Below are 72,089 nucleotides of genomic sequence, written 5' to 3' on the forward strand. Positions count from 1 at the left end.
GATTTTGGGTGATTTCATTGATAAAGTCACCAGAGATGTGGATTGGTCTGCATTATAAAGCCACTATAGATTTAGATGGTCTGCAAGACCAGTACTACCATATACGCAGTTGTCTAGGGTGCTAATGCTTGTGGAGCTCCTAAAACACTTCTTATCTGTAAAGCTGCCATCTGCTACTCATACATGTCTGTGATGGGCTGAGAGTATGGATTTGGGCAATGTTGTCATGGCCAGCACAACACTCCCAGTCTGTGAAACAGGAGATGTCGCCTCCACCTCCTACCTAAGAAGGTAAGAAGCAGTGGGGGGAGCCACTTAAGGCACCCACAGAATTTCCTGTGGCTCTTGAGGTTTGCAGTACAGTTACCAGATGTTTTAAAGGTCTGCATTGTAAAACCTCCACAGATTAATGTTGTGGTCTCCAAAACAGGGTTGCCATTGAATAGTATTAACTAGTGTGCATTATGTTCAAACTAGCGGTCACAATAAAACTCTATATTGAATGTTATATATCAAGATGGTGTTTGTGTTGTACATTGGTTACAAAGAATGCTCTCTATATTGTATAGAAGTCACTCTAATGTTCTATACATTATATGTTGTTCACAATAATGAACCCTGTAGCGTATAGAGTTCATTAGAATGCTCTCTGTTGTATAGAGACTACTAGAATGCTCTCCGCTTTGTATAGATAACACTACAATGCTATCTCTAATGCATATTGATTATTGAGATGCTCTCTGTGTTGTACAGAAGTTTCTAGAATGCTTCTGTATTGTATAGATATCACTAGAATGCACTCTGTATTGTAAGATGACAATAACATGCTCTCTGTATTGTATGTCAGACACTAGAAGGCTCTGTGTATTGTATATTGGTCACTAGAACACTGGGCCTGATTCATTACCGTTCTTATCTGCCAATTTTGTGTGGATCGTATGGAAATCCACTCTGCGCATGCACAAAACAGAGGGATGAGTAAGAAAATCAGCCACTTGAGAAAGAAATATTCTTAACTTAAGAACGCAGTCGTTCTTAAGTGCACTTAAGCTGTACAAACTCATAAGAAAAAAGGGTGGGGAAAGGGCACGGAATGGGCGGAGATGGTAGTGACTTGAGAAGCGTAGGCCTTTACCTCCGTATCCGTTGGATAAATAAGAAGCAGTACTTAGCATTTTCCTTAAATTCATACTTAACACTTAAGGAAGCTCGGGGACATGTTTAAGTCCAAAAGCTATAGCGGCACCACCGAATAAGCCACAACACTAAACTGTTGAAAAACCCTAACCCTAATCACAACTAAATATGCACAACATACACCTGCAAACACTTCTCTCATAACAAATCACTGTAAAAAAAATGTTTTTTAATAATGTCAATAATTATACAATGTACTATTTTACCCCAAAATCCATGGTAGATGCACAGTTTTAATAAATTGCAATGTCAAGTGTTTGATGTATAATATAATAATAGTAATAATAATAGTTAGACAATAACTTGTTTGTCATTTTTGGGCTTCTGCAGTTTTTTTGGTTGACTTAGCTGTTTTTTGCTTTTATCTGGATGTCTAAGCTGTATGCAATCTGTTGTGAGGCATAATAATGTATCTCTATTTTAAAATGTGGTTTTATTTGGCTCATGACCCCAGTGTTGGCAGGTGGAATGGCTAAACACTAAGGCAATGTGCAGATGGAAAAATACATTATATAGACTACAGCGACAAGTACAAATATACATCATGGCTGCAAGTGCTCTAGGTGATATATATCACATATGGAACACATATTAGTGCTCAAAGCAAAAATAAAACACAACACAGATACTGTGTTGGCAACCTCAAATGTTAGTGAGAAACAATAACAATCAGATTTACACACACATTTTTATTCTCCGACATGAAAGATGTGTAACCTGTAAATTTTGTTTTGGCAACAAATGTTGATTGCAAATGACCCCACTATTGGCAGGTGGAATGGCTAACCACTAAGGCAACTTGCAGATGGAAAACTACATGCATTATGTCAGGCGCCGCTCTCACACCATGCCAGGTGTCAGAAGCGGACACCTGTCTCGTCCATCGGATCCCCATCCTGTTGCCCAGCAACGGGACGTACTTCCGGGTTCGTGGCCGTGCATTCGCGCAGTGCGCGCGTCTTGTTGCCAGGCAGCTGGACGCTTTTTCTCCATTATATCGGTGGTCAGGAGCACCTGACCGCCACAGGTCCAATTATGGCTAGTGCCCTACTATAAATAGCCCCTCCTTTTCCTTATCCAGTGCCAGAGTATTGGTTTCACCTTTCTCCAGCGTTGTATCCTGTTCCCATATTCTAGTTACCTTTGGTGTTTAACCTCCGGCTTGTTTCTGACCATTCTCTGTTTCACAATTTGGCTTCTTCGTTTATTGGATTCTGACCTTTTGGCTTTCCTCCCGACCATTCCTCTGGACCACCCTTCTGTACCGCGCTATCGTTTGGCTACAACCTGGACCGTACAACTACTCCTGCAATCTCCCGCTGCACTGTTAACTAGCTTGAAGGACCGCGACTTGAGTGCCCCACGCAGCCAAGCCCATACCTCCTTGCGGGGGTCCCTGATGAATACCGGGGGTAAGTTAGACTCCGCGCCTTCCTGCCTAGTAGAGTCAATACCAGTCAGCGGCATCTCCAAGTCCGATCGTGACATTTTTTTTGACTTGAACGGCAAGCCCCATGGCTGCAAGTGCTATAAGTTATAACGGGCTTTAAAAACCCACCTTTTTCTTAAAGTTCCAGTCTCCCACTTAACTTCCTATCTTTTTCTTCTGCCTCTTCCCCTTCATTCCCCTTCCCTTATCCTTATCCTCCGTTCCTCCTTCTCTCCCCGTATCTCTCTGTCTGTCTACCCCACCCCTTAGATTGTACGCTCCTTTGAGCAGGGTCATCTCTCCTCCTGTCTTCACCACTTTTAACTCTGCTCCCCAGCTACCTAGCCTTCCTCCTCGAGGACCCTCTTCCCTCCATCCCCTCTCGCTCCCTCCTCTCCCCCCTGGGGGTCTCCCTGTCATCCGTGCCCTCCCTCTTGGGCTCCGTTGTTGGCGGACCTTCCCCTCTCCCCTCCCTCGCCTCTCTAGCTGTGCTTTGAGCTCACCGAGTTACTGTGCTTATTGTTTACTGTACTGTGCTGTCTCACCTCGTATGGTAATTTTGTTTGTCCCTGTACGGCACTACGGACACCTAGTGGCGCCCTATAAATAAAAATTAATAATAATAATAATAATAATATAGGTGCAACATAATAGTGCTACTAGCAAACATATAACCAAACAGAGGCACTAGTGTCAACATCAAGGTTCAATGAGAAACAATAATAATTACACACACATTCTTATTATCCAACAAGAAGGATGTGTCACCTGTAATTTTGTTTTTGGAATAAATGTTGATGCTAATTCAACGGCTAATAATTCACAAACATTAAAAAACATAGATGATACAATACTTGGTATAAACAAAGGCAGAAACAAAACAAATCCTAGCGTACTCTTCTATAAGCAAAACATAGGAGGAGACCCACAGAAACATGGGGAGAATATACAAACTCCACACAGATACGGCCGTGGTTCAGGATTCAAACTCATGATCCCACTGTTGGCAGGTGGAATGGCTAACCATTAAGGAAATATGCAGATGGAAAAATATATACATTATATAGACTACAATGACAAGCACAACAATACACTATGGTTACACGTGATATAAGTGCTAGAGAAGTGCTAGAAATCACATATGGAACACATGTGATATGATTGTTTTATGTGCTCAAAACAAACATACAACACAACACAGGCACCTAAGTGTTTAATGAGCATAATTAAATGAACAATTGCATACACCTTCTTATTCACCGGCATGAAGGATCATGTTTTTTTTTCATTTAAAAAAAGAATGTCTATGCAAATGCATCTCAGAATAAATCGCAATCAGAAATAAGCTAAAACATTATAGTTATCGGTATACAAATAACCAAGAGATACCCGTAAACAGCGTTTCATAGACCCAGCAGCAGATCTTGTCATCTGATACCACAGTGGTCCATACACCCGCATACACTTGTATCATTACAATCCACTATTAAAGACTGGTTCATGCACACTCGAAGTTGATTAGGAGTCTATAGTTGAGTTTACTGGTGTTGATTTGTGTAGTGGACTTTTATTTGTATTGAGAGTTATATTTTCTCTAACTCTTTTATAGACACTTGAAAATGTTGTTATTTTATGTATATGTATGTATGTTCCACAATAACAGTGCATCGCTATTTTCATATGTAATGTGCATATTAATGTGTGTGTGTTGTCCGTATTATAATTTTTAATCAATTTTTTTTGGAGGAGGGGGGGGTGAAGATTTTTAATCTAATATCTATTAAGATGATTCTTATGTGTTTTGGTCCTTCCCCATGTTACATGTTTACCAAACAGATCCCCAGGCCTTCTGAAACTTTGGATGCAGCCCACTTCAGGTTCCAGACCGATTTGCAAGTTAAATTCTATTTCAAATATGGTTTATATTACACTTTTTAAATTCTCTAAGATCCTAAAAATACAATTGTTGTTTAGTGATGAAAGTAAAGCCATGTTTATTTTTTCAAAACATAAACATATACACATGCATGAATCAGACAGTTTTAACTAAAAAAAAAAGTTTACCTTTTGGAATCTGCAAATATAATCGAATTAGCCCCTGCTGAGATTATCAGATGTGAGTTTTCTAGCCATAGCAGTTTTAAAAATAATGTTCAAGCTTGACAGTTGCAGCTTAGCTGAAAAATCTGAACTAAAGGATTTTATTGATGAACTACCAGGCCTTAGCTGGAAGATGTTTGCCTCACCTGTAAATCAAGTATAGTCTGTGTTAATCATATATGTGACTCACTATGTGAATGTTCTTTTCTGGCCAGGTCAAGTACATCAAATAAGTGTTGTGTCTGCTTCTTGATTTTAAGGCACTGATTTGTCAATGTGTTCTAATGGCGATACCTTACATTATCTGTCATTTTGTGGATAAGTGAGAAACAGAAAGACCATTTTAATAAATAGCTAAATGTGTCTAATTTATTGCAACATACCTTATAACCCAGCTGTCAGCTGGAACACCAAGGAGGTGTTGCCAGGGATGAGGGCCAGGATCATGTCGTGAAGGAGGAGGAACATGACATGAAGTAGTTGCCTTTGTAAGCATGTAAGTATCTATGCTTAAGAATGTTAGTCCTTTTAGGTTATTGGGGGACCTGTTTTAAGGTTTTAACATCACAAACTGTGGATTTTACAGCTGGAAACTACACACAGTCAAGTAATATTTGTTTTCACGATGATAACAAAAAAATCAGGATAGCGCTAAGCTTTGAAAGAAATATAAAAATTGAATACACTGCGTAAAATGTTATTAATAAAAATGTATTGTATTAAAATAAAAATATATTTTAATGTGTGCGCTGCAGCACTGGCTGAGTAGCACTCAGCACTGCAGCATGAAAGGGGTTAAACACCGGCGCTAGGCGCTGTGGACTAAGTAGTGTGCATGTGTATGTTAAATAGAAATGTATATGTGTAGGCGCTGCAGTGCCGGCAAAAAAACGTTTAAAGGGTTAACTCCCGGCGCTAAGCACCGGGAGTTTTTCTATGTGGATTAAATGTAAATATGTGTGTTTTAAATGTAAAATGTAATATGTATAGGTGTATAATAAAGAAAAAGTACTTACCTTGTGCTGGGGCTGCAGAGGCAGTACCTGGATCCCCTTCACCCTCCGGCAGCAAGTTTCAGTGGCTACCGGAGAGGCTTAGGAACCAGCCTCCTGGAATCCAATGGGTCCAGGAGGTGCAGCGCCTCCTGGGGGTCCCAGGAAGCTTAGTCCCTAGCTGGAGCTCAAAGAGCTTCAGCTAGCAACAGTCAGGGGCTGCAGTCAACAGTCAGGGGCTTTTTATCCAGGAGAGAGATCCAGATCCCAGAGCAGAGTCCCTGGAAGTAACTTTGGGCTGGAGATTTAAAAGATAAATCTCTCACCCCAGACAGACAGGCACCAGGGAAGGAGAGTGAGCTGAGCCCCTCTCTCCCTGGCAGCTCGTGGACAGGAAGGAAGTATACTCCCCCCTGCCACTAGCAGCAATGTTAAAAGGTGTTAAACTCTCTGGGTTAATTCACATGCAGGCTGCATGAATCAACACAGATTGGTTAAAGGGACAGGAGGATGGATTACCTCCTGCTAAGACTAGTCTCCAAATGTGTATAAAAAAGGCACTGTTTTGTACTAAAAATCATTCTTGTTTCTTCTGACCTGGTTTAAGGTACCATCACTGGTACCTTAAACCAGTGTGAACTGTCCTTCTTAGGACTACTTGAGCACAAAAATATCACTTGCTTCAAAGACCTGCTTGAAAACTTCTCCATGCTGAAATTCCTGTGACCTACAGATTAGACCCAACTCTAATCCATTCTCGGCTGTACTGAAGTTTGGACCCAGCTTTCTGGTACCACCGCTCTGCCCGCTACCCAGCAGCTGATAGGCCAGGAGAGACCCATGCACAGCAATCCTGATCTATTGGAAAAGGTCAGGGCTACCAGCCCAGGTGCACCAGCAAGAGGGTTAACTAGTAGAGACAGTTACCCAGAAGGAACCAGGTTCTGGATGCCGGTAAGGAGTTTCAGTGGTGGCAGTAGCTTAAGCCCCTCCTACTGCGGTTAGACGGCGCATTTGGAATAAAGCTAGGAAACTGTGGCACAGTAAGCCCAGCTGGTTCCCAGCAACAACAGACAGGGTGGCATAGGCGGTCCTTCCTGTCACAGGTACTATCTGTTGTAACCACTGTCTTTCTGTATTCGCCTTATGGATGTCACAACGATACCTAAAGCTCAACATGTTCTAAACAGAACTTATTATTGTCCCTCATGCCAGAGTCACCAACTGCCCTCCAATCTCCCTCACTGTCAATAACATCACTATACCCTCTGTGTTGTATAAAATATAATTTCTCAGTAAGTTTGTGATGAGGATAGCAGGAATCCGTTAATAAAACATAACATAAATAAAAATACATTTGTACAGACAAAAGTCCCACAAAGTTTAAACAGTAGATCCCCCCACAGCCTAAACAACTGTCAAAATTAATATTCACAACAGTGGACCAAATAGGTAGCTGACAATTTCACTATTAATCAGCAATTTGCTTTGCCTCCAACCCCTGCCATAATGGCAAGCAAGTCCTGATTAGTCTGCACTGGTCTGCATTCCCTAGGGCAATGTGCCACAAGTCCCCCCCCCCCCCCCACCACCACATAGGTGGATCCACGCATGGTATGAAACTAATATATCCCTTAACTAAACAGTGTGTGTGTGTGTGGGGGGGGGATAATAATATTCAATGGAAGTAAAAGAAGTTCAATGGACCATTATAGGTCTCAGGATGGCCAGGTTTAGCCAAAGTAGCACTAGTACTTCAAGGCCAAGAATACTAAATGTCTGCATGGCCATGCTGGGACCTAGAGGGCCAGATTCCTAAAGAAAAGTAAGGCTTAATAAATGTGTCACTGCAAACCATGTCACAAAGTAAAGGTTTAAAAAATGTGTCTGAAATTTTAAACATAAGTAAATTACTGTCTGCTTTTTCTGGTAGTGGCACAAAAATTTTACACTTTATTTATACATTGACATTTAAAGCTTGGCTAGGACAAGAATTACCACAATTACAAATCTAGTGTCTGCAATTACAGGTTCCTTTTATCTAGAGATGAGCGCACTCGGATTTCCTGAATCCGAGCCCACCCGAACGTTGCCGATCCGAGTCGGATCCGAGACAGATCCGGGTATTGGCGCCAAATGAAAACTTGAAACCGAGGCTCGGAGTCATAATCCCGCTGTCGGATCTCGCGATACTCGGAACCTATAAATTCCCCGCTAGTCGCCGCCATCTTCACTAGGGCATTGATCAGGGTAGAGGAGGGTGTGTTAGGTGGTCCTCTGTCCTGGTAGATCTCGTGCTGTGCTCTTTAGTTCTGTGCTGTGCTCTTTAGTTCTGTGCTGTGCTCTTTAGTTCTGTGCTGTGCTTTTTAGTTCTGTGCTGTGCTGTGCTGTGTTCTGCAGTATCAGTCCAGTGGTGCTGTGCTCTGTCAATTTTGAGTTCAGTGGTGCAGCTGGGTCCTGTGCTGTGTCCGGTTCAGTCCAGTGGTGCTGTGTCCTGTGCTCTGTGCTTCTAAAGGGCATAGTTCTTATTTCCCCATTATTCCCAAGTGTTTAAAAAATTAAAAAAAAAGTTATACGAAAAAAATACAAAAAACTAAATTAAAAAAGTTTTTAAGTACAACAAAATTTGCAAAACCAATCCTGCAGTATAAGCCCATTGGTACTGCAATATTACCAAGTTCACTGATTCAGCAGTATAAGTCCAGTGGTACTCTCCTGTGCCGCATATAATTTTTAAAGGCTTTGCCAAGTGTGTGTGGCTTAGGCAGAGCCGTAACTAGGGTGGTGCGGGCGGTGCCGTCGCCCAGGGTGCAAGCCCAAGTGGGCGCAGCAGCCGCCCGCTACCTGGCTCTATCTACAGGCTTTTACTTACCCGCAGTGGAACGCATCTTCCACTGACAGGAAGTTCGGCATTTGGAACGCAAATGCCGAACTTCCTGTTAGTGGAACGCATATGCGTTCCACTGCGGGTAAGTGAATGAAAGATTCTCTGATCGAGCCCCGGGAGTTGGTGCAGCAGCAGCGCTGTCTGTGTGTGAGGTGCTGCTGCTGCTGCTGCAGGATCCGGACCATTCTCCCCTCTGGCTCCCTGCTTCTCTGAGGCTGTCTACTTGGTGGATGGGGGCGGGTTCAGGAGCGTCACGGTCAGAAGGGGACTCCAGTCACACGGGGGGGAGGCACACAGACACTTGCCAGCTCTGGCTGTCTCTAGCTCGGGGACTCAGAGCCTCTCGGAGGGGCACAGACTGGGCACGCCCGTGGGGGGGGGGGGATCTCTCGGCCAGTTACAGGGATACACTGGCTTCACTATCGCTGTCACTGCTGTCCAGATGCTGGGTTATTGTTGTCCTGTTACTAGTTCCCTCCACTTCACCTCTTATACAGATGTCTATTCAGTGTACATTGTTCCTGCTAACCTTCCTATTATACAAATTAATGGCAGCACACATACCTGCTTCTGTCTCTGTATTCCAGTCTGGTGTCCTCCTGCATCTCATCTATGTATATCTCTCTCACACTCATTTCTGTGTCTGTCTGACTGTTTCTGCTTCTCCCATGTCTCGCTCACCTATGTATCTCTTACACTCATATCTGTGTCTCTATGTATGGCTGCCTGTCTCCATGTTTATACACCTCTTATCTCTATCTCTCTCACTCAATTCTGTATCTATATGTCTGGCTGTCTCTCTGTTGTTACATCCCTCACCCCTTTATCCCTTTGTCATATCTGTATTTCTTTCACTAATCCCTCTCTCTCCCTCCCTCTTTCTTTTTCTCTCTCTGTCTCTCTCTCTTCCTCCCCCTTCTCTCTCTCCCTCTATCTCTATCTTCATCCCTCCTCTCTCTTTCTCCTCCCTTTCTCCATCCATCTCTCTATCATGCATTTGCAAATATGTGTAACAGAATTATTTCAGTAAAGTGCTAGCCACACCCCCACATTAGGTTGGCCACACCCACTTGTCAAATGTCACTCCCACTAAGATGGGGGGCGCCGGTGCCCTGTCTCGCCCAGGGCACTAAAATGTCTAGTTACGGCACTGGGCTTAGGGGTACGCTCTCTTGTGCTACATATAATGGAAAACCAAAATTTGGAGTATAAAGTAGGGAAAGATCAAGACCCACTTCCTCCTAATGCTGAAGCTGCTGCCACTAGTCATGACATAGACGATGATATGCCATCAACGTCGTCTGGCAAGCCCGATGCCCAATCTCCTAGTACAGGGCATGTAAAATCCAAAAAGCCCAAGTTCTCAAAAAATAGCAAAAAGAGAAACTTAAAATCATCTGAGGAGAAACGTAAAGTTGGCAATATGCCATTTACGACACGTAGTGGCAAGGAACGGCTTAGGCCCTGGCCCGTGTTCATGACTAGTGGTCCAGCTTCACCCAAGGATCTAAGCCCTCCTCCTCCCCCCCCCTACAAAAAAATTTAAGAGTTATGCTGTCAGCAACAACAACAAAACAGCAAAGAACTCTGCCTTCTAAACAGATGACATCACAAATCCCCAAGGCAAGTCCAAGGGTGTTGTTGGTTGTGAACCCTGACCTTCCCATCACTGTACGGGAAGAGGTGACTTCATCCAGCATTTGCAGCACGCCCTCTGCATATGCTGGAAGGATCACCCACAATTCAGTTACAGATTTGGCTAATGAAGGTGTGAATGTTGTACATCGGGAGGAGGATATTGATGTAGCTGGCACTGAGGAGGATGTTGATGATTATGATGCAGACAGATACCAAATTGCCTTTCTCAATTTCTATTTATATTCTAGATTATATAACGGCTGAATAGTTTTCTATTTTACTCCTAGTGGAGAGGGGATCTGATGCAGACAGATACCAAACTGCCTTTGTCCATTTCTTTGTATATTTGAATTTCTAGTTCTACAGTCTATGCAGGCTGCTTTTTTTATATTCAACTACAAGTGTAGGGCGGGGGGGGGGGGGGGGGCATAGATAGCCACCAAAGTAACGTGGTCCATTTAATTTCACTTTCTAGCTCCACAGTCTGTGCAGCCTGCTTTTTTTATCTTCAAAGTATTTACAAGCCTTGCAATCTAAATTAACTAGAGGTAGTGACGTGGTAGAACTCCAAAAGGCAGTTTGGAAGCCCCTGTACAAACTGGCTCTATTTTACCTGAGTTGTCCCCCCTCCAGTGTGTACTCGGAAAGAGTTTTTAGTGCAGCGGGGAACCTGGTCAGTGAGCGGCGAAGAAGGTTGCTTCCTCACAACGTTGAAAAAATGTTTATAAAAATGAATAATCAATTCCTCAATGAAGTACAGCACTGCCCTCCAGATAGTACAGAGGGACCTGTGGTTGTGGAGTCCAGCGGGGACGAATTGATAATGTGTGAGGAGGAGGAAGTACACACTGTAGGGGGAGAGGAATCAGAGGTTGAGGATGAGGACGACATCTTTCCTCAGTAGAGCCTGTTTAATTTGTACAGGGAGAGATGAATTGTTATTTTGGTGTGGGGGCCCAAACAAACCAATCATTTCAGCCACAGTTGTTTGGTAGGCCCTGTCGCTGAAATGATTGGGTTGTTAAAGTGTGCATGTCCTATTTCAACAATTTCAACAACATAAGGGTGGGTGGGAGGGCCCAAGAACAATTCCATCTTGCAACTATTTTTTTGGCATTATGTGACCATTCAACAGTCGTTTGCCATGTTCAAAAAGTAAAAGAAAATGTCAACAAATTCAAAAAATTTAATCAAAAGTTAAATGCCCTGTCATTATTTAAAACAAGAGGGTTTGACGTGCTAGAATTAGTGTAGTGTTAATATGTTATAAACACTACACTTGGAACTTGGAGGAGGTATTGTGGCCCCGGTATCCAATTTAGTACCGGGGCCACCCCACTACGCAGTCCAGATACTTGTTTGGTGGAATTCTGACCAGTTGAGGGTGTAACTATTTATTATATTGTGGCCCCAGTATCAAATTTAGTACCGGGGCCACCCCACTACACAGTCCAGATACTTGTTTGGTGGAATTCTGACCAGTTGAGGGTGTAACTATTTATTATATTGTGGCCCCGGTATCAAATTTAGTACCGGGGCCACCCCACTACACAGTCCAGATTTTTTGGGGGGGGAATTCAGAGCCGTGGAGGGTTTTTTTATTAATTATATTGTAGTGACCACTCCTCTACGCAGTCCAGGTACATTATTCGGTGCGATTCATACCAGTTGATGGTTTTCTTATTATATATATTGTGGTGACCACTCCTCTACGCAGTCCAGATACATTTATTGGTGCGAATCATACAAGATCAGGGTTTTTAATTTATATTGTGGTGAGTGACCACTCCTCTACGCAGTCCAGGTACATTTTTTGGTGCGATTAAGACCAGTTGATGGTTTTCTTATTATATTGTGGGGAGCACTCCACTATGCAGTCCAGAAAGATACCTCGTTGCAACGTTTTGGACTAATAACTATATTGTGAGGTGTTCAGAATACACTGTAAATTAGTGGAAATGCTTGTTATTGAATGTTATTGAGGTTAATAATAGCGTAGGAGTGAAAATAAGCCCAAAAACTTGATTTTTGAACTTTTTATGCTTTTTTAAAAAAAAATCAGAATCCAAAACCTTAAATCCGAACCAAAACCTTTCGGCAGGTGTTTTGCAAAACAAATCCGAACCCAAAACATCGCGAAAATCAGAATCCAAAACACAAAACACGAGACACCAAAAGTCGCCGGTGCACATCCCTACTTTTATCCAGTGCCTGTAATTGCGAATAGCAGAGTACATTTCTCATCGATCCACCCCCCCTTTGCTAGTATACGATGAATGAATGACAAGCCGACATTTTGCACACAGGTATGGAAGAGATCCACGAGTGACGTAACCTCGCCCACACATGCTTTGAGAACCAATAACAGAGTTGAATATTGGAAAGTATGGAAAGCACTGCAAATATTCCAAAATGATTATTAATCTCTAGTGATCTGATAAAATAGTTGCTTTATTTTTAGATAAACTTTATCGAGGACATGCCCTACCCCAATTATAAATTAGAGCCCATATTAGAAAGTTAAGTTCCCTTCCACCGCAACATGCATTTGGCCATGTGACAAGTTCATTTGTTGTTTTGCATTTACTTTTCTTAATGATTGAGGCCCACAAACTCCAGAATGATAAAGCATGGTCGGGATTCAAACTCATGAACCCAGTGCTGTAAGGCAGAAGTGCTAGCCACTAAGCCACCGTGCTGCTCAATGGCTACATGAAAAAACAGTCAATATTTAACTTACGTGCAAAACAGAAAACTAATTGTCACCCCTTGCTATCAGACGCCGTCCCCGCGCCTCCTCGCTTGCCGGGGACGGTCGTCTTCTTTCTCGGAGCGCCCTGTTGCTAGGCAACGGGGACGCTCATTCCGGCGGGCCACAGCACATGCGCGCCCGTGGCCCTAGCAACGAGACACACTCCCTGCTTCCTCTCGGCGGTCAGCGCGTCTGACCGCCGACCCACTAGCCACCAATGAGAACTGACCCTCAGATATAAATATCCTACTCTGTCACCAGTAGGGTGCCAGAGCAACTAGTTTCGTTCTATCCTAGCCTCCAGCGTTTATATATAGTTATATTCATCCTCATTGATCCCAGTGTACCGATCCAGCTCTCCCTGACTCTGATTTGCATTCTCCTTTGGTCCTGCATTATACTCCCCGGATTGACCTTGGCTTGTTGACTACTCTCTGCTTCCTGATTTGGTACTTCATCTGTGCGCACGGTTCCAGACCTCTGCTTGTACGACCACGATTACCACCGTCATCTCGCAGGTAGCTTCCTGGGAGGGCCGCGACCTGCACGTCATTTGCAGCGAAATCCAAACTTCCTTGCGGGGGTCCCTGGTGAAGACCGGTGGCGTGTTAGACTCCGCGCCTCCTTGTGTAGCAGTGCCAATACCCGCAGGTGCCGCAATCTTACCACGTGACACTTGCATTGTAACATGGTTTTGTCCAGGAGACTTAAAGAAGAAACTTCTTAATTTAAGTTCCTTAATGAATCAGTGACATACAACTTTTATTAAAGACAAAGCGTTGGGAATCAGCGGTTCCGGTAAATATGCCCATTTGCTGTAGAAAAAACATATGATAGATCCCCGGACTTAAGAAAAAAATTGTTTTGGGAAACCACATAGAGCATCTGTAAATACACATTTATTAACTGTGTATTCATGTTTTTAATAAATTGTAATTATATATATTTTTGATATTTAATATTTCACAGAAGGTTCTTCCAGAGACATGACCATCATCTAGAGAAGAAGAGAAAGAAAAGTTCTCTCACATAGGACGCACTCTTAGGTTCATTAAAATAATTTCAAACCTTTTTAAGTTCATTAAAACTTATAATTTCTGAGCGAAATATAATACAATAAAAAGAAAAAAGATCCCAGGACTTATATCATCATGTTTAATCGAAAGGCGAAATTACTACTAATATCCAGTACAAACTCTTGTGGAAATATCCCAGAAAAGGGGGCTCGTCAATTTTTATTATATGGTTAAGTGATTTTATAGAAATTGTGTTTTTAATTGCTTTTTATGCTAAATAAAAGGTAATGCACTAGATCCTGTGTGATGTTTTTATTCCCTTTTTCCCAAACCTAAATATGAAGATTTAAGTGAAAATTGAATAGTAGAAACATAATCTCAGACACAAAATGTTAAATCATAGATTATCTCCAAAAATTATTGTAAATGGTTATATTTCCTATTGGCAATATGCAGTTTCCCTTACTCTAGATCTACTAATATCACCATTTTATGATTTAATATGTCAGTTTTGATGTATTTAAAAAGATTCCCTTGCAGCTTGCGTGATGCTGTCTGAAGCAGTGATTAATAGATATCCCGCATTCAGGTTCGTACCATTCTCGCACAGCAGCTATAATCCATGAAATCATTTATAATTGCTCCTTATAGATACAAATATCAAACGTATTCATATAGTGAGTGAAATTATTCTGTAATTTCTTATCTTTATTCAAATCAAGGATTCACATGGTAATGGGTGAGTACTTAGTCAATTGTCTCAGTACTGTTAGCAACCACTCATACAATTGCCCCCTGTTCCTCTCAAATGGTAATACTACTTAAACATTATCTATCCTTATGTGACATTACAGTGGAATCCAAGTAGCAAGTGTGGTATCAATCACAGCACAAACGATCTTTTCAACATTTGGCACAAAGTTGAGGCGATTCAGATTGAAAATGGGAGATGTTCCTCTATGCATTAATAATTTTGTATTGTCATAAACTATAGGGAGTGGTATATTAATTAAGAGATGTTAATTTTCCAATAGCCTCACTACATTATACACAAAATACATATACTGTATATTATTAGCCTGCAGTGATTACTTTCATAGCCCTTGAATAAAGTTTTCCATTTATATTGTTTCCCACGCCTTATATTAAGTAGGTTGTTTGGAGTGATGGGATTTAACAGCTGAAATAAATAGTTGCTTAACCATTGAATAACCTTTTCCATCTAATTATCCACATAACTGAACTGATAATCCTATAAGTTTTTTCCAACAAAGAAATGCAATGTTGGATCATTTGATCAATATGAGTGAGTGAAGAAAGTATATCCATTCTTGTGTTGATTTATTGGGTTCTCTTTATTCTTATAACTTAGATGAAGATCTGAACACATTTAGGGCCTGATTCATTAAGGATCTTAACTTAAGAAACTTATTTCAGTCTCCTGGACAAAACCATGTTACAATGCAAGGGGTGCAAATTAATATTCTGTTTTGCACATAAGTTAAATACTGACTGTTTTTTCATGTAGCACACAAATATCAACTTTAAATTTCAGTGTACAAATAAGCTATCAAGTATTTGTGTGCTACATGAAAAAGTTTTTAGCACCAATGTGTGTGTGTGTGTGTGTGTGTGTGTGTGTATGTATATCATACTTACCTCCTCTCCCGAATTTCAGGGAGTCCTCCCGAGTTCCCAGAAGAGTAGACAAACCCCCTGGATTCGCCTGCAATTCACGGCATTTAATGGCAGGGGCGGGGCTCTGCCCCGCTATTCAATCCTGTGGATTTCAACATTTTATAGGAGGCGGGACTATGGTGACGCAACGACATCACCACGCTCCCTCCTTCCCCCTGTCACATGACTTCTTCCCCTCCATCTCCCAGGTGAGACGTTTTGAAAGTTGTCATGTATGATGTATATATGTGTGACATGGGCACACTTCAGGTGCTGCCACATAAACACCTTCTTGCTTTTTACTTTGCTTTTATTGTCAGGATGGCAAAGTCCCTCATAACATAAAGTTGCACACACTTAACATTATCATAGATTTAGAGGAGCCTTTTTGTAAATAAACTTTCATATTTTAAATGCAGCTAAGACATCAATCACACCACATAATGAATACAGGCATGTTTAAATATTTTACACTCCTCCCACAGCCCTAGCTTGATAGACAGATGACACTCCCACCTTGCCTTTAAAAAGGTATTCCCTGCAGGTGTTCTGTTTTGATTAGCCTTAGTGCTGACCCACCCTGTCAGCCTGCTGCTAGCTGCGGAAAGAGCTATATTATAGTGTATGTCCCCCTTCATGCCGCTAAAACAGCTCTGATCCTTCGAGACATGGACTCCATAAGATCTCTGAAGGTATTCTGTGGTATTTGGCACAAGCAGATCCTTTAAGTCAGGGGTGGGCAAACCTGTCCTCAAGGGCCATATCCAGTTCATGTTTTTAGGATTTCTTTAATCATGCACAGCTGAGTTAATCTATTTGGCTGGGTCAGTAATTATCCCACCTGTTTCTACAGACAGAAATCCTAAAAACATGAACTGGATATGGCCCTTGAGGACAGGTTTGCCCACCCCTGCTTTAAGTCTTGTAAGTTGCAAGGTGAGACCTCCATGGCTTCGACTTGTTATTCAAGCATATTCCACAGATGCTCGTTCGGATTGAAAGCCGGGAAATTTGGAGGCCAAGTCAACACTTTAAACAGTTTGTCATGTTCCTTAAAGCATTCCTGCACAATTTTTCCTGCCAAAAGAGGCCACTGCCATCAGGAGATATCAATGCTGTGAAACGGTGTACTTGGTGTGCAACAATGATTAGGTAGGTGGTGTGTGTCAAAGTAACATCCACATGAATACCAGAAAATGCCCAGAAAAATCACACTGCCTCCGCTGGCTTGCTCTATTCCCATAGTGCATCCTGGCGCTAACTCTTCTCCAGGTAAATGACTCACACACACCTGGCCATCAACATGATGTAAAAGAAAATGTGATTTATCAGACTAGGCCACCCTCTTCCTTTGTTCCATGGTCCAGTTCTGGCACTTGTGTGCCCATTGTTGGCACTTTCAGCGGCTACGCCACCTCATACGCAGCATGCTGTGATGCACTGTGTTTGGACATCTTTCTATCATAGTCAGAATTAACTTTTTCCGCAATTTGTGCTACAGCTGCTCTTCTGTGGGAATGGACCAGTGTCAAAGTCGTATAATTGGATGAACGAAAGTATATTGGTTTAATATTGGTTTGCCGTGCGTATTGCGAAGCGTACGCCACGTGTTACGTGACGTGGTGTGTTCGCACGGTAAAATACGCACGCACACACTCGCATTACAACAGTTAGTTATTTATATAATTTCATATTGGTTCTGTTACACTGTAATTCAGGAGCAGATAGTATTCGGTTTATTATTAGTATATATATATATATATATATATATATATATATATACATATATATGTTGATTATATGTACATTGTAGTGTTATTAAAGGTTTAGGTAATAGGAAAGGTGTCATGCCTGATATCATATTGAAGCCCTAATCATCAGCAGCTGTCCGGTGCAGTCGGCGAAGAGATCGCACATTGCATACTTTAGTTATTGATATTAGAGAGTAAAACCTTTGTATGATACTGGCTATGAAAAGGAGCAGACCCCCTGGAGAGAAGACCCCCACCTTTGGATTCCTTAGATTGAATCAACCTATTACCTGTCTGGCCTGGACCCACCCAACGTCTGGACCTATAGAAACAATCTACGTCATCTCTATTGTTCACAATGAAACACTGACTGTATATATATTAGCTGCATCTCACTGGGGCCTCAGTCAAATCTGACACAATATTCTATACAGAATATTGTCCATCGGGTCCCGTGGTTGCGCAGCGTGCGCAAGCGATTGCAGCGGTATGTATGTATTATCTTTTGGTATTGGCTGTGCTGTACTGTACTTTATCATGATATAATAATGTATTGAATTGTTGACTATTTACATCTGTTAAAAATAAATCACTTTGTGCTTTGGACACACATTCAATTGATTGGGCAATGCTTATTTTAAAACGATAGAATTACTTTAACAATATGGGGGCTCGTGAGTTAGGAGTTACGTTACCGGCAGGTATGCAACGCTTACGATATTCGGTTCCTCATCAAAGGGTGGATTGACGGACGCGTCGCATAAAGCAGGAAAGAACGTAATGCGTCTAATACCTGTGGTTCACTGTGTGTTGCGAAACCGAATGTCCGTTGTTGCATAGACTGAAGGAACGCTAATTAGAATCTAGGGACAAGAAAGAAAAAATGTTTCTTTTTATTGTTGTTTTAATGGTTTAAAGTGTATTGCATTGCTGTGCGTATGTGTACTTCCTGCTGTGCGTACGCAAACTTCCGGTAGATTTGCCACGTGGTTGAACAATTGTTTTGATAGTTATTATATGCATAGTATAATTACTTGTGAAAGCCTCTGAGACATTATTACGGTTGTTGGGAACGTTCAATTTTCTGCGCAGAAAAGGTGTATAGTGTGCGATTTTGTAACGTAGATACACTGTTTATTGTTGAGGTGCTCAGTTGCTGTCTGACGAGGCGGATTGCCCAACTGAAGGACGGTATACAGGGCAGGTATACCGAATGCGAAAACCGGGTTTTCGCAAAGCGCTACCAATAGATTGCAAGGTTTGCTAATAATTAGTATTGGTAGGCAGTGCGATCCAATCGCACCGTTAGTGCGAATTGGTGAAGTAGCTAGGAGGAATTATACTGGAAAGGCAGGTTGATTGTATTAACTTGCGCTCCCAGCGATAATAAACTCAGCAGATTTTTGTGGTTGAGCCAGGGTATCGAGGAGCTGATAGCCCTTGGGGCCCACAGTGATATTTCTGTATTAGGGATCCTCGCCAGGGGCGAGAAAAGCGAGTGAACGCGGCTAAAGGAAATACGTTCACCGAGCATTATAGATCTCTAGCGGTGAGTATAGCAACAGAGTTGAAATTATTTAGTGGAAAGAACAGAGCATTGCGGTGTGTCTGTATTTCACATTTGGCCGGAAGGAACAGAGCATTGCGGTGTGTCTGTGTTCCGGGTAGAAAGTATATTGTTCAACATGGGTGCTAGGCATACGCTAGAGATTGCCAATTTACTGCCTAAGGAAGGTCTTATTGAGTCAGCGAGATTTCTCATGTGTGCAAAATATGGTGCATACGCAACTGTGTATTGTGACACGTGGGTCGAAATGACCAAAGATTGTGATAGGCCTTTCCCAACAACAGGGAGTTTTAATGCAGAGGTGCTAAATACCGTAAAAGATAAAGTACGGTTGATTAGAAATGCACATAATCATTGTTTAAAATCGTGGCAAATGGAAGGTAACACGTGGCAGAGCAGCGAACGCACAGCGGAAGTGAGTGTAAGGAAAAGCACGTGTTCAGCGGAAGTAAGCGTACCGGAAATAAGCATTCCGGAAGTGTGCGTTGCAAAGCGTGGCGAACTGAGCGCAAACACGCCCCCGATAAATTCGGTCGGGGCGGGAAGTACAGCCAATACCAAAAATGTAAAAACTGTAACTAGTAAGTTGTATGTTGTTTTAAGTAAAGTTAAAAGTAATGTTTCAGGACAAAGAAGAGGAACGGTCCCACCAGCAGGGGCAGCTGCTGAAAGTGGTGAGAATAATGAAAAGGTTAACACAGGGGGAGACATCCATTGTACTGCAGCAGCGATTTCAGCAACTAGTTTCAGTGATTTGGTAGACTTACATCCTGTCTGCACAGCAGCAGTTCCCAATGGGAAAGCAGACAGGAATAGTGATGTTCCCTTAAAACATGTAGCAAAGCATGATCCATGCACTAGGTCTGAAACATTTTCAATTTTGTCTGATTTCCCTGATCCTAGGAAAGATTTGACCAAATGTCAGCAGTTTATTAGATATTATGGTAATGTGTATGAGCCAACTAATAACGATTGGCGAGTATTATTGAAGACCTGTCTTCCTCTCAATACTGACATACAAAAGTTCATTAAGGATTGTATGTTGGAGGAGGATGAATCCTTAACCGAGGATGATAATTAGGACAATATTAGACATATAATCACACAGTTGGCCACATATTTCCCAGTGATAGTGGACTGGAGTAAAATTTTTAGTATCCAGCAAAAAGATAGTGAAAATGCAGCAGACTATTTTTGCAGAGCTTTGATAGCAATGGGCAAATATACTGGGGTACCAGACATAAAAGATAATCTATATTACAGAGAGGTTGCTGTTAAAGTTCTAATGGATGGCCTCAGGGAAAACTTGAAAAGAAGGGTGCAAACTTCATTACCATACTGGAAAGGAACCACTGTAAGTGCTCTCAGGGAGTCAGCTATAGAACATGATAAAAGTATAAACAAACATAAAGAGACACTAAGTGATAGGGTAATGATGATAAGTATCCCAGCACTAGAGGGACTGCACACACGACCACCAGAATACAACCCACATAACAGGAAACCCAGAATAGTGAGATGTTACAATTACAGAGAAGAAGGACACATTAGGAAAGATTGTAAAAAGGAAGAGAAACAACACGAGTTGAGGAAGTGTTTTCAAGGCAATAAAATAGGACACCTAGCAAAACATTGTGCAGACATGACAGGGACGTGCTTCTACTGCCATAAGAAGGGACACATGAGTAGGAACTGTGTAGAGAGAAGAATGAATACCTGGGTTGGAAATCACATAGACATCCACAAAGGAGGCGTACACTTCTCTCAGAGGTTCCCCTTTAATTGATTGCACACTCTGTAACAACTAATATTCTGGGGGAGAAATATAGCCGACTCTAGAGTTAATCTGTGGTGAGCATTAAGGTGCAAAATGTAGAAAGAAACTTATTTTTTTTAAAGTAATCTTTGTTGATTTTGTTTGTTCGTTTTATGTTGTCACATGTTTGTTTTCCTAAATCACTAGCCGACGGCAAAGAATAGAAATGTTTGTTTTGTTTGCTGTTTTAAGATAACTATCTTGTTTTTCTTTTCACAGATAAAGGGGACACAAAAGAAGTATAGACAAGTGTTTAAAAGGGGTGAGATAGAGAAATAGAAGAATTACTCTTGAAAGACTAATTAACAATAGACAATTGGAACACTCTTTTGTTTTAGGCTGCAGTGACTCATGATAATTTGTTTGGCTGAGAATCATCATCCAACAATGAAGTATGTACATACTTTGCTCCAAAATATCATTTTATGTATTTCAGAGAAAATATGAGTCACTAAGAGTACATTTTTACATTTCTCTATTATAAGTTAGAAAAGTCCGTTGAAAAGGTATGTAGTCAATGAGATACCGAGTTCTTAATGAACAAATGACGGACGACACTGGATTGCACTGTTAAGAACCCCTAGTCAAGTATGGGGAGGGGTCATAGTTAGCAAATAGCTAAGGGGAACAGTGGAATGAATACAGCCATTTCCCCATAGAGTCAGAGTCCAATCCAGCTGTCATTTTGTTGTAAAAATCTCCCTTTCTACATGTATGTTTGTATTCAAACCTTTGTATTCCCATCATTCATTGCTTTCCTATTTCTCATTCTTTACACAAACGCTAGTCTCTCTCTCTCTCCCCCTCTCTCTCTCTACCTCTCTCTCTCCCCCTCTCTCTCTACCTCTCTCTCTCTCTACCTCTCTCTCTCTCTCTCTCTCTCCCTCTCTCTGCCTCTCTCTCTCTCTCTCTCTCTGCTTTGGTAGAGATAAAATCAGACACAGTCTCAACAATGGGGCTAAAACATATTTTATGTTTTTACATAAGACAAATTCAGAGATACACACACTAGATTGACATGAGTTACAGAAACAGTCAGGGGTTTTGTTTTCATGTGTATAGAAACTGCTGATTTTAAGCAGAAAGGTTCTGTTGTGGAAATACGATTCATGTGTTATAGATTGCATATCTGTTTTGTTTTTTTTTGTTTTGGCTCGTGCCTCCTGTACAAAAATGTGCCTTTATATGGATGCACAAAGGGTGGGCAGGACAGGAGGACAGAAGAATGCTAGAGGTTAGGCATACAGATATGCATCTCTGTGTAGAACATTGGAGTAGTATTTTTACCACAAGATACGACATAATGTGAAACCCTTTCACTGTTAGACAGACATGTACTGGATACTGTTATATTTGAAGAAAGTGTTATAGAAAGAGACCCCTTTGCCTTTCCCACTTAGTCAAGTAGCTGAATATGAGGTACTGAGAATGACATGTGAGTTGGCAGAGGGAAAATCGATTGATATACATTGGTCTTTAGCATTTTTCTAGTCTAGAGGGCGATGTTGAGGTGACTGAGAAATCGTTTTTTAGCAATAACAGCACATGATTAGGACACTACATAGAGGACTTTATACAGTGACACAGTTACCAACTGAAGTAGCTGCTAGTAAAGTCCACACTTACACGCACAACCATACATGGCTGTCACACCAGGGAGAACATAGCTGTCAAATAGACAGCAGGGTTTTATGTGACAGCTAACAAATCTATGTTTTGTTTTGTTTTTCGTTGTATTGTTTTAGTTTTAAAATGTGAACACACACACACATGTACGCATACACATATTGGTTAATATAGGAAGATTTGTGTTACCTGAAGAATAAACTGTCTGGAAGGTGAAGAGATGTGGTGAGGAGTCTGGTGGACTCTGGAGAGATGGACAAGGTAGACCAATAGAGCCACCCCATATCCCTCCTGCTGATGGGTTTTCCTCCAGGTAAAACAAATACACGTCATCCAATTACCACCATGCAGGATCCTCAAGTATACACAGGTGTACCAATGAAAAATGTCTGGGTAGAGGTGTATTGAAATGTGTCTAATGTATTACTGTATCATACTCAAAGCTTTTGTTATTCAATGTGATAGTCCTAGAGTTATAATAGATGATAGGGGTATTCATGTTATTGATAATAGATGTATAATGTATGAGTAGTGGTAACAAATCACATACTTTCAATTAGCCATAAACCAGTGTGAACATAAAGTAGTGGTACTCGGTAGAATGAATTGAATAGAATAAGAGTTGGAACTTGATTGAAGTGCCACTAGTCCTTTCCCGCTACCAAGAGATCACCCCTGGGCAGACTCCTAACCTGTCAGTTTTTGAAATGTTCTTGACCCCTCGTGAGATGAGATTGTAACTGGGAGGCTAGGTTAGACCTTGAGAGAAGGTAAATAGTGAGACAGCAACCGAGAACGTCCAAAACACTGTTTCCTGAAAAGTCACACTAACTGGCAGGATGTTGGATCAGGAGAGTAAGTTGTGGAGCAGTAATTTCTTAAGCTTAGGTTATTTGACAGACCGGTACCAGGTGTAGGCTACCAGCATCACGGCTTCAAGGGTAGCAGAGACACACTGGTGCCCATTCCACCCACTGCAGAGGGGCCAACACTCAGAGAAGGGTCCAAAGGCACTCATGAGTCTGTACTGGAAGGCCTCGAATGCAGTTAGTAGCACCTGAGCCAAAGGCTAAGACTGTTGTCCAGCATGAAGTTGTAGTTTTTCCTCTTTTGTGTTCTCTCATTTCACTCTCTTCTCAGGACGGTTAATTCTTTTGATTATTAGCAGGTGACAGAGACTGGTTCGGGTAATAATAAGGAGGTATTGGGGAGGAAGAAGTTAGTAGCATAATCAGTCCGGCCAATTACTCTATTCAATTCAGGGGTAAAGGAAAATTTGGAAACCTTGGAGCTTGGAGAAAGTGCGAGGGGCTATTGTCTGAGTAGCATTACGTCCGTAAGTACGGCGACCCCATAGTTAAAAAAAGAGACACACCCAGCGATGCCAGTCCAGTAATATTCGGACTTGAGCAGGCATCCTTGAGAATGATTATCATTCTTGGGAGGGTAAGGTTTTAGACCAAACAAAGTGCTGGGCGTGCTCACGCGTGCCTCAGTGATTATATCAAGTAGGACTAGTTCTCTTTCCACTAAATATTCTTGAGGTACCCGAACTATGGGTGGGAGGTCACTAGGGGAAAAAGTAGGACACCTAGGTCCCTTAGTCTGAAGTCTCCCAATGCTTTACAAGCCGATCACTGTTAAATCTGAGTATTGGGAGACTGGGAAGAACGAACAGACAATAGCCCGCCCACAAGTGTTGATGAAAAGAACTGGTGACATTATTAGATGTGTGTATATTAACATTATTGATAGACATAGGATGATGCTATTGATGAACATGAAGTGTTTAAATGTATTCTGAGCTTAAAGACATACGTTGGACAGAAGAACCTGTTAAACTTGAAGAACTGTAGTAGAGAATTCTGTATAGCTGATACACGTTCTACTGTACCATGTACCTTTCCAAATAATGTATTAAGTGTTTTATTGCACCCTTGAAGGGCATACAAAAGGTTATCTCCAAGCTCCAGAAGTGTACGGTTTATAGTAAAAGAAGAAGTCGTTTAGAGGATTAAGACTCTCTCTTATGATAACTTGTTTAGATCTACAAACAGCGTGGACATACACCAAGGGGGATTTGTATTACATAACAATGAAACGTGGTACTGAGATCCTGCTTATAACATCTTTAAGGTGATAGTTTATTGTACTATCAAAGGGTGGACTGTCAAAGTCGTATAATTGGATGAACGAAAGTATATTGGTTTAATATTGGTTTGCCGTGCGTATTGCGAAGCGTACGCCATGTGTGACGTGGTGCGTTCGCACGGTAAAATACGCACGCACACACTCGCATTACAACAGTTAGTTATTTATATAATTTCATATTGGTTCTGTTACACTGTAATTCAGGAGCAGATAGTATTCGGTTTATTATTAGTCTATATATATATATATATATATATATATATATATATATATATATATATATGTATATATGTTGATTATATGTACATTGTAGTGTTATTAAAGGTTTAGGTAATAGAAAAGGTGTCATGCCTGATATCATATTGAAGCCCTAATCATCAGCAGCTGTCCGGTGCAGTCGGCGAAGAGATCGCACATTGCATACTTTAGTTATTGATATTAGAGAGTAAAACCTTTGTATGATACTGGCTATGAAAAGGAGCAGACCCCCTGGAGAGAAGACCCCCACCTTTGGATTCCTTAGATTGAATCAACCTATTACCTGTCTGGCCTGGACCCACCCAACGTCTGGACCTATAGAAACAATCTACGTCATCTCTATTGTTCACAATGAAACACTGACTGTATATATATTAGCTGCATCTCACTGGGGCCTCAGTCAAATCTGACACAATATTCTATACAGAATATTGTCCATCAGGTCCCGTGGTTGCGCAGCGTGCGCAAGCGATTGCAGCGGTATGTATGTATTATCTTTTGGTATTGGCTGTGCTGTACTGTACTTTATCATGATATAATAATGTATTGAATTGTTGACTATTTACATCTGTTAAAAATAAATCACTTTGTGCTTTGGACACACATTCCATTGATTGGGCAATGCTTATTTTAAAACGATAGAATTACTTTAACACCAGACAGGCTGGACTTCGCTCCCCATGTGCATCAGTGATTGTGTGGCGCCCATGACCCTGTCACCAGTTTACCGGCTGTACATCCTTGGACCACTTTTGATAGATACTAACCACTGCATAATGGGAACACCTCTCAAAACCTGCCGTTTTGGAGATGCTCTGACCCAGTGGTCTAGCCATCACAATTTGGCTGTCAAAATCACTCTGATCCTTATGCTTGCCCATTTGTCCTGCTTCCAACACATCAACATCAAGAACTGACTGTTCACTTGCTGCCTAATATATCCCAACCCTTGATAGGTGCCATTTTAACGAGATAATCATTGTTATTCACTTCACTTGCCAGTTATTTTAATGTTGTGGCTGATCAGTATATATATATGAATACAAGTTAACCCGTGCATGATACTCATGCATTCTATTCAAATCAAGCTACTTAAGGTGTTAAAAAGGTTCTTGTCATGCATTTGGGCCTAGCCCAGGCCTCCTCAGGGGAAGATTGTTACTTCCCGACGTAAGCGCCCTTTTTAGTGTGTGTTCATGAGGTAAAATTACCTCACGAAAATTAGTTTGACCCCTCAGCTCGTAAATTTAGCCTTTACTACCCCTCCCACGGGGGGATGATGGAAGTTAACTCACTTGACAAGTCTAATTTTTTTGTCAAATAATGTCAGTATACCAAATTTCAGGTCAATTGGATGAGCCCTTTCTGAGAAAATAGTTTTTTCCACACACACACACACACACACACACACTAACGCACGCCTCTACACATGTGTGTTCATGAGGTAAAATTACCTCACGAAAATGAGTTTGAGCCCTACCAAATTTCAGCCCTTTTTGAATTTTTTTTTCCACACACACTAAGAATTTAGTAGGTCAGTGTATAACTCTGCCCAGCAGGTGGCGCTGCAACTTGGTTATTTTTTTCCACACACAGACAGACGCCACTAAGCATTTATATATTAGATATTTATACATAATTAGAGACAGATATATGTTAAACTCTGCAGTAATATAAATTCTATAATATAACTTCTAGAATAAACATAAGGTTCTCAGTGCACATTTTGATCAAACTGAGGCTGCGCATCTACCACGAAAAGGTGACCGCTTTCAGATGGGTACCTACACTAACCATTTATAATATGGGACTTACCTCATGTAGTCCCTCTATACTTACAAGTAGTATTATGTTGTGTATCACACAACATCATTATGTTGTGTATCACTGTGTTGTTTATGTCACACATAAAAAATGGAAAGCAGAGTCTTAGTGACAATTCGGACAATGCAGATATTTCCAGAACTGTGTGTCCCATATTTTGTTTTGGATATTTATTGTCACAGGTAATGGGCCATAATTGAATCATTAGAAATCATTGCAGTATGACTGTATTCCATACACTTGTACAGTTGTGGGTGATACATGTAATGATAATAAACCACTGTCTGGCTACCAGAGAAGATGTATTATTATAATCCTTTATTTATAGGGTGCCACAAGTGATTTTCAGCACTGTACAGAGGTCAAACAGTACATGGTATTACAGGACGAAACAGTAAACACATAACATTACAAATATCAGCACAGCTAGTAATAGTTTAAATGGGCGATGGAGTGCAACGTATACGTATATTCAGCGCAAGTTGAAACCTATGCCCACAAGTGTGGGTGCAACTAACAGAATCAGAGTCACTGACAGTGGTGCGATGACAATGTAGATAAGCTTGAGACAGAGAACCCGAGGAGGAAGTACAAAATATAGCTGATGAGCAGAAGGCTCTGCTCATAAGAGCTCACAATCTAAAGGGAAATGGGCAGACATAGAGGTGACAATTGTGTCAGTTAGGGGATTCTGGAGAAGGGTGGAGTTGAAATAAGAGTGGGAGAGATGAAGGATGGAGGGTGAGGTGTACTATGTAGGGAATCATCATCTTCAACATTTATTTATATAGCGCCAGCAAATTCCGTAGTGCTTTACAATTGGGAACAAACATTAGTAAAATAATACTGGGTAATACATACAGACAGAGAGGTAAGAGAACCCTGCTCGAAAGCTTACAATCTATGGGAATAAGTTAAACAGTGGAATGGTAGGCTTTAAATAACAGGTGAGTTCTCAAGGAGCGTTTTAATCTTTGCATGCTAGAGGATCATTCCAAAGTTGGGGGACAGCATGGGACAAATCTTGGATATGGGATAGAGATGTGGATACCAAAGGGGAAGTGAGGCAATGACCCTTGGCTGACTTGAGAGGGCAGGAGGGAGTATGTATGGAGATTAAGTTGGAGATATACTGAGCAGTGGATATGGAGAGGGTATGTAAGTGAGAGTGTTTAAGTTTAAAGAGGATTCTTTCTGTAAGGCTTGGCTGACAGGGAAGACAGAAGTGGAGCAATAAGAGAGGAAGATAGTTGTAGCGTTAAGTACGGATCAAAGAGGAGCTTGATGGGAGTGGGGTAGACCAGTAAGGAGAAGGTTTCAGTAGTCAAGGCGGAAAATAATCAGTGAATGGATAAAAGTTTTGGGGCGAAAGTGATGGAGGAGTCAATGCTGACATCTAGGCAACGAACTTGGAGAACCAAGGTGATAGTGGAGGTGTCAAGTGATGGAGAGGTAGGGAGGAGAGGAGACTCTAGAGAGAAGGAAAACAATGAGATCAGTTCTGGCCATGTTAAGTTTAAGAAAACATAGGGACATCCAGGAGGAGACAGAAAAGGGGCAACTTGACGTCCTAGAGAGGGGGGAAGAGAGACCAAGTGAAGAAAAGTAAAGTTGGATGTAATCGGCATAGATGTGATACTGGAGGCCAAAGGGGACGGAAGCCAAAACGGAGAGTGACAAAGAGGGAGTTGTCAGAGAGGTAGCTGTTGAGTCTGTTGTAGACAAGCCACTCAAGTATTTTAGAGGCAAAGGGCAGAAGAGAGATGAGACAGTAGTTTGAGAGAGAGGTGGGGGTTGAGATTGTTTTTTTGAGAATGGCAGATATGACAGCATGTTGGAAGGATGAGGGAAAGATGTCAGAGGAGAGTGATAAATTGAAGAGGTTAACAAGGTGGGAGCAGGCAATGGGGGAGAGGGAGCAAAAGAGGATGGTATCGGGGCAAGATGAGGGGGTGAGGATACTAGACCTGAATGGGTTTAGTCACTGGAAGGTGCACAAGAGGTATCAAGAGGGAGAGAAGGGTGGAGTGGTAGGGGGGGGGGGGGTAGAAGATAGACGGAACAAAAAGATTTAGTGTCTGAAGGACTCCATTTTAGAAGGGAAAAGGAGGAAAAGTCAGGGGCATAAGGAAGGATGGGAGGGGAGGATGGGCTAAGCAAAGTAGGGTGTTGAAGGTGGAATAGAAGTGACCAGTGTCATTCGACGGTACATTTCTTAAGAAACCAGGTAAATTTAGAATGCCTAGGTTAAGGTTTTGAGTGTGAAGATGAACAAAAAAGGCAGGGCAGTGGAGTCAAGAGTGATCATGAGGGTGTGAGTCTAGAGGGAAGCTGCCTGCTTGTGACAGGCCAGGATGGATATAGAGGGGAGGAGTGTTTCAGCGAGGAGAAAATAGCAGGGTATCAAGCTTGTGACCAAGACCAAGGGTAGGGATAGACCAAGGGTATCAAGCTTGTGTGTCGTGAGAGATGATTTAGGCAAGGGGAGGGGTGCAGGAGAGGACAGAGGGAAGGAGCGGAAATGATATTTGGAGAAGTAAGAAAGAGTACATTGTTGGGAGAAGACAAGGTCAAGGGAGTGACTGAGACAGTGGATGTGGGAAGAGTTTCACTGTGAAGAAAAGGATGAAGAAAGGGCTGTAAGTGACAGAAGGGACATCCGAGAAGAGATAATGGGGGTGCCATGTTGCAAAGTTACCAAGAAATTGTGAATTGGCCATTTTATTTATTAACATTGAATTATGTAGCATCAAATGTATTACACAGCACTGTATAAAAAAATATGTAATTATTTACATTAGTCCCTACAACATTGGATCTTACCATACACACATAGACAAAATCTATTTTTTCAGAAGTCAACTAACCTAGCAGTATTTTTTTGTACTGTGGGGGGAACCTGGAGCACTCATAGGAAACCCACGTAAAACAGGGAAGAAAGAACATATAAACTCCACATAGGAAGGGCCCTGGCTTGAACTCATCATCTGGGCACTGTGAGGCAGCAATACTAAGCACTGTGCTGTCCCCAAACTGATATATGGTTATTTACACAGTTATAACAGGAAACTCTTTACAAAGCACAGCACACTGCAATGCTGGTGAATTTAAACCAATGTAAAATCTGCTACATGGTAAATATTTAGCTACATGGTAAAGATGTACAAAAGTAATTTTAGATGTAATATTATTTTATTTTTCATATAAATAACAATAACAATATAATTTTGCATTATTATAATGACATGTTCACTCATATATTAAAAGGAAAACATAGTTATCAGTTTAATTTGTTTGGGGTGAAGGTGTGGGGGTTATTTAAGTTATTTTGAGGAAATATAGTAATGTGCTCCACTTCATTGCACTTAATTGTTTTCTAATCTGTTTGTTCAAAATGTATGCTCTTAAATTAAAAGCATTTGTTAGGGAACAGCCTTGGCAAAGGGAAATGACCCACAAGCATTGATACTATCCTGCATTTGGCAACACACAAAACTAATCAATAACATTTACCACTAAATAGTAAAACATAAAATTTAAGATCTGTTTTTCAAGAGTCTCTGGAATTATTGATGGTTTTAGAGAATCATAAAATGTCACTGGTTTCTGAGACCTGTGTGACACTACAAAGGGTGCGTCCAAATGGTAAATTTGTAGAACATTCTCAAACTCATTCTTAGGAACACTGGCATGTGCCAGTAATAACCTGTCTAACAGAATGGCCAAAGAAAGTAATTCATTTGAAATTAAGATAGCAACAGATATTTATTGCATTACCATTAACCATTTATCAATGGTTATTGCTTCTTTATTGGTATATGTTAACTTGATCCAATTGACAAATAATTACCCATGTGGTGTCTTTAACTGTATAATATCAATGTGCAGTGATGAAACCTTTTCAGCCAACACTCTGGTATGATGGATGCTTAGGGTTATCATATTGCATTTTAGGAAGCGGCTCAATTTTGTCATTGAAAAAAACAAAAAAAACAATCAACAATAAGCTTTTGGGATGTTTATTTTTACATCTTCTAATAAATCTTTACACTTCAAATATTTAAAACAGAATTTGTTTTAACAATATTTACATCACTATTTTGTATTCAGTTTTTGTGTTTTACAAATAGCAGTTTCCATATAATTGTGTCTGCCAAAAGCCCTGGACTCCTGTACACCCTCAGAGTTCAAGCTGGGAAAACATGGAAAATACCTCCTTGCACTTTATCATACATTAGCTGTAGTATCTAACCAGCAGCTTTCCCTCACATGCCCCTGTCTGCCAGCTTTTCCCTCACATGCCCCCCTGTCTGCTAGCTTTCCCCTCGCATGCCCCTCTGCACAGCAGCTTTTTCTCACATGCCCCTCTGCCCACCTTTACCCTCACATACCCCTCTGCACATCATCTTTTCCCTCACATACCCCTCTGCCCACTGACTTTTCCCTCACATGTCCCCACTGCCCACCAGCTTTCCCCTCACATACCCCTCTGTCCATCGGCTTTCCGTTCACATACCCCTCTGACCACCGACTTTCCCCTCACATACCCCTCTGACCACCAGCTTTCCCCTCACATACCCCTCTGCCCAGGGGCGGATTGGCCATTACCTTTACCGGGAAGCTCCCCGGGAGGCCGCTGGCCTAACGAGGCCGCCTTCTATTTTTTTTTTTCTGGGGTCACCTGGCGCGGTCGGAAGTAGGGCAACAATCCCAAAATTGGTGGTCAGTGGTAAGCACCAGGCAGCCTCACGCATCGCGAGACTGCCTGGTGCTGCAGCACTGTGGGTCCTTCAGCACTGTGCACCGATCAGACAGGAAGCAGGAAGTATTCACTTCCTGTCTGTATGGTCATGTCTGTGGAGCAACGCTGCAGAGCGCGCCGGTCCTGATACTTAAGGTAAGTGAGAGGGCGCTACATATGGGAAAACTATATGTAAGGGGGCTACATATGGGAAAACTATATGTGAGGGGGCTACATCTGTGAAAATTATATGTGAGGGGGCTACATCTGTGAAAACTATATGTGAGGGGGCTAAATCTGTGAAAACTATATGTGTGGGGGCTACATCTGTGAAAACTATATGTGAGGGGGCTAAATCTGTGAAAACTATATGTGAGGGGGCTAAATCTGTGAAAACTATATGTGAGGGGGCTAAATCTGTGAAAACTATATGTGTGGGGGCTATATCTGTGAAAACTATATGTGTGGGGGCTACATCTGTGATAACTATATGTGTGGGGGCTACATCTGTGAAAACTATATGTGAGGGGGCTACATCTGTGAAAACTATATGTGAGGAGGCTATATCTGTGAAAACTATATGTGAGGGGGCTATATCTGTGAAAACTATATGTGAGGGGGCTATATCTGTGAAAACTATATGTGAGGGGGCTAAATCTGTGAAAACTATATGTGAGGGGGCTATATCTGTGAAAACTATATGTGAGGGGGCTAAATCTGTGAAAACTATATGTGAGGGGGCTATATCTGTGAAAACTATATGTGAGGGGGCTAAATCTGTGAAAACTATATGTGAGGGGGGCTATATCTGTGAAAACTATATGTGTGGGGGCTACATCTGTGAAAACTATATGTGTGGGGGCTACATCTGTGAAAACTATATGTGTGGGGGCTACATCTGTGAAAACTATATGTGTGGGGGCTACATCTGTGAAAACTATATGTGGGGGCTATATCTGTGAAAACTATATGTGAGGGGGGCTATATCTGGGAAAACTATATGTGTGGGGGCTACATCTGTGAAAACTATATGTGAGGGGGGCTATATCTGGGAAAACTATATGTGTGGGGGCTACATCTGTGAAAACTAGATGTGTGGGGGCTATATCTGTGAAAACTATATGTGAGGGGGCTACATCTGTGAAAACTATATGTGAGGGGGCTACATCTGTGAAAACTATATGTGTGGGGGCTATATCTGTGAAAACTATATGTGTGGGGGCTACATCTGTGAAAACTATATGTGTGGGGGCTATATCTGTGAAAACTATATGTGAGGGGGGCTATATCTGTGAAAACTATATGTGTGGGGGCTATATCTGTGAAAACTATATGTCTGGGGGCTATATCTGTGAAAACTATATGTGAGGGGGCTATATCTGTGAAAACTATATGTGTGGTAGCTACATCTGTGAAAACTATATGTCTGGGGGCTATATCTGTGAAAACTATATGTGTGGGGGCTATATCTGTGAAAACTATATGTCTGGGGGCTATATCTGTGAAAACTATATGTGTGGTAGCTACATCTGTGAAAACTATATGTGAGGGGGGTTATATCTGTGAAAACTATATGTGAGGGGGGCTATATCTGGGAAAACTATATGTAAGGCGGTTGCATCTAGAAAAACTATATGTGAGGGGGCTACAGCTTTTTTCCTGCATTGCTTTAGAAATGACCCACTGTGTATTAAGTCATCATATCTAGGTTTTCCTAATGTTTCCCCAACCAAATTCCAAGTTCTAAATCCCGCCTACTTTTGTGTTAGCCCCACCTACATTTAAGTTGGCCCCGCCCACATGAGGCCACTTCAATATTTTTTTCCAGGGCCACTTTAAGTTCCCAATCCGCCCCTGCCTCTGCCCACTGGCTTTCCCCTCAAAGGCCCCTCTGCCCACCAGCTTTCCCCTCACATACCCCTCTGCCCGCCAGCTTTTCCCTCACATGCCCCTCTGCCCGCCAGCTTTTCCCTCACATGCCCCTCTGCCCGCCGGTTTTCCCCTCACATGCCCCTCTGCCCGCCGGCTTTCCCCTCACATGCCCCTCTGCCCGCTGGCTTTCCCCTCACATGCCCCTCTGCCCGCCGGCTTTTCCCTCACATGCCCCTCTGCCCGCCGGCTTTCCCCTCACATGCCCCTCTGCCCGCCGGCTTTTCCCCTCACATACTCCTCTGCCCACCGGCTTTTCCCTCACATACCCCTCTGCCCACCGACTTTCCCCTCATACTCCTCTGCCCACCGGCTTTCCCCTCACATGCCCCTCTGCCCACCGGCTTTCCCCTCACATACTCCTCTGCCCACCGGCTTTTCCCTCACATACCCCTCTGCCCACCGGCTTTCCCCTCACATACCCCTCTGCCCACCGGCTTTCCCCTCACATACCCCTCTGCCCACCGGCTTTCCCCTCACATACTCCTCTGCCCACCGGCTTTTCCCTCACATGCCCCTCTGTCCGCCGGCTTTTCCCTCACATGTTCCTCTGCCCAACAGCTTTCCCTCGCATGCCCCTCATTTCACCAATGTGCCCAACATTACTCCTTCTTCTCACCGAATACTTCTACGTTATTTTCGGCTAAGTAGAAAACAAACATCTGCAGCAATCGCCTGTGGACCATGTGGCTGCAACAATGATATGACCTGTTGATGTCATAATGATGTCGGAAGCTGTTTAGCTGGAACAAGGGCGAACAATCCATTACCAATTTCCCTCTGGTTGAATGAGGACGTCTCCCTCCCTGGTAACCCCGGCCAGTGAGAGAGAGAGAGGCTTGGTACGCCAGCTCCGCCTCCGCCCTTTGAATCACTACCAATGGTCGGCCTCGGGGAGAGGTGTTTCCGAGACGGAGCCGGATGTTAGGGTTTGAATTTTCAAGTCAGTTTGAATATACTATAGAAGGAGAGAGACCTAGAGTAGCTGTATGAGGTTCCCTATGAGGCCCGGGACACCCGCTTCTACGTAAGTTCAGTACCGAATACGATCTGTTGATCCTGGGGCCGGCTGAAGGGTTGGGGTTACTGCGTTTCCCAGCAGGGTAGTGCTGGATGTATTACTGTGTATCAGTGTTGTGCCGAGACCGCTGCATAATATTACTCTGGAAGCCGATTCATGTTGTGTTCTACAACTTATATATGTTTATTAACATCACTTGTGGCATTCGCCTGGTATGTTGTGTTTATTTAATGTTCACGTATTTGTTTATTATTATTTGTGCTCTGTTTTGATTTCTCTAAAACAGGGCCATCCAGATAAATGATCTATATGTATAATGCTGATTATGATGAATTGTGAATCGACCTCAGACGTTGCATGTTTCTGGTATGGTTTATCAATATGATCGTTTGATGTGCTCGTATAGGAATTTGTAGTTGTGACCAGGTTTTACTGTTCTATTTATTGTCATTTCTATGCACTAGTGTGTAAAGCTTTCAGTTTAGATCTCTGGTTGTTAATGGTTCTAGAGCGTTCAGTCCATTTTATTTTGTTTGTGTGACTTTACTTTGTGACGTTTGGAGATGTCACTTCATTCCATGGCTGAAAACCGTTTCAGCACCTTGCCCTGGCATGACTACCATGAAAATGTATGTACAGTGTAGTCCTTTCCTAGTATTAATGTTACCTTTTTGTTGAACAATACATTTTATTGAATGTCCCCTATTGCATATATTAAATTTGGTTTTATTTACATTTGTATTACTCTATTCTCCATTTGTTTTGACTGTGTTTGTCAAGTTGTGCATGGGACACAGGCAAGGAAAGTTGCAATGGAGGTTTGAGAGGAGACAGAAGGAAGATATGGAAACCTGGCAAAGAATTAAGAGGGGTTGCAGGGAAGCAAATGGTTAATGATATCGGGCTTCACAAACATTGTGCAGGGAATTTGTCACTAGTTTAGAGTATTCAAATTACTGAAAAAGTGGATGTTTGAAAAATTATATATAATTTGTAAAGCTCCCTAAACTCCTCATTCACAAAGTGCAATTTTACATTTTAGTGGTGACTGACAGCAAAGCATTGTACTACAGTGTTGTGGTGTTGACGAGTTCTACAGAACTACAAGTAGTAGTGTCTGGTGGGCACTGTGAATGCATTTCTATTGTTACAGTATCCTTATTCATTATTGCCCTACTTTTTTTATTTCTTCCCCACAAAACCTTTATATGATTAATAGCAGTTTTGCAACAATATAGATTGAAATAAGTGTTTTTGGGTTAGGTTGTTTGTTTGTTTTCATATTTATCTTGTTTTGGTCTGCGCTTTGCAGAATAGTGCAAGACCAATAGCTGGGCTCCATGGTGAGGGACAGTTAATTTTGAATTCCTTTGTCTTCATCAGCCTTTTTAATCTTTTAAAAGGCTTCTTAATAAATCCATGCAAATAGGCGAATACTGCTTGGGTATTTATTTGTCTGCATTCTAATGTAAAACCAGATATTGAGATCCAAGTACATCTTGGTACAAACTGTCTGTCCAAAACAACTGGGCTAGAGTAGTTTTGGATGATTTTTCTACCTTTAGCATAATGCAAAATTTAGAATTTAGAATGCCCAAATCCACCCATGATATAAACTGACAGAAAGACTATCCCAATTTTTAACCAGTTGTATAGATCTAGTATACAGATTGTGATTTACAAATCAGTGTGCACAAATGGCTTTGTCTGGAAGAATTATGGTAACTTTTTGGCTTGGTCCAAACTGTAGAGAATCAACTCCCAGAAAGTTCTCTTCCATATAATAAACAGTGTAGTTTGTATTTATATCATTTTTTTTATTTTTAGTGGTGTTGATGTGGGGACAGTATGTGCAGAGTGTTCTGTTTTGGTGTTTTAGTACATTGTCCATGTTTTGTAGACCATGATCTTGCCATGAAATTACTTGGTAAGTTTGTCATTTGGTATGGACAGCTGGCAACCCTCACACTGGCTGCTTGCTGTATATCCGTGAATACATTGTACTTTTATATGTTTTATTGTTTACACTTTCTGAGAGTAGTAAAAATTTGAACAGAAAGATGCACCATGAGTAAAACTTTTACTTTTGCAGGAGTCGCAAGGGGAAAGTGCCAAAATGAGTAATTCCAATCTCTTGTTCACAAAGAACTTGCGTGAGTATCTCCAACTACATACATAGATTTTGGTTGCTGTCAAGAAAGTTTAGGCTTTTTTTTTTTTTTCCTCTTTATAAAAGTGTAGAACTTTTAATCATTGTCAGATACTTATTTGATCACCTCTAATGGCCATTCGTTACTCTCTAAATAGATCAGAATATAGGATTTGCTCTTATGGTAACTAAACCTTTGGTGTAAATAGATCCAATATGAAAAGCCTTATTAGACCTCAAATATGTTTGTAAATGTTTTCATTACCCGACACCAGATGATTCATTTACTACGCAGCTATGTGTAAGTAATTTATCATCCACTTCTAATTCTAAGAATGTACAGTGCACTCCATTGTACTATTCTAACACTTGCCTTATTGCTGGGCAGTAGGATCAGAGTTCCACCAGTTTGGCCACATAAGTACTGAACGTGGCTGAGATTCTGTCGCTTGGGCCAAGCAGCTGGAATTCTTCTGGTGCCACAGGAGCCTGCTAATTTTTAGGCAGATGACTGCATGTACAGGCTTAAACAACCATCTGTGGGAATGTCTTGCCGCATCCGCCAACACGTCCAATGATTCACTTGATTTCTATAAAATGATTATAGTCATGAAAGTTGTTGGAGGACCAAATGCACTGGAATATGGAGCCAATTGTTTGATGTTGAAACTCGTGGCCAGCTGGCAGTCTGGTGTGCTGAGCAAAATAATCACTATGTTCACAGCTTTAGTTCAAATATCCTTAAAACTGTTAGGGGGGTATTCAATTGTTGCTTTTAACGCGCTAAAACAAAAAAAAACGAGCGCTCTAAAAATATTAGCGTTAATACGGTCTCTCTCCCTCCCTCCTGATCTCTCTCCCTCCCTCCTCTCTAGGGTGTCCGCCTGCCTCTCTGCCATCTCCTCCTGGATGTCCTCTCGATTCCTCAAACTTAACCTTGCCAAAACTGAGCTCATAGTTTTTCCTCCCTCTCATACCCCATCCCCTTCTGACCTCTCCATCACTGTCGACAACACCTCTATCTCCCCTGTCCCCCAACTTCGCTGCCTTGGTGTCATCCTCGACTCCTCTCTCTCCTTTGGCCCCCACATCCTCTCTCTTGCTAAATCCTGCCGCTTCCAGCTGCGCAACATCGCTCGCATCCGGCCCTTCCTCTCCCAAGATGCCACCAAATGCCTTATCCACTCTCTGATCATCTCCCGCCTGGACTACTGCAACCTCCTCCTCACTGGCCTCCCCCACTCTCATCTCGATCCCCTTCGATCCGTCCTTAACGCTGCAGCTAGGCTTATTTTCCTCTCTCGCCGCTCCTCTTTTGTCTCCCCCCTCTACCTAGCCCTTCACTGGCTCCCATTCCCCTTCAGAATCCTCTTTAAGCTCCTCACACTCACCTACAAGGCCCTCGCCAACTCCACTGCGCCCTACATTTCCACCCTCCTCTCTATTCATGCTCCATCCCGCCCTCTCCGTTCTGCCTCTGACCGTCGCCTCTCTTCCCCCCTTATAACCTCCTCCCACGCACGTATCCAAGACTTCGCCCGCGCTGCCCCCCTCCACTGGAACAAGCTCCCTCCCTCCATCAGAACTTCCCCTAATCTGTCCAGCTTCAAACGGGCCCTAAAAACCCACCTTTTTCTTAAAGCCTTTCTGTCTCCCACTTAACTTCCTACCTTATCTTCTGCCTCTGTCCCCCTACTCTCCCTCTCTCCCCTGCGTCTCTCTGTCTGTCCACCCCTCCCCTTAGATTGTACGCTCCTCTGAGCAGGGCCATCTCTCCTCCTGTTTCCACCACTTCTAACTCTGCTCTCCAGCTACTTAGCCCTCCTCCTCGAGGGTCCTCCACCCCACGTCCACTCTCGCTCCCTCCTCCCCCCTGGGGGTCTCCCTGTCTTCCGCGCCCTCCTTCTTGGGCCCCGTCGTTTGCGGATCCTCCCTCCCCCTTCCCCGCCCTCTCTAGCTGTGCATTGAGCGTACTGAGTTGCTGTGTTTTCTGTACTGTGCTGTCTCCCATTGTATTGTGATTTTGTTTGTCTCTGTACGGCGCTGCGGATGTCTTGTGGCGCCTTATAAATAAATATTAATAATAATAATAATAATAATATGCGCGTAAATACCGTTAATACGGTAGTTTACTCGCTGAATTTCATCTCACAGCTCAGGGAGCTGCGAGATGAAATTTAGCGAGTAATTACCGTATTAACGCTAATATTTTTAGAGCGCTAGGTTTTTTTTTGTTTTAGCGCGTTAAAAGCAACAATTGAATACCCCCTTATGGTCCTGTGACATATATATTTTACAATACATATGTACACAAACTACACGGACTGCTTGAGAATACTTCATAATAAGTATTTCTCGGTGTGGAAACAAGAAAGCAGTTTATTTTCTATGTACCCCCACATCATAATGTATTGTTAGATGTCTGTGATAACTTTTGGTAGTTTAAATGTATTTAAACAGCTAGAGGTTGACATGGTGACAAAACTGCATGTAATCTGTTTCATCAGCCTGCATGCTTTGTGGACGAGCGGATGACTGCATTGAGAAATATGGCGAGAAAAAAACATATGAAGAACATGACTTGACTTTGCACTATTACTGTCTTGTGAGTATATGAAACAGTGGTTCCCAATTCCTTTAACGATTCAGTTTCTAGTCTAGTGATAACTGTAAAAAAAGTTCACTGATTTGACAAGGAAAAACCTGTTAACACAGATTAATATTTACCTTTATTGGAAGCCTCTCTTGAAATCCTCTGTAATTCCGGTATTTCAACATTTGAGAAACCAGTCTAGCTAGTGCTATTGTAAGTTAATTTCTCTTTCTTTAACACACAATAAATTAGAAAAAATATTTTTCATATTATTTCAAACACAGCCGTGTAGTTCTATGCTGTAATGACAGATCATCCATCACCTTTAAATTATTTGTGGACTTTTCATGTGGATGGGAAGTTTAATCTGAGCATTTTTTCCTTAGCTGCTTTCCAGTGGTATTTGGCAAAGAGGTGAAGAAGACGAGGGAATATATGGCTTCCTTGTTAGTGATATTAAAAAAGAAGTGAGCAGAGCCAAGAGATTGGTACGTGCAGAGAATTAATTCTTAATAGGTTATTAACCTGTTCTCCAAATACTGTGATAATCATTTTTTCTGCATTTCCAGAGGTGCTATGTCTGTAAAACACTGGGAGCATCCATTGGCTGTGTGTTTCCTCGTTGTAAACGCAGTTATCACTATCCATGTGGGGTGGAGAAGCAGTGCATCTTCCAGTTCATGGATAGCTTTAGGTAAAAATCTACTGTCTTGAGATCTAAAACTTACTATGGGGATGGGTCTATGTAAAGCCATTATGGCTTCTTTAGTGTTAAAAATACCCTATCCCATAGGCTATTCAGTATTAATTATCTTCTGCAGTTTTTAGTAGTTCTAAGATTTATTTTTTTCGTGGCTTAATTTAAAAAGGTTTTTAATTAATTTACAATGCATTCACGTAAATGTAAACTTTTAATGCAATCAACAAAGGAGAGGTTTGTTCACCCCTTCAATATTGTAAAGACCCCCCAAAAGAACTTGTGCTCTTCTGTGTGTTGTCTTCTCTCAAATTGGTCCTTAGTCTGGCTTCCCTTAAGGTATGAACTTTAGCTGATAGGCTGATAGCAGTTACAAATTTATCATCATCATCAACAGTTATTTATATAGCGGCTGCAAATTCCGTAACGCTTTACAATTGGGAACAAACAGTAATAAAACGATATTGGGTGATGCATACAGAAAGAGAGGTAAAAGAGTCCTGCTCACAAACTTACAATCCAGTTACTAAATTATGATACAGAGATTATTTTACAATGCACTATAAGTAATCTTTGATATTTGTTTATTTTTTTGTTTTATTCTGTTACTGTTCTACAATGTTAATATTTCATTGATATTTCCTGCTGTATTTAGAAATGTATTGGTCTGTTCCTGTGTAGGTCGTACTGTTGGGACCATCGGCCAGTGCAGAATGTTCTATCAATTCAAACTGGAGAGTCCTCCCCCTGCACAATATGCTTAGAAAATGTGGACCACATCCCTTCTTACCATGTCATAAGAGGACCTTGCTGCAAAACATCCTGGTTTCATAGAAACTGCCTGCAGGTATGTATTACACTAAGGGCTGTATTTACAGTACACACTTCCCTAGGCAAATGGGTGGAATTGTTGTCTATTGTTAGTATTATGTCCTTTTTAGGAATAGATTATTCTCTGGTTATCTTCAGTATTCTTCACCCTAGTAGTGCCACTCATTGTAGCAAAAAACAATAATTATTGTGAAATAAATTAAAACCTCAGATATTGTGGAAGTAAGGGTCAAATCCATTTTGAAGTAATAAAAAACATTTATGTTGGGCTAGTCCTTGTTTCTGCGCATGGATTATTTTGCAGGTTAAATCAATGTATACATCCAATGTGGTAGTTGAAACCCAGCAATATTCTATGTATGTCTTTTTGAGAATGTAGTAAATCCACCAGTTTATTGTCGAGAGTTTATAGGGGATGTTCTGCAAGAGGAAAGCTAAGGTTCTGTGTACTACATGCTCTGTGTTAAGTACCAGTAATGTGACTTGTGGAGAGAACAGGGGGTTTGTTGTCTGTGGGTGTGAATGAAAGAGACTGCAACCAATTATATGATTTACACTAAATTCCTATTGTGCCAGTAGGCTTTTATCTTTGAGTTTTTTAGTTTCTGTTCTTGGCACATTCATTCAATAAGAGCTACTGATTGGGGTATGGATGTGTTGTACAGTAAATCGTTGGATTATTTAATGAGACACGTTGGTTTTCGAAAGGACCAATCTATGCCATGCCACATGCCATTTAGAATCCCTCACTATTTTCTCTGCTATCCACAGTACCAGGCACTCAGCGCAGGATTATTTTTCTTCCGTTGTACAGTGTGCAACAATAAAGACCTGTTCCAGAAGGAGATGCTACACATGGGAATCCATATTCCAGAGAGGTTTGCTGCTCATTTATATATTTTTTTTATTTATTATTATTATTATTATTATTATTATTATTTGTATTATTATTATTTAAAATCCCTGACCACATTTATGGTGCAAAGGCTCGCTCCAGGGTCTACTCCTTCCTTTTAGACTGACATGCTGAATTGTCAGGATCGGTTGAGGATTATAAACAAGTTGCAACAAGGCAGAAAAAATAATTTACTTAAAATGAGAATATTTGTTTCATAAAGATCTGATTTTGTTTTACTCAAGTAATAAATGTATTTAGTATGGTAGTGTTGACTCCTGTATATACCCTTTTATAATAGTTGTTATTTGAGCTTGCTGCCTTTCACAGACTAAAATGGTCTCTGATAAGCAAACATAGAATACATACATGTAGTGGACAGAAAAATGGAAACTGTTCCATAAATGAGGGACTCCAATCATATTTAAAGCCAAGGCTTTCACTCTGTGGTCTTATATTAATTTAGCAATTAACATCCATAGTATGGTCAGGGTTGTCTATAGAATGCTGGACTGCTCCCATTGTCTAGCATGGCTGGAAGAGGAGACCTCTGTAACTTTGAAATTAGGTTGGTTACTTGGTTGCGTTTAGCAGGGGTGGGCAAACCTGTCCTCAAGGGCCATATCCAGTTCATGTTTTTAGGATTTCTGTCTGTAGAAACAGGTGGGATAATTACTGACCCAGCCAAATAGATTAACTCAGCTGTACATGATTAAAGAAATCCTAAAAACATGACCTGGGACTTCCAGTGACCAAGACAGCTGAAATTGCTAATATTTCACAAAAAATGATGGGACATTTGTCTTCCAGTATGACAATGCTCCTGTTCACAGAGCATGTGTGTCTGTCCATTGGTTTGATGAGCGTGACACGTTATCCAATTGAAAAATCTTCAGCCAGGCATCAGTAGAATGGCTTTCTTGTAGAAGAATGGTTCTACATCTTTCCATCACAATTTGACTTTGGTAGACTCGATGGCACAACACATACATGTTGTAGTAGCCACTTGTGATTGCACAATACCCTATGATGTCTCTTTATATCAATGATTTCATTTATTTTATTCACAATCTGTAATTTTTGTTTTGTAATTCAGGGACATTCAGATATGTTTCTGTATACATATTTCGTGCTAGAGTTTACACACTATATATATTTATAAATTTTCACTTATTCATTTGGCACATTATTACTATCTAATAAATCTGGATATTTTAGTTTGGATGGATTGTTTAACCTGCTGTTTATCTCTGATTTACCTAGAGATGCATCATGGGAACTAGAAGACAATGCTTTCCAAGAGCTATTAGTGAGATACCAGCGCTGTGATGTTGAGAAGTGTGTTTGTCGAAATGGCCGGGAATTTAATAAACCAGAGAGGTCAGTGTCCTGACAATGAGTAAAATATTTATTTTATATTTGACTATATATTCTGTAAACACTTACATTCAAATAATCCTCCGCTTTGCACATACAGATCACTAGTTACTGCTTCCCTCTTAGCCAGGGTACAGAAACCTGGAGCCTTGTCCAGTAACAAAACAAGAATCTTACAGTCATTATTGTTGACAAAACCCCAGAGGGACAGTAGGTTGAGAACTCTCATGGGTGCTACACATCTTTTCTATGACCGTCTGTGAACATTATCTAACTTGTCACTTAATTTAAATTGACCGACAATTTGTACTTGAGTCAACCTATACTTCATCAAAATGTAATTTAAATAGGTAAGTATTACCAAATGAGTGACTCCTTACTCCGGTCTTCTTAACCAATTGTTGTTTTATTTCATCACGACAGCACCGTAATATAAGTTAAGAAACATAAGTGTTTCACACTTCCTGACACTAACTAAAACCCACCAGCCTAGTTATGGTCTGGCTGCCATTCAGCGTTGGAAGCTTCGCCCACCAGATCCCACAATCCTTTTATTCTCAACAAACACACCTCAGCAATCACACCCATGTTGTGCACCTGTAAGTAAACTTCTTCCTTAAAGTACCAGCAGTATCCTTAACCCTGTCTGTACCTTTACCTGGTGGACGGGTCCTGTTCTGGCTATCGGACCGTGGTAAATTACCCCCTTTTCCACATTAGATGTGCCAGAGAATGGGTGAAATGATGGTTCCCACTACCGTGTGTGGGTTCATAGGTTAAACCAGAAGTGTAGGGACCCATGCATTGTAATTCAGCTTGTCAGTGCTGTTTCTGAACTAAGAAACTAAATTGAGAAATGCGGATTGGTGCTGCGGGCATGGTCTCTGGCCTCCTCATTCTACAATCTCCTGCTGCACGGTGTCCTGAGTAGGTTTTTTTGGGGGGGGCAATATAGGAAAGGACACCTATTTAACCCATTCAGTGCTAAGGGCGAGTCTTTCGTCCTCAACATGTACTTCAAAAGTGTTTAGGGCTGCAGGCATTAAATGGGGGAGGGGGGAAGGCTTACCAAATAGACCACCACAGCTGGGTACTGTTGATAATGTCATTAAGCACCCCCCACTTCCCCAGACAATAGCTCTCCCCTTTTCTATCCTGCCCCCTTCTCCATATGGCAAGTAATGGGGACTTTGATCATGGCCTCCCCATATTACCCGAATCCTTGAGCTTGAAGTGCACGATGGGCAGTTCATCCATGCCTCTCGCTTACAGCTATATATAAATGCTCTATTCATCTGTGTGGTATAGATATTTATGGACTTGGTTCTCCTCCACTGTGAGCCCAAATTTGTAAAAGGTGAGTATTAGAAAATATAACTTCCCTTTCAACATGCTGTAATATAGCGCAAGACTGAGTGTTTGTTTTGTGGCTGTATGCTGCTGTTTCACTTGCAAACCATGGGTTTTTGTTTGTTTTTTGCTCTACAGTAAGTGGGAAGTCATACGCTGCCAGTGCTGTGGATCCAAAGGTGCACATGTGGCTTGTGCTACTATTGAGCCAGTAAACCAGACCTGGGAATGCCCAGACTGTCAAAGCGTCAGTTGCTCTCCAGGTAACAGGATGTCTCCTCATGTTTTCAATGTCTTACCTTTTCTTGTCATTTGCCACTCCCGCTACTTATCTTAGAATGCAATAGAAGACGATACACAAGTGGATTTTGGAAATGGTATATATGTATAGCATGCCTAGAATTGATTACACATAGTACTATAAGGACAGCCGTATGACCTCGTACTACTGTGGTGGTGTAGTACTTTATTTCAGCTGTTCTCCAGGAAGCCAGAGACTCTGACATAATAAAGCACTTTCTTCAGATTCAAACAGTTTGGTGCAACGAGTTTAGTTTTTGAGAGGCTCTGTTCTAAATTGCATGTATTGGATCAAAATTTATTTTATGGTTTTCTTTTAGAAGTTAGCTGGCCATGTTGTAAATTCATGCACTATACAATGTAGATAGTCTTTCTTCTACTATACCAAGTATAGTTCTTGTATATGTGCAGGAAAAAGATCGCATCCTGGATCACTTAATCCATCTGAGAAGCTTGAAAATTCACTGCTCGGGGTTGAACAGCCTTCTCCAAAATGTTCGAGGCGATCCACAACACCTAGACAAGTCATCTTAAAGTAAGTACTGCTCCCATTTTCACAAAAAAAAGACTATCATTCACAGTAGCTGCTGTATGTATAATAGTTGGTGCATGTCCTGGGGGCAGGCGCGGGCTGGCACAGTCCAGCCCGGGGGGCGCACAGGCGGCCGCATCACATGACAGGCGATGCGGCCGCATCGCTGATGACGCGGCCGCATCGCTGATGACGCGGCCGCATCGCCTGTCATGTGATGCGGCCGCCTGTGCGCTGACGCGGCCGCATCGCTTGCTTTGTTATGCGGCCGCAGGGAATATTAAAAAAAAAAAAACATGCTTCAACGGTGGGGGTGGGGGGGGGGGTGGCCCAAACAGGGGTCAGACTGAGCGCCCCTGCCTGGGTTAACCGACATAGCATTACAGAATCAAAATTTATCAAGAAAGCACTAGCTTTTTTGATTCCCTTTATTTTCAGTGTTTCATCTATAACCATGCATACTTTTGTCTTTTCTCCAGAGAGTAAATTTATCTTGTGTGAAGTATGCAGTAGCTGTTATATACCGTATGTAAGCATAAGAGAAGCAATATTCAGGTTGCCATTGAACATCTACCTATTTCAGAAACGATTGCAACCTGCCCCTTGACTCTATTTGTTTCATTTTCTTCCTTCCTCTGCAGAAGTCCTTGTGATCAGGGATATTGTTGCTATTGTGACATTTTGATTGTTGGTATGCAAATTTATCATGACACTATTTGTATAGCAATGAGGCTTTTGTTTCTTTCCAGGCATGTTCAAATAAAGAACAGACACATTTCTGACATTCTACAGGAGCTGAGATGTCAAATAAAAAATTCAGTGTGCTCTATGCGAGTGCAAAGAAATGCCCTTTGGCAGAGCTCCCTTCAGTGTTTCCGCAGGAGCAACTTTTCTCCTTGCAGGACTCTACAGTTAACGTTCATAGATCAGGACAACAGGAATGAAAGCAGGCGAGAAGATGTGTCCCTTTGTCAGTATTTCAAGCTTCTGCTTGATGTCATCCAGGGCTCTGATTTGTTTGAAGGATCTGAACGCAAGAACCTTTCTTTGAATATGGATGGTGAGTGTATTATTTTCAATGTGTGTGCCTGTACCCTTTCTCAGCAAACATCAGGGAATATATTTACGAAAGATTCTAAAGAGGGAAAGTGGAAGTGTTGCCCACATCAACCAGATTCTAGTTATTTTCTAGAATGTACTAGATATGATGGCTAGAATCTAATTGGTTGGTATGGACAACACCTCCACGTTTCCTTGTTAGAAAGTTTTGTAAATCTACCCACAGATGTTGCTTTATGGAAGGCTTGTATTATTAAAATTGCCTGTGACATTTTTCTGTCACCATATTGACTGAAGTTTTTAGTAGAGTTTCTGACTTTCACTTTTTTTTTTTACTTTCTGTAGGGTAGTTCCAAACCCTGCATTCACTAATTTACTCCCAGTCCCCACCACCTTGTCATTTGACCAATGTCCTGTGTTTTTATATTTAAAGCACATTAATGCTGCAGATTTAGAATCTGTTTAACCTTGCCAGTTTTTTGGGGTTTTTTTGTTTGATTTTATTTTTTTGAAAAAAATAGAAATCTACCTCTATACATTGTCACAGGATCGTATTGGGATTACTGTCCTCTGGGGGAGATGGCTGCATTTCAGCCAGATATATCACATGAGACAAGTGCTTCAGGTTCAGCTAGTTTTATTCACTAGTTTGCAAACAAAACATAAACAAAAATCCTTGCCGTCTGGCTACTAACTAATACAGAGATATTCCCTTTCTAGAATGAGGGGCCTAGCGTCCCTCACTTAAACCAAACAATGTAACTTACAGATCAAAATTGCAGTCTCTCTCAGGAGCCACCTGACCTCCTCCCCAGACAATGAGACACTCGCTGAACTGCCTAGTAGCCTTTTAACAGCACCTTGCAGGTGCAACTTCTGATTAGTCTGCTGTGAGACTGGCAGAACAGAAGACCTGGACTGGGTCTTATGTATGGAGCCCACCCTTCTCTCTATATACATTACACCAGGGACCCTTACCATGTGTTCCAACAGCTGAAAAACACTTTGAGAAGCTGTTCCTCAGACACAAATAATCTCCCTGGTGTTTTAAAATACAAATGACCGTAATCTAGGACTTACGTACCTGCCATTCACCTCTTTCCTAGTGCTTCTGTCACACTAATATATTATTTTATTTATTTTTGGAGAAGTCTGTTCAACATATTTTGAAATTTATATATTTTGACAATAGGTAGGCTTGGATTTATTTCTTACAGTTTCAGGTATTATATTGAAATGCAGTTCTTATTTGTGAGGTTTACACCCGGATGGCTCAATACTAACTGTAGTGTAGGTATTGTTTATGAACATTACACTAAACATGTATGTGTCTCACTCCACAGCGCTGCAAGATAACCTGTACTATGAAGCTGGCAGAATGTTGGCAGTAGCCTTGGTCCATGGGGGGCCAGCTCCTAGCTTTCTATCTCCGACACTCTTCTATTGCCTCGTCTATGATCCTCAACACGTGCAGCCAGTTTTAGAAGATATAGCAGATCCTAATGTTTTGCAGGCAATATTATCGGTAAGGACAGTAACGTGGGCTTAAGAAAAAGGTCCCAAATTCCTTCTTAAATGCTTCTCATCTTATTTCTATTGTTGGATTCATGAAGTAGGTCTCCGAGACAAATTAACTGAAGAATGAAGGTGTTTAAAACTACAGTGCATAGGGGTTGTTGAGACTTGCTGAATCCTCCTATATTAACTACTCTGTCAAGTAATCTTACAGGTGTTTATAAAGTAAACCAGTTTTAGATACAAGTTTTGGGCATTTTAGGTGCTTTTGACAAATGTCAGAGCACTTTTTTTTTTTTTTTTTTTTTTTAATCAGTCTTCTGTTTCCTGCTCATCCTTATGTCCCTAGGTTTGGTGTGGGTGGTGGTGGAACAACCAGTGGCCACTCATAATCTAAAGTGCACAGGGTTTATGATGTTTGTTAGGGTAAGGCTGTATGTGGCAGGGGCAGCGTCATGATGTGAGAAGTGGAAGTGAAGTGAAATGGAGACAAGCACAAAGCCACAGAGTTCTATACAGGACGGGTCAGTGTCCAACAGCACATTATTGATCGGAGTGGGGACAATATCTCTGTATGAAACAAAGTTAATAAATCTAACTGGTTTTTCTGTGATGTTGCTCCCTCTCTCAAAAGTTGTCAAGTACTGGACTGAGTTCTTCCTCAATGTGACAATTCCTGTACCAAAAATCAGTCCACTGAACCCGATTTACCTTTTATGGCTCTTGAGTTTGTAGCATAACTAATGTGAACGTTAGTTTGTGAAACGTTTGCTTTTAAAAAAAAGGGAGGCTCCATGTATGGCCTAGTTTGAATCCCTTTTACAGGGGATCTCTTTCTAGTGGTAATTAGACTACTTTGTTTAGTCCGCAATATGTTAACAAAATCTGCTAATATTTGGTGTATTGGCTTATGTGGTTGAATTGGGCATAACACTGCTTCCCTTTTTTACAAGCATTAAGCTGGTGCAGCCAAATAAAGACAAAACTGTAATGTAAATTAAATTAGTTTGAACCCTCAGCATAAATGTGTGATCAATGACACTTTACCTGTTTGTGTCCTGTTCTACCATAGATCCAGTCTTGTCGGAGGATCAGTGATCTAAAGGCTGCTACTGCCCATTATTTTGACTACCTGCAGAAGACGGGCACCTTACATCTTGTACAAACTGTGAGTGACAAGGCAATGATGGTGAAGGATATGATGGCTTATCACGTGATTCGTAGAGTCCGGGAGCCACTTGAAAGGTGATCTTTAGAGAAAATAAATACCGCACGATTGCAGACTTGCCTTGTACCATTCTGCCAGTCATGTACTGATGACTAGGTTAGGTTCGGTGTTTTGTTGTAATAACATTATTTAGATCGGGAGGTATGCCACAGTGATTAGAGCAGCATAGCAAAATGTGTATGTGACCGTTGTTGCAGATTAACTTATGAGGTGACTTTTAGGTGAGTCGATTTATAATAGTACCAGTGTTCAGACTGGAAATTTAGAAGTGGCGGTTTGGAAAATGTAAGTGAATGGAATTTGGTGGTTTTACAATTAAAGCAGTAGAAGTGTCGTTATGGGGTACCACCATATACCAGACCACTTCCACCACTGAATAGTACAGTACACAAATGTCTGCAGACAACCTATCTTCTCCATACCAGCTATAGAACGTTTTGAAGAGCTTGGTTATATTAACTAGTAGCAAGACTTGGCACCAAGTTATGTGCCAATCCACAATGTAGACACGGTTGTTGAGTAAATTGTGTAAATAATATTGGTGCGTGTCTACTTGTAGTCCCCGATCATTTGTATTCTTAATATGAAGTTGTTACTTCTCCACATGTGCCGGTACTAAAAATGCAATGTTTGTGCAGTGCTGGCTTTCTACCAAACCAGTTTTGCACCCCTGGCAACTTCTGTCAAACATACAGACAAGTATTTAAATGTACAATTAAGAATTTAGTGTCCAGAGTGTAATTTATATTTGTTTTCAGCTTTAAAAGAGGTTTGAATACGCTCGGTGTGCTCGAGAAAATCCAAGCTTATCCAACTGCCTTTTGGGGTGTTCTGTGCATGAAGCCTGAGAAGTTAACGGCTAAAGACATGTCTCGCCTTTTCACCATCACTTACCATACTAATCTGAGCAATGTCCAGATGTGTAATGCTACTAATCTTTGGGAGAAGTATCTAGAAGACACAGAAGGTCAGTTTTGCTATTCGTCTTTACCTCCAGTAAACCCGTTTTTCCTTTTTGAAGTTTTCTCTTCTGCATCATAGAAGTTGCTTATGATATTTTTTTTTTCCTGCAGATGGAACTACTGCTGTTTCCATGGAGAACATTTTGAACTTTGCAACAGGTTTGGACTTCATCCCACCAGCTGGCTTTGAGCCACAACCATCTATTTTGTTCCACTACGACTGTGTCTTTCCCTCTGCACGGAAAAGCATTAACTGTATAGAGCTTCCAGGGACTTCCAGCTATGGGAACTTTAAAAACAGCATGGACCAAGCCATATGTACAGCACTTGTCAGCTCCTAGCTGGGACTAAAGATGAGTGTCTTTGGAAGCTGCCATGCTGCTGTTGGCTCTTTTACACTTCTCATTATTGGGGTGGTGGTGAAAGACTGTGGCAGATAAAATGACTTCTAAAATACTTTTGTTTTGTTTCCCTCGTATGTGCAATTTCCCCTTTTATTACACTCACCTAATGAACACAGTAGATGTGTGGATACAGAAATTCCTCAGGAAAACTCATATTTGATACCAAGGCTCATCCATTGTGTTCCCAAACTTTTAAAAAGGATGAGTTTTGTTTTTTTTTTTTTTTTTACCAGCACCAACGTACTGAGTGTACAATTCAGTGTTTGTTGAAGGAACAATATGGTGCAATGTTAGTCTTTTACTACAATGTTCCTCTGCTATTATTCTTTCAGGAAATATATAATATCTTGTATGTAGCAGATGTCAGCTCTTTTTGATATGAGCTGACATAGGGATGCTATGTTCTCCAGGTAGCGATTTGTGAGCATTACCGTTAAAAAGAAAGTGGCGACCATGCTTTGTTTAAGTAGCATAACCAACCCCCATACACTTCGGAAATTACTGTGATTTTCTTTAAACTACCCAAATAAGCCTTATTAGAACTTTGCACTCAAGATTTTGCATGGTTAGTTAAAGCCAGACAGACATCTTAAAGTTGGTGACAAGCTCTCAATCGAAAGGATATAGACTGTATTATATTTATGATATTGTTGTTTATTTGTTGTTTTTTTGATAATTTTTGACATTGTGAGTAATTTCCCCAAATTCTCTTCATAGGACTTAATATTCTGAGTGTCATATTTTCATTTGGATAGTATTTACAGTAAAGATATTGCTGTATAAGTCACATGGTGATTGTGATTTTCATCTTCATTATAAATGTTTTCCTTTATCTTACATAATTTATTTTGTTGCTGTTTACTCTTTAGTCATTGTCCCGAGTGAACAAGTTCATATGCCGTCAGTTGTTAACTGCGTGTAGTCAAAATTTGACAATAGATGCTTTCTTAAAATAAACTGATTAATCCTAATATATATATAAATATATAGCGTCCTCTCTCTCTCCCTCCCCCTCTCTCTCCCCTCCCCCCTCTCTCTCCCCTCCCCCCTCTCTCTCCCCCCCCCTCTCTCTCCCTCCCCCCCTCTCTCTCCCTCCCCCCCCTCTCTCTCCCTCCCCCCCTCTCTCTCCCTCCCCCCCTCTCTCTCCCTCCCCCCCTCTCTCTCCCTCCCCCCCCTCTCTCTCCCTCCCCCCCTCTCTCTCCCTCCCCCCCCTCTCTCTCCCTCACCCCCCCTCTCTCTCCCTCCCCCCCTCCCTCTCTCTCCCTCCCCCCCCCTCCCTCTCTCTCCCTCCCCCCCCCCTCCCTCTCTCTCCCTCCCCCCCCCCTCCCTCTCTCTCCCTCCCCCCCCCCCTCCCTCTCTCTCCCTCCCCCCCCCCTCCCTCTCTCTCTCTCTCCCCCTCCCCCCCTCTCTCTCTCCCTCCCCTCTTGATAAAGGTAAACAAAAAAAGGTAGTGTAAAAGAAACAATAGAGCTACGTGTCATGGGGAAGCCTGAAGACTTTCATTCTAATACAATTGTAAATAAAACCTATACTGAATTAATACTATTCCCCTCTCAAAATAGCCCAAGGTACCTCCCAAATGTGTATTTTATTTTAAACTTCTTAAAAGTTTAAAGGTGATAGGAAATTACATTATGCCGGAATCTGTGCCAGAAAATGTAGTACAAAGTGCTAGATACAATAGGCGCAATATATTTTGAAACCTTTTGTTTTCTCTGCAGACTTTTCATGTCTTTAGCCTGTCATCTTGAATTTAGACACACGTTTGCTATGGTCTTTAAGTCTGGATACTGTGATTGTCATGGCAAAGTGTTGATTTTATTATCTGCTGTTATTTCTTTGTTGCTTTTGAGGTGCTGTATGTTTGTGAGCATTGTTGTGTTGGAAGGTCCACCAGTCGCATCGATCTGGTACTGACAACCAGGTTTTCTGCCAGAATTTCCTGATGGAAGTTAGAGTTGATCTTATCAAGGTTTCCAGATCAGTGGTCATAGAACCAGCTCTATATTTCATAGTTCCCAATTGTAAAGCACCATGGAATTTGCTGACGCTATAAAGGTTGACGATGATCATAGTTGGAATGAGTTTCTTTTCTAATGCTAAGCAGACATGTGGTATGAGTGGCTAAAATCTCATCTGACCATTGCACCTGGTTCCACCCAAAGTTCAAACAAATCTGGCAAATCCTGGTTGCTTCAGTTTGTTTCTAGTTACTAGTATCCTTTGCAAATGATTCTAAATAGTAAGGTGGTTTGTAGACTTTGTGACCACAAAATGCAAATGTGGTATAGTTCTCCAGCAGTGACCGTTGTATTTCCTCTTCCAGGCAGAATAGTAACCTGTAGTATTCACCTATTTTTGTTTATTTTTGGCAATGACATGTATTCACCTATTTATTTTATACTGCCTTTTTGTTGATCTTTATTAAGTGTGCTAACAATGCTGGAGACTATTGTAAATGGCTGCACCATTAACTCGGTACGATATGCTGTTTATGATTCAATCTCAAATTATCCCAAACCTGGTAGTAGGTGCTAATAAGGCAATTTTTATATACACTAAAAACGATTTTCCAAAAAGTCACTCTGACAGCTAAAAGTAAAAATCTTTATTAATATATTCGAGTTAGAAACAATAAGACACAAGGCAAAACATTTTTAAGTTACCAGTACCAAAAGCATGGACTAAACCAGGGGTCGGCAACCCCCGGCACGCGTGCCAGACGTGGCACGCTGACCACTTTTGTCTGGCACGCCGACGCTGAAGCTGCTTCAGCAAAGCAGCCGATGATGGCCGAAACGGAGCTTCTGTGCATGCGCAGAAGCTCCGTTTCGGCCATCATCGGCTGCTTTGCTGAAGCAGCTCCCAGGTTTCTCCAGAAAGACGAGTCTACAAAGGTAAGTAAGGGCAGCAAATTGAGGGGCACATATACTTGGCATACTTTGCATTTGTGGAGGCAACTGTGGCATGCTATATATTTATGGGGGCAACTGTGGCATGCTATATATTTATGGGGGCAACTGTGGCATGCTATATATTTATGGGGGCAACTGTGGCATGCTATATATTTGTGATGGCAACTGTGGCATGCTATATATTTGTGGGGGCAACTGTGGCATGCTATATATTTGTGGGGGCAACTGTGGCATGCTATATATTTGTGGGGGCAACTGTGGCATGCTATATATTTGTGGGGGCAACTGTGGCATGCTATATATTTGTGGGGGCAACTGTGGCATGCTATATATTTGTGGGGGCAACTGTGGCATGCTATGTGTTTCTGGGGGCAACTGTGGCATGCTATGTATTTGTGGGGGCAACTGTGGCATACTATGTATTTGTGGGGGCAACTGTGGCAAAGTATGAATTGTGGGCACAACTATGAGGCATAAGATGAATTGGGGACACAATTATGAGGTATGATGTGAACTGGGGCACTACTGTGCGGCATAACGTTTTTTTGCTGATCCCTTGCTGTTAATATGATATTAGCCTCATAAAATGATAGATAGATAGATATAGATATATATATATAATTTGCCCGGGCCTGCTCGGTGGCCAAAATCCCCACTGGAGACCTATCTTTGAAGATACATTTTTTTATTTTAAAAGTACTTTTTTTATTTTTTTTTGAGTGCAGGGGGGATCGGTAATAGCTAAATCCTCTTCAGACGCCAGGTCATGTGACTGCAGTGGTCACATGGTACTCGGCGAGCTGCTGGATATCTTCCCATGCTGTGCAGTGGAGAATAAGGTAAGAAGGTGTGCTGGAGAGGGGGCATGTGTTACTAAAGGGGCTGGGCAGAGGGGGGGCAAGTGTGATTAAAGCATGTGGGCAGAGGGGACATATGTGAGCAAAGCTGCTGAGCAAGGGGGCATGTGTGAGTAATGCATTTTCCTGTAAGAGGGTGGCCTGGTGCTTTTCACCTGCTAGACAAGCCCCCAATGATGCACTGCCACGCCCCCAATTGTACGACCACTTGCATGGCAAAAAAAATGTCAACATTTTTTTTTACCATGCTTGACTATAAAGGGGGACACATGAAGTTGCTATACTGGGGCCATGAATTTCTCTAGGCAGCCATGTATGTATGTATGTATGTGTGTGTGTGTGTGTGTGTGTGTGTGTGTGTGTGTGTGTATATATATCTATATATCTATATCTCTCACACCCAACTGGCACACCTGGGCTTCACTAGATTTTAGGTGGCACTCTGATAGAAAAAGGTTGCCAACCCCTGGACTAAACTGTGCTTGTGTATACCGCATATCTATAAATATATCTAATTTCATGTATTCTTAGTTGAATGCAGTTTATAGAATTATATATAACTAACAAAAAATTCACAAATATAGAGCTTGAAACTATTTTCCGTAAATGTAGTTCAATCTAATCCAAGCTATAATTTAAATACCCCATATTCATACAATCCTGGTTTCCAAGGCTTTACTTAGGGAGATCAAGTATTTTTAACCCATGAACAGACATACAATGAAAAGGTTCTAACAGGTAATGACATCGTTAAATGATGAGAGGTCCAATAATATCTACAAAATGCCATCAAACCACTGATTTAAAGATAAATAATATGTTCATTAATAAATATTATTATTAAATACACTGATTATATTCTATTCATGCCTAAAGTTGCAAATCATGCAAAAGGTTATACTTTGTGGTATCATCTGTCCCAATCCTAACATCATTTATTATAAAATATAAATATATCTATATCTATATATATATATATATATATATATATATATATATATATATATATATATATATATATATATATATATATATATATATATATATATATAGTAATTTATAAATTATTCCTATGGGCGGATCATCTAAGTTCAAAAGAAAAAAAGGTTTATAATCTAGACCAGTCCGTATTACAGACACCAGTGTAGTTTTATGTGGGCCTAGAAAGTTCACTTTTAAACTAAAGCCTTCATAACAATTAATTACTGTTGACCAAAATTATATTTAGAAATCAAACTGCATTTTAGGAATAGCTTTGCCACTTAATCCACCAGCCTCCTATTTGGACATTTTTTGCCTACTGAAAGCCGTTTTCCCGATGTCATTTGTAACATGGTTTTTGAGCAAGGGCGCTTTTTTTTTTCCTGATAAGGGGTAAATATATATGTAAATGAGTTTTTATTGTCAAGCGCATGTTGAAGGGTACCCGAGTCCTACTAACAATATTTGTATTTTTTTTTTTATCAATAGGGTTACATTTAGTTATACTCGTTAGTATCACAAACCATGAAATGGGTATTATGAGAAGACACTAAGATGCGGAAATGCTACTTTACCTGTGTAATGAGATTATTAAGGAGTGTTTGGGATATTTTTGTTTTTTTCTTCTTTGTTTTCTTTAAGCAAGCACCAATATAGTTAAGCTTAAGAGGCTTATATATTATGCATCCTACTTTTGCCCAATTAATTATCTGAAAGATGATAGATAAATTAATGTGGCAATTTACTACAGAAGTCATGTAGCGACAGCGCATCTGGTAGGAGGCTGTGTCCCTTCAATGACTTCTCTTTAAAGTTAACTCTGGGTTCTGATGCGGAGTCTTTACTGCACATGTGCGACCTAGGGTGGCCAGAGGTAATTTACATAAATTAACGCAGGTTAGAGCAGGAAGGCTGTGGACAGGAACCTGAAGATCCCTCTACTGCAATACTCTCCTCATAGGATTGAATGGCTAACGCCATCTTCTGATGGAGTTGGCCTTTGAGGTCAAGTTCTGTAAATCTAAGCTGGTCGGAGCTTGGTACATTTTCCCACAACACAGTCCCCATTGAGTATTGTCAGCAGTATTAAATGTTAATTTGCCTAATGCAGGAGATCTTCGTCTTCTGCGTTAGGCCTTTGTTAACTTACTTTAAAATGCCTAAACCGTGCAGAAAAAGCAGTTTCTGCATGGGCTAGGGTCTGATAAGTAGCCCCCCTAAGAGGGAAAAGAAGTAAACTTCTTAAAGCACTGCTTTCTTTTATTTTACCTGAAATTAATCATAGCTTCATCTATTTATATAGTGCCACTAATTCTGCAGCACTGTACAGAGGACTCACATCAGTCCCTGCCCCATTGGAGCTTACAGTATAAATTCCCTAACACACACACACATCAATTTAATAGTAGCCAATTAACCTACTAGTATGTTTTTAACCTACTAGTTATGCTTTTGACTTTAATTGCTTTCTCTGATTTTTAATGGTCACTGAGTATTAGCTATTCCCTTAAAGGAACATGTATCCCAAATGTATGCCTGATCTGTTTACGTTTTGGAATTTTAACTGTGGCTTTGAATTTCTGTGGATGCACTTTTGCTCACAGTGGAAAATGGTTTATATCATCATGTTTTTTATTTTATTATACACTATATACTCTTCTGCAAATCTATATTTACCTACACATTTACAAATATTAAGAGGAGGGAGAACTGCTATATTGGCTTTCTGCCAATACAAAATGCTATAATATGCCAATATGTGAAATGACTAAATTATAGAACACTGGCTTCGTACTAGTTCTATATGCCTTTGTTTTATTCTGCCACAAGACCCATAAAGCCAGTCCTTTGTTTTTGTTTTTTTTTAAAGAATGTAATTTCTAAATGCAATGTCCAGGTAATTTATATACTAAGCTTTGATTATGAAACAAGATGAGCACATCCCCTGAAAAGGTGTTTTGTTTTTTTGTAAGAATGTTAGTGTAGCTTATAATCATTTCAGTGCTGCCGATTGTACTTACAATTCCATATAACAAAATAAATTACATTTTGTGTGGTAGAAATTAAGTGCATATTATATCTGTGTATATATGGCTCAACAAAATAATTTCCGTCCCCTCCATCACACAGAACATTTTCAACTGTGTGATGCTTGTGGGCTTCCATGCATGTAAGCTCCACTTCTAACTTTGGTTAACTTTGCTCTCCATCTCTGCACACCTCCCTCTTGGGCTTTCTGCCCACTGACTCCAGTCTTGCTTTTCTCTGCACCCTCCAGTGGCTCTTAACCTGTTGGCTGCGCCCACCCTCTTGGGCACTGGCTTTCAGCTTGTGCTGAATATTCCTCCCCCTCACCCTTTCAGCCTTCTTTTTAGCTGAGGCTGAGGCAGTTAGTGTTACCATGATGTTTTACTTTGTACTGTTGTATTGTTTGTTCCTGTATAGCGCTGCAGACATTTTGTAGCGCCCTATAAATAAAAATTAATAATAATGTATGGCCCGCTTAAAGGCCACAAACAGTATTTAAATTGATCTTTGCGTCAATTCAACCGCTCCAAAGCATTCCATTTTCTTACTCTCAAGCCATTCTTCTGTGCAATTTCTGGGTTTTGGATCATTGTCCAGTGTCTAAAACTTTCCAAACCCTGCAACAACAAAAAGCAAATCTTGCTCCCATCACTTTGGGCCTAATTTAGAGTGAAGAGCAAAGCAACAAAAAAAAAAAAAAGAACAAATTTGCATCTTTGCAAAACCATGTTGCACTGCAGCAGAGGGGTTGAGTTTAAAATGTGCCCTATTTACAGCTGGGAAGGTGTTTACCCTGCATGCAAAAAAAAAACCCAAAAACCTAATTTCACCTCTTGCATTGCAACATGGTTTGTCCAGGAGCAAATTTGCAACTTTTTTCTTTGTTTTTCTTTAATTCTTTTCTTTGACTTCTCTATCCACAGCACATTGTTCCAGAAGTTTAAATCTACACCCTGGTGATCTGCAGGAAACTTCAGTTTGATATTTATTGTGGGACCACTCATCCAGTGGTTGATGTTGTCTGAGATACGGTGGTATGCCATACCACCACTTTTCCTATTGCTTTCATCGGTACATTTTCTATACCACCACTTCTAAATTTCCACTTCAACCACTGCATTCATCTGTATGGATAACACCAATCTAAACCAATTTTCTAATCTAGGCTCTTCAAGCTACTTTCTAATGGCTTGTTAATTATTATTTGATCCTACTTTGCCGAGCTTGATGCAAATTATAATCCAATTTGGGAGTCTTTTGAGTGAACTAACTTTCTGCCTTAAACTAGGTACACACTACACAGTTTTCATCCAATAATCTGCTAAATCAGCCAACATACGACCACTCGTTCAAAAGTCGGGTCAGTGTGTGCAGTGACACGATGGTCGAAAGTCTGCCCAAATGGACGATTGTCGCCTCATTTGGTTGGTCGTACCGTTTAATATTTTCGTTCCAATCTCGTTTCCACTGTGTAGTGTGTATAAACTTCCGACCGATCCACAACAGTGAGTATGAAATTAGTCATTGCTCACGACAACATGGCTGTAAAAAGTCACTAAAGGGACGTCCACTCTTCCCTTTATCGTCCTAAACAAGGCTAGTGTGTATGCAGTCCATGGACCGAGCGATCGGAACATCGATCGCATGTAAAATCGCTCGGCATAAAAAGTTGGTTGAAATTTCTGTAGTGTGTACGCAGCTTTAGGAAACCGCTTTTGTTCAATAATTGCAAAGTGTAATTTTTCTGTTATTTTTTTCATTTTTAGATGGTCACTGTAATTTGTCTGCTGCATTGAAATGTGGATCATATATCTTTAATTTCAAATATATTAAAGACAAATGTTTCAAGGGGTACACTTTGCAATTAACATGATTCATATTTGCTAGCAGAATGCGTAGGAAACATTCTGACCTTTTGGATATGTACATAGGACCAGTAAACTTAAAATGCTTGTTGTTCAGATATGAGACAGCACATCACTGCGGTAGGTTTACAAACAGTCTGGTGTGCATAAATAAAATTCATTAAATGATGGCACTAGTGAATAGCAGTAACTGTTTTGTATCAAGCAACTTGAATTTATGTGTAGAGTTCCTTTCTAACTTTTTACGTAGGGCTACAGATATATCACCTCATTCTATTTTAATAGGAGCTATTTTTTTATTATTTAGATAGAAATGTTCAGAACAACCAGTTGGTGTATTTGTGTCCTGATGAACCTATTTACATGTATTTATTCCTCAAACTTTCTAACTTATGATATCATTACATTCTGCCTAAAATTGTCATTGTCTTCTCAAATTGTAAATATTACACTTTTTTTCTCTAATAAATTAATATTACTTTTGTTTTTTTGGGTTTATATTTCCATTTACTAACTCAAAAATATTGAGTGTACCTTTAGCCTACATACACCGCTGGCAGCCATTGTGTGGGCTGAGGAAATAATCATGAGATCATGTGTGATGTTGTAGTTTAGCTCATATTGCTATGGTTAGACGCGCTTAGAACTTTAACCTTGTCTATCTTGCCTGAAGAATGTATTTTCTGCAGGTACTATTAAATCACTTACAGGTGTCTGTCACAAAAATAATACATTAAATACAATACAGGATTTTCCAGAAATGATCCACACCAGAATTTATTCTGCAGTGAATAAAGGCAAACAAACCCCTTGATTGGGTGATATCTGCAGGCCATCAAATTTAGTTTAAAGCAGGAGGTGAGGAAGATATTGGTAGCTTGAGTTGGCTTATCCACCTTTTTGTAGAGCAATCTGGGCAATCATCATCTCTTGGACCACCAAGGTGCAAACAGAATCTCTTCTGCTTGATCTTCCACTCTCTTCTTGAGGACCCTGGGTATTAAAAGTAGCGTGGGAAAGGCAGAGGGAATTTCCATAGGAGGAATGTCCAGTACTACCACACTGTTTCCAGAACCAAAAACAAAACTTAGGTGTCTTTGTATTACTTACTGTTACCATCTACTGCTGGTTGTCCCTATTTATGTTGCACACTCTGGAAAACCTCCTGCTGCAGGCTCCATTCACCCTCATGAAGATTGCATGTGCTGAGAAAATCCGCTTTTCAATGTCTGATGCCATGGATGTGTCAAAGTCGTATAATTAGATGAACGAAAGTATATTGGTTAATATTGTTTTATTGGTCGATTGCACTCAGTATGCCACGCTACACGTGGCATACGGCGATCGCATGGTAAAATACGCACGTACACACTCGCATTACAACATTTAGTTATGTATATAATTCATATTGGTTCCGTTACACAGTAATTTATGAGCAGATATTATATAAACTAATAATAAACTATATACTAAGATTATATGTACACTTCAGTGTTCTTTAAGGTTCAGGTTATATGAAAGGTGTCATGTCTAATATCATATTAAACCCCTATTCATCAGCAGCTGTCCGGTTCTTTCGGCGAAGAAATAGCACATTGCATACTCAAGTTATTCTTGTTGGGGAATAAACCTGTAATATGATACTGACTGTAAAATGCTAATGGACTGGTTGTAATTGGAGTTTTGGTGGGAAGAACAGAGCTCATCACCTGGAGAAATGACCCCCACCTTTGGATTCCTTAGATTGAACCAGCCTATGACCTGTTTACCCTGGACCCACCTGAAGTCTGGACCTATAGAAGCAAGCCACGTCATCTCTATTGTTCACTCTGTAACACTGAATGTATATATAATCATAGCTGCACCCCCACTACCCTCAGTCTACTCTGACCACAGTATTCTAAACAGATATACTGTTCACTGGGTCCCGTGGGAGCGCAGCGAGCGCATGCGATAGCAGCGGTATGTATTTATCTTTTGGTATTGGCTGTACTGTATCATAATATGATAATGTATTGAACTATTAACTATTTACATCTGCTAAAATAAAATCACTTTGTGCGTTAGAAACACAATATAATCGCTTGGGCAATGCTTATTTGAAAAACGATAGAATTACTTTAATAGATGGTACACAGCTGTGAGTTCAATTAGAGGGCAACTTCTGAGACTGCATAGACTGAAGACCATGAACAATGATTGACCAATACTGTTCATGTTTTGATATTTTCTTTTTATTTTTTTGCTTTATATATGTATTAATGGTTGTACAAATAAATGTTATTATGTATTTTAAATCTACGGTGGTATTTATTAGATAGAATCTATTTGTGCTTCTTTTTGGGGTTTTGTTTTGTTTTGTTTTTTTTCTTCCTCCCATTATAATTGAAGTTGATGTACAACAACTTCTATAAATCGGCAGCATTTTTTTGCCATTCTAAGTATATTAATTGTTATTTGAATCTGTTTTGTATCCATACTAAGCAAGGTATAGACTGCTACAATCAGTGCCAGGTTTTTCTATCCATTTGTGTTTAGAATTGTAGAAATCTTGCTATCATAATTGCTTTAGCCACAGCTGAATGTCAATCCTGATAGTTTTATTGCTAGAAAACCAATAGGCATCTCAAGAAAATCAAACTGGTTTGAACGTAGTTTGGTTTTGGACATCTGCCAACCGTATTCCTGTAAGCATTTCAATTCTCTAAATGTATGTCTGTAAAAGTTCTTTTGTCTGAGACTGGAGAAGGATATTGTCTAGATAGGTGAAAATGTTTCATGTCTTTAATCTGAGATGGGCTAGAAGGACTTAAGTACTAAAAAAAAAAAAAAAAAAATCATCTGGAAGATTGGGAGGTCAGATACGAACACTCTCTGGACTGTAACATCATGTCCATGATGCAGAAGCATCAGAAATTTATGTGAAATCTGGGCTATACAAATATGCATCTTTCAGGTCCAGTTTTGCAAGCCAGTTCCCCTGCTCCATTGCCTGAGGTATAGAACTGATGGATTCCATACTGAACAACATTACTTTTTGGAACCTCTTGAGGAAGCAAAGATTAAATATATCTGAATACTTTTCAAAAGGGGTAAAAAAAATTGCATAAATACACATCTCATATTTTGTTCTCTTGCCAATTCTTTGACCTTCAGGTCCTGAAGAATTTCTTGTACAGTTTTATGTGTTCATCCGCTCTGGACTAGTTGTCTGAGGCCGATTTCCCAGACATTAAGTGCATACAGAATGTGCACAGTTATTACATTAAAACACTCTTGGACATGTTATGAGCGTATAGTTGCTTTTCAATAACGATTGCCGTAATGTGGTTCCAAAGCACAATGTTATTTTAATAGCCAAAAGTAGCAAAATAACAATCAGACTAAAATAAGTACAGCTGTTACTTATCGCAGACGCCCTGGATCCAGTGTACAGTCATTCAGGTCTGAAGGCTGTGGTCAAGTAGACTAGCCACTGGGTCCAGGGCTCCTGCTTATATACAGTCAGTGAATGCAGTAAAACAATACAGATGATGTGGCTTGCTTCTATAGGTTCAGGCTTCAGGAGGGTCCAGTGTAATGCAGGTCATTGGCCAGTTCAAACGAAAATATCCAAGGGTGGGGGTCAGTTCTCCGGGAGATGCATTCCGATGTTCCTGCCAATAATCCAGTTTAAACTAGCCTATTTACATTACACAGACAATATATTTCTAATCATTTATTTCCTATGATCGATAACTAGAGTACGCAAAGTGCGATCCCTTCGGCGAATGAACCCGACAACTGCAGATAAATAGTAGAATGATACCAAACATGATATGTTTTCCTGTAACCTGAACCACTAACATGTATATAACATTATAATAATTCAACATACACTCTGCTACATTTCATTATTAATAACTATGTGTTGCAACTACAATTAATGTGAGCTAATTACAAATGTGTATGTTTGTGTAAATGCGTGTGATAGTGTTTGCCACGTGCTGTGGCTGATTACTCTCTTCCACGCCGTAGCATGCTATACGCATAAAGTCAGACAAAGACCATAAAGTTGTTTGATTTTAATTGAAATGACTATATCCTATTTATATGACTTTGACAGACATTTGCCTTGACAACGTAGAGACCAGAATAATCAGTAGATTAAATGCATTACACTTTTAAAGAAAGATGGTACATGCACTGAAAAAATTGATTTATTGAATTGAAAATGTTTCTCTAGGCAATTACTGCACCTTACATTATGTGAATTATGACAAATATGTCCCAAAACAGCAGGTGTATCCAAATTGTTGTTCTTACCGCTAAGCTTCGGCCAAGGACAGACTGAACCTTTTCCGCAAGGATCTTAAGGTCCTGCTTCCACTGGTGTTAATATCCTACTGTTTTCTAGCAATTTTAATGCCAGTTCAAATCAAGTAAACAACTGTGGGGGAGAAAAAAGCAACCCATTTGCGGTTTTATGTGCATTTAACAGGAGTGTTTTTTTGAGACACTTCTTGCTCTATGCATCCAATGTATTTTAAAAAAAAAAAGTAAATGTATCCCTTTGAGAACAACATGATTATAACAGTGTGGAAATATAAAATATGTTTATGGCAGAATTTATATTTGCTACATAGAATTGGCTTCTTTCAAAGAATTAGTTAATAAAAAAAATCGCTTTAAAATACAACCAATTTCATAGATTAAAAACAATTATAATTCTGGTAAATCAGTCTGCTATAATGGAACTTGAGGGGATCTAGTTAATTATATATAAGATAGAGAGCTAAAAGGAGCTAGCTTCATTTTTTTCTTAATGATTAGTAAGATGATTTGCCTTTACTAAATCTGAGAAAACATATGATCAGTAATCTTATTAATATATTATATCAACTAGGTTTTTCTAGCTGATTCTAGTAGGATTTTATTTGACTAGTGATATATCCAGAGTCATGAGTAGCAAGTTAAATTCAACCAAATCCAGAATGGCAGTGTGAAGGAATATTGCCCCAGAATCTCTGACAGCTCCAAATAGAAATCATGCATCCAAAATAGGTGTGTATTTTATAAAGCCACCCTTCCTCATGTCAATCATCAATAAGGTATGGCTAGTAAATAGATTAAAATATATCACAAGCAAACTAAATGACACTAAATAACTTGAGGACTTGGCTCTAATGAACTACCCACTTTAAGGGCCCATCCATCTCTCAATGCTCATAGCTCATCCAACAAAATGATAATATTGATTTAACTTGCCAAACAAGCATGCATGACAGCTGTGAATCCCTAACCTCACTGCCTTCAATATGAGTTAAACCCCAGAGCCACGCCCAAAGGTAGTTTTAGTCCTAATCACCGCGTCCTTCATTGTTTCTTATCACTTGCACCCTATTTTTTAGCTCAGGATATAGTACATATAAAGTAGCGTATCATTATAATATTTTGGTTACCTCAACCCAGCGCCGGTGCTAGGGTTCACGGAGCCCTAGGCAAAATTTTGCCGCCCCCACCGCGAACACACTAAAAAAAAAAAGTAGATTTTACTTACCATTTCTTTCTTTTCTCTAGCTGATCCGCTCCTCCGAGGCGGAGTGATGCATGCTGGAAGGGGAGAACTTTATTTACACTGTCTGTCAGTGACAGACAGTGTGATACTTCACTGATGCACCAAGGACACTGAAAAACAGCGAACCCTCTCCTGAGCCGCTGACTAGATTAGAAAATCTAGTCAGCGGCGCCCTGCAGGTCCCGGCGCCCTAGGCAACTGCCTAAGGTTTCCTAAAGGGAGCGCCGGGCCTGCCTCAACCCCATTCCCACCCTGCCCATCACCTTTTTGTATTTCCTATATTTCATCCACTCTTTTCCCCCATCATTAATGTTGCATAAAGAATGGATGTAAAGATCAATAAAAAGAACATAGGCAGCAACTGTGGCTTTTCCAACAGCAAAATAGGGCACTAATTGTGGGCATTATTATGGCATGGCCTGACTGTATCAGCATTGTGAACTAAAATATTTTGATTTTCCATTTAGAATATATACGTTATAGTTCAGCCTCTATAAAATCTTAAAATCTCAATTTATACATAGCTACCTACTCTCCCGGAATATCCGGGAGACTTTGAATATTTGGAGATCTCCTGGATTCTCTCTGTGCCTTCCGAACACCCAAAATGTGTGGTACAAGAAAATGTCCATCACTCTCCAGCACACAGATATAGTTATTTATTCTTCTCCCCGGTGTTTCCTCAGGATACTGGCTAGGGAGTTTACCCTGCACACAGAATATAAGGGACAGATTCAATAAAACGCAAGGTCCCATTGGAACACTGTGTGATGTGCTCCTAATTGCATTTCCGGGTATCATGGTACATAAAACAGCTTTTTTTTCCACACCTCAGAGGTTTTAAGTGAATAACTAATGTTTTAATACCCTAACATTCCACACAGACTTATCACACTTAATTAACATACTTAATTAAACCTGCCCCTTAGAGTAAGTGTGTGTGTCATAGTTGCCTACTCTTCCTTAATGTCCTGGAATATTAGCCTGGTAATGGACGCGTGTCACACATCGCACCAGTTGACCTTTCATTCTGGTCACTGTTCATACCTGTTTCCCAATTCACTTGATTGGCTAATTGCCTGTCAACCCTGTCTATTTAAAGTACCTGCCTCCCTACTAAGATGCCAAATCTTCAGGTCTCCTTACCTGTTAGGCCGTCTCCTCCTCTGGCTTCTGTTTAATGCTTCCACTTTATTATTTATTGGATTCAGCAACCATGCTGCAGATCGCTGCGCATCACCACTGATCCTGTTCTAGGGCTTCCAGCTCATCAGGACCTCAGCGCTTCACCATACTGCAGCCTGTTGCTTTTCTGTGTACTTCTGTATCACTTTCGCAGTCAAGATGCTGCTGCCACTCTGCAGATTGTTGCGCATCACCTCTGAACTTGCTCCAAGGCTTCAAGCTCATCAGGACCTCATCATCATGCAGTCTTTCTCTTTTGTGCATACCTGACTCACCTTCTTTGTGGTCTAGATGCTGCTGTCTCTCTGCAGACAGTTGTGCCTCTCCTCCAATCCTACTCCAGGGCCAAACTGTTCACCAGTACCTCGGTGCAGCAATACCCCACAGACTGTTGTTCTCTCTTGCTATCTAGAACTACCACTTACCTGTTGGACCTGCCTCAGTGCTCTGACATATCCGAATCGCCACCTTTATCTCCTGACCATCCATCTAGTCTCACTCATCGTTCCCCCCCTAGAGGACCGCAACCTGCGGTTAGAGAGCTGATAAGTCCATATTCCCTTGCGGGGAACACTGGTGAAAACCTCTCTTCCGTTAGACTCTGCGCCTCTCTGGGGGTAGTATCCACCTGAGCAGACTTCGTGGCCCATCCTGACTCTGAAATCGTGACAGTGCGCATGCACAGACTGGCAAAGAGGAAGTCAGAGATTGTGTCCTGTTGCCTGACAGTAGAGGAAGGAGTCTGTCCTTGCAATGAAGCAGGTGTTCAGGGACGGCGCCTGACAGTACCTCTCCCTTACTCACACTCATAGTCAGGGCTTTAATAAGGAGGGATCTCTTTTTTAATTTGGCCAAAAAGCATGGTGCATGAATCTCATCAGCATTAACCCAAGACTTCTCCTTAGAACCACAACCTTCCAGTCGGCAAATACTGCAAATGGCCCTTGAAAGTTCGAGAGTACAATGAATTGAGTGAATTTGAACTAAAAAATAATTAATGACAGTTAACATGGCAGAAAAAACTGGCAACCACATCTCTGTTGCAGATTATTAGTATATATCACATAAATTCATGTACTAATAATCATCTGCTAAATTATAATAATGCTGTAACTTAATTGACATCCACCAATAAAAAATATATTATTATGTTTTAAATTTTTATTTATAAATTTATTGTGTCTTTTTTATTGGTTGTCATAAAGAAATGATCAGCAGATTTAAGTAGTAGGTCAGGGAGAGTAATACTTATACAAACAGACCACTGATAATATTTCATGTACTGTATATTTGTCTCTCTTATCTGAATATGATTATAATACAACAGGAACCACTCCTAAATGAATATTTATTACTTTTGTTTGCAAAAGGACGTAGGGACAAGGTTGTTTCCCACATCTCCATATAATCTATCCAATATCTGATACTGACACGTAGTATGTCAGGGAGAGTAATACTTGTATAGACAAACCGCTGACAATATTCCATTCATGTTTGTCTTTCTTATCTCAGCAGCCTTATGATATAACAGAGGCCTCTCCTATATAAATATATGTTACTCTTATTTGCAAAAGGACAAGGGATAAGATTGTTTCCCACACGTTCATATAATCTATCTGTTATCTGATAATGACATTGGTCTAAATTGAAAGAGCGGTTTCCCATTATATTACATTCGCCCAGAGATATACTAGATCCAAGAAGCAGATTCCCTATCACTGACCTAATTACATATGTATCTCATATTTAAGCTACAGTATACATTTTACAATGCAGAGCGGCAGCTCGCGTAGCTAAACGCTGACGTGCGTTTCGCTATAGGCTTAATCGTGGCAAGCTGAGGACAGGTTCTAGCAAGAGTTATATAGTGAGAACCCCGCCTCCCTATGGGATGTCATCCGTAGCAACGTGTATTGGAAACAGATAATGTGATGATTCTATCAAAGCGTCTATTCTGCCTCTAGAAATTCTATTGATTCCCACACACTAGAATCTCCGCCCCTATTAATAAAACGATTGAGATTACTAATGTGTATTGAAATATATTCAAAGTATTAGATCTATACCACCCATTGATTCTTTTGAAAAATCGGCCGGGGTAGATCACAGTTGTAAGTATCCCATAAGGTAAACAAAATAAATATAAAGAAATTAATTACCGTATATACTCGAGTATAAGCCGAGTTTTTCAGCACTTTTTTTGTGCTGAAAAAGCCCTCCTCAGCTTATACTCGGGTGATGGAGATGCAGACCTCAATAAATAGTACTGAAGGGAATGGTGGTATATCCGAAGGCTCCAAACTGTATAGGACATAACAATAAGGAACAATGCAGAGCAGTGTTGGAGTGTATAACTCACGATTTCTTGATAGCAGTTCTCAGTCCGTCCGCGGTATTCCTTAAAGACTGCAAGCAAACAGATGGGGTGCGCTGACTATAATAGCCGTCCAGACACAAAGTCTTTTGAAGGAAAGTTCCTAGCTCCGTTTGGTCCTACCACTCCAATAGCGCTGGTTGAAGTAGTGATGAAGCGATGAATGGTAAATGAATCATCGCTTCACATCCCATTCATCCTCTGCCGCTGCAGCGCTGGACTGCACTGACAGCCTGTTTAGTGAGACATGAGGAAATCAGTAACAGCCGGGACGTCAGGAACCTCCTGCACAGGCGCGTCTGAAGAATGGAAACATCACTACTTCAACCAGCGCTATTGGAGTGGTAGGACCAAACGGAGCTAGGAACTTTCCTTCAAAAGACTTTGTGTCTGGACGGCTATTATAGTCAGCGCACCCCATCTGTTTGCTTGCAGTCTTTAAGGAATACCGCGGACGGACTGAGAACTGCTATCAAGAAATCGTGAGTTATACACTCCAACACTGCTCTGCATTGTTCCTTATTGTTATGTCCTATACAGTTTGGAGCCTCCGGATATACCACCATTCCCTTCAGTACTGTTTATTGAGGTCTGCATCTCCTATATATCCTTTGTGATATATTACATGTTGGTATTGCTACACCAGTCAATCATCCTATTTATTTATCTAGTCTGGGAACAATACATTTGTTTTTATAGATTGTATATATCATTTTTATTTTTGAAATTTACTAGTAGCTGCTGCATTTCCCACCCTAGGCTTATACTCGAGTCAATAAGTTTTCCCAGTTTTTTGTGGTAAAATTAGGTACCTCGGCTTATATTCGGGTCGACTTATACTCGAGTATATACGGTAAGTGAAAAAAGAAGGGATAAAAATACTATATGATTTAAAACAGTTTAAAGAATTGTGTAAATTAATAAGACAGGATCTCAAAAGAGGGTCCTGATATTTATAAGTTTGTGTGATACTAGATAAGGGTTGATAACATCCAAGTTAAGGTGATAAATAGCTTAAATAAAACTAAGAATATAAGTGAAAATTAGTAAAATAACTTTGTGATAACTTGACATAAATATAATTGTTAATGATTACATATAAGATAATTGGGCCATTGATTTAATGTTCACAATAATAGAATTCATACTTAATATTATGACAACCAATATTTATAGAAAAAACATATAATTATCATTGTCATTCAGGCCATATGGTGTTACACTACCCATTTGAAAGATTTTTTTAGCCTTTTTTTTAAGAAGTTCTTTTTGAAGATCTTCTCCTCTAAGGCCCAAATTCACTTGCTCCATAGCGAATACCTTTAGCAATAGGGGTCACTGAAATTCATAAAATGTCTTGCTACTGATGTCAACTGCTTGAAATTAGATTTATCCTTAAGAGAATTTTCTGGTGTACAATCCTTTGTAAAGTACATTGTACATGGCTGCATAGTTACATTACTCCCTTAAGAGCAGCGTTAACAGCGTCGCCTATGTCAGTGACATCATCAAGTCCCGCCGACGTCTTCTTTCTTCAGGATTGCTTCAAGTCGCTTCACAGAAGAGTTGTGATGGATCCTCGTCGGAAAGCAGCTGTCCGAACTTAAGATGTCATGGTAAGTCTTGTCGGTGCAATCAGCACCGTTATTATGTACCCCACCCAATCCACATTTGTGAAAGCCCTTTAAATTACTTGATGCATTCTTCAGGGGTGCAAGAAAACTGTGAACCAATTTCACATTTTAAGATTACTGGCTCTACGCCAAGTGACGGAAATCTTATCATCCAGAACTTCCTTCAAATCATCATCCGGCAACAAGATATTCCAATATTTTTTAAATGCCTTAGTAATTTCATGCCATTCAAGGCAAAAAGTGCCTTCCATATGAATTTTAGAATCTCTCTTATTGTTCTTGGGGGGCAGGTAAATAAGAGTATCCCTATGTTTGTTCTTGACATTGTCTGATAACCCTTTTACTGTAACCTCTTTGTTGAAGTCTATCCTTAAGTTCATGAGACCTTTGTAAGAATGTTGTTTCCTCAGACCAATTCCGTTTCATTCTTAACATTTCTCCTTCTGGTACCCCTTTGATAACAGGAGGAAAATGGGAACTCGAGAAATGTAGCAGACTATTTGTTGATGTCCTTTTTCGATATACATCCGTCTGCAATGTATCATTTTTTGCTTTGGAAATCTTTAAATCCAAGAAATTTATATCAGTCTCATGAATCTCAGAGGTTAGTCTCAAATTCAATGTGTTAGTATTTAGAGATTCAGTAAACTCGTATAAGAGGTCATCATCACTGTTAAGGTACTTCTTCTTCTTTCAGTTATCAAAGTCCTTCAACTTGTCTGTGATTTATTATAAACCAGTTAACTGGGAGTCCAGTAATCAAGACACTCATGCGTATATCCTTTAAGATTCTGAGCTGGGGTCATTTATTTTGAATCACCTTTTTATAGAGCTTATTGCTTCACTACATTAATTATTCCTCCCAAGCCTTTTAAAGATATAACATACATTGCTGTTAGCTACAGTATAACATATTTCAATAATGCCCCCAGTCCTTATTTGGATATCAGTAGTTTTCTTTCTCACATGAAAAGTCACAAGTTGAATTTCTTTATATGTATTTTTCTTCAACTCCTAGCTTGCGATGTTGTGGGGGGACAACCAAATTCCATTTTCACACTGATACTAGCAAGGCCACAGATGTTTCTCTTTCTCAGCACATCAACTGATTTGTCTGTTAAGGTTGCACAACTCAAAATGTTTCTTATATTATCACCACCATTCTGCCTTGTAAGCCTCCTAAACCCCCACATCACCTTCCCAAAATATTAAATTGTCATCGATATAACACAGCCACAAACTTATGTGACTGCTGTATTGGTCATTGTAATCAACTTCTTATTCCCACCAACCCAGAAAGAGATTCGCGTACATAGGGGTGCATGCTGTCCTCATCGTCTTCCCTCTAATTTTAAGAAATTTTTTTTCATCGAAAACAAAAAATTATTCTTGGTAAGTACAAAATTTAGTAGCTTGATGATGAAATAATTCAAATTGGTTGCTTTTCCCATATCAAGTAAGTAACGTACTGCGTGTATGCCTTGTTCATGCCTAATGTTTGTATACAATGATTCCACATTGAGGCTACTTTGGTAGTTGGATGTACTGTAACATTATTTAATTTGGCTAATACATCCAATGTATCTCATATATATGAGTCCAAACTGGTCACAAAATGTCATAAATGCAAATCCAAAAATCGACTGGCATTTTCAGTCAAACTCCCTATACCGGCAACCGGGTCTCCCGGGAGGGTTTGATTCATTTTTATGAATCTTGGGAACCATATACACAGTTGGAAATTTTAGATTGCTCATAGTTAAAAAATCATAATCTGTTTTGGATATTACACCATTACTAAATGTCTCTTTTATCAAATCATTATAGATTGACAAATAGCAGTTGGATTGAAAATCAATCTGTTTCCAATACACAGAAATGTAAAGAACAAAAAAATGCAGCGCTATAAACCTATCTGACACAATGGAAAAATGTGGTCTGGGTCACGAATAATCTGACAATATATTAATTCATTCAATAAAACATATAAAAACCTCTATTAATACACGGCATAGAATATAAATGAATGAAACTACCCCACAATAGATAAATCACAGTGCACTGTGATATATAAAAATATATATAGAGCTCATATAATAAGATGGTAGCGCTACTATATCACCAAATATATACGACAGCTGTCTCCAATGTAGCTAAATATATCAAAATGAGCATCTGGAGTAGTTCCGTAATATTGACTTAATCCAATGCCACAGATATCCGTGGTGGATATAGAGCCACACCAAAGATAGTCAATGGTATCCAAATGTCCGGATAAAAGTATTACAATTCTGTGGTTCACAGATAAATGATGTGAATAAACGTTCAGACTTGTTTATCAATGTGCAAGAGCAAGTATCATATAAATTTGCATCTATACGCTCTAAGATTCTTATATTATGCAGCTCCCACGTAGGCATTAATATAAC

At 40.5% G+C, this 72,089-nt stretch overlaps 1 protein-coding gene across 3 annotated transcripts; it reads left to right on the forward strand.

Moving 5' to 3' along the window:
* Positions 1–31,534: 31,534 nt before the first annotated feature.
* G2E3 (G2/M-phase specific E3 ubiquitin protein ligase) lies at positions 31,535–50,316 on the forward strand. Of its 3 annotated transcripts, none has more exons than XM_075193514.1 (15): positions 31,535–31,578; positions 36,465–36,525; positions 39,029–39,126; positions 39,501–39,602; positions 39,684–39,808; positions 40,493–40,658; positions 41,414–41,520; positions 42,801–42,917; positions 44,403–44,527; positions 44,976–45,099; positions 45,846–46,156; positions 47,499–47,680; positions 48,743–48,915; positions 49,657–49,865; positions 49,972–50,316. In XM_075193514.1, the coding sequence occupies exons 2-15, from the start codon at positions 36,489–36,491 to the stop codon at positions 50,199–50,201; spliced, it is 2,106 nt and encodes a 701-aa protein (XP_075049615.1). In that variant the 5' UTR covers positions 31,535–31,578; positions 36,465–36,488; the 3' UTR covers positions 50,202–50,316. The 3 variants fall into 3 exon arrangements, with proteins under 3 accessions (XP_075049615.1, XP_075049614.1, XP_075049613.1); XM_075193513.1 differs by lacking the exon at positions 31,535–31,578 and adding an exon at positions 33,651–34,378; XM_075193512.1 differs by lacking the exon at positions 31,535–31,578 and adding an exon at positions 34,715–34,738.
* The last annotated feature ends 21,773 nt before the right edge of the window (positions 50,317–72,089 follow it).

Source organism: Mixophyes fleayi, chromosome 12 (assembly GCF_038048845.1).
Source record: "Mixophyes fleayi isolate aMixFle1 chromosome 12, aMixFle1.hap1, whole genome shotgun sequence".
Classification (NCBI taxonomy): Eukaryota; Metazoa; Chordata; class Amphibia; order Anura; family Limnodynastidae; genus Mixophyes; species Mixophyes fleayi.

Bases quoted from the DNA above. Each gene is read 5' to 3' on its own strand.
- G2E3 (XM_075193512.1), top strand. The intron at 40,659-41,413 runs GTATGTATTACA...TGCTATCCACAG, and splicing joins TTCATAGAAACTGCCTGCAG to TACCAGGCACTCAGCGCAGG. The intron at 44,528-44,975 runs GTAACAGGATGT...GTATATGTGCAG, and splicing joins AAGCGTCAGTTGCTCTCCAG to GAAAAAGATCGCATCCTGGA.